At 42.6% G+C, this 72,089-nt stretch overlaps 2 protein-coding genes and 1 long non-coding RNA gene across 4 annotated transcripts in view; 2 read left to right on the top strand and 1 right to left on the bottom strand.

The window, feature by feature from the left end:
• The window catches only part of LOC121840706, a 9,003-nt gene extending 8,413 nt beyond the window's left edge, over positions 1-590 (bottom strand). The window contains exon 1 of the long non-coding RNA XR_006079837.1: positions 579-590. This is a non-coding gene — a long non-coding RNA (uncharacterized LOC121840706). The remainder of the gene's footprint in view (positions 1-578) is intronic.
• Positions 591-30,277: 29,687 nt separating this feature from the next.
• On the top strand, positions 30,278-36,941 carry LOC112221259 (potassium voltage-gated channel subfamily A member 3-like). Its single transcript, XM_024383423.2, has 2 exons — positions 30,278-32,874; positions 36,854-36,941. Exon 1 carries the CDS (start codon positions 30,385-30,387, stop codon positions 31,933-31,935), a length of 1,551 nt encoding a protein of 516 aa, XP_024239191.1. The 5' UTR covers positions 30,278-30,384; the 3' UTR covers positions 31,936-32,874; positions 36,854-36,941.
• Positions 36,942-50,473: 13,532 nt separating this feature from the next.
• Positions 50,474-56,485, top strand: LOC112221265 (potassium voltage-gated channel subfamily A member 2-like). Of its 2 annotated transcripts, none has more exons than XM_024383444.2 (2): positions 50,474-51,044; positions 51,896-56,485. In XM_024383444.2, exon 2 carries the CDS (start codon positions 52,034-52,036, stop codon positions 53,516-53,518), a length of 1,485 nt encoding a protein of 494 aa, XP_024239212.1. In that variant the 5' UTR covers positions 50,474-51,044; positions 51,896-52,033; the 3' UTR covers positions 53,519-56,485. The 2 variants fall into 2 exon arrangements, with proteins under 2 accessions (XP_024239212.1, XP_024239205.1); XM_024383437.2 differs by having other exon boundaries at positions 50,474-51,054.
• Positions 56,486-72,089: the final 15,604 nt, after the last annotated feature.

Raw genomic sequence — 72,089 nt, 5'->3', positions numbered from 1 at the left:
TTAAGGCAGAATGGTGCTTTAAAAAAAAAAAAGAATTTTACAAGCTAGAAAACAATGCCAACAAGCTAGAACCACTTGGCAGGAACTGATGGGGATCCCTAATAAACCCCAGGAAGAGCAGCTGCTGCCTTGACAGGAACTAATGGTGATCCCTAATAAACCCCAGGAAGAGTAGCTGCTGCCTTGACAGGAACTAATGGGGATCCCTAATAAACCCCAGGAAGAGCAGCTGCTGCCTTGACAGGAACTAATGGTGATCCCTAATATACCCCAGGAAGAGTAGCTGCTGCCTTGACAGGAACTAATGGTGATCCCTAATAAACCCCAGGAAGAGCAGCTGCTGCCTTGACAGGAACTAATGGTGATCCCTAATATACCCCAGGAAGAGTAGCTGCTGCCTTGACAGGAACTAATGGGGATCCCTAATAAACCCCAGGAAGAGTAGCTGCTGCCTTGGCATAATAAATACAAATACAAAATAGAACAAGTAGGTCACATGGGGTAGAGGCGTTGTGCCGTGGGGTGTTGCTTTATTTGTTATTTTAAATCAGGTATGTCTTTCTTTTGAGCTATAGAACATCAAATCAAATTATGTTGGTCACATACACATGGTTAGCAGATGTTAATGCGAGTGTAGTGAAATGCTTGTGCTTCTAGTTCCGACCGTGCAGTCATATCTAACAAATCTAACAATTCCACAACAACTACCTTATACACACAAGTGTAAAGGAATGAATAAGAATCTGTAAATATAAATATATGGATAAGCGATAGCCGTGCAGCATAGGCAAGATGCCAAGGCAATCTGGACCCTCTATTTCTGAAACTATCCGCCGCCATTGTCGCAACCCCTGTCACTGTTCCGGCGCCGACAGAGATGGCCGCCTCGCTTCGCGTTCCTAGGAAACTATGCAGTTTTTTGTTTTTTTACGTTTTATTTCTTACATTAGTACCCCAGGTCATCTTAGGTTTCATTACATACAGTCGAGAAGAACTACTGAATATAAGATCAGCGTCAACTCACCATCAGTACGACCAAGAATATGATTTTCTCGAAGTGGATCCTGTGTTCTGCCTTTCAACCAGGACAATGGAATGGATCCTATGCGGCGACCCAAAAAAACGACTCCGTAAAAGAGGAAAACGAGGCGGTCTTCTGGTCAGACTCCGGAGACGGGCATATCGTTCACCACTCCCTAGCATTCTTCTCGCCAATGTCCAGTCTCTTGACAACAAGGTTGATGAAATCCGAGCAAGGGTAGCATTCCAGAGGGACATCAGAGACTGTAACGTTCTTTGCTTCACGGAAACATGGCTCACTGGAGAGACGCTATCAGAGGCGGTGCAGCCAGCGGGTTTCTCCACGCATCGTGCCGACAGAAACAAACATCTTTCTGGTAAGAAGAGGGGCGGGGGCGTATGCCTTATGGCTAACGAGACATGGTGTGATGAAAGAAACATACAGGAACTCAAATCCTTCTGTTCACCTGATTTAGAATTCCTCACAATCAAATGTCGACCACATTATCTACCAAGAGAATTCTCTTCGATTATAATCACAGCCGTATATATCCCCCCAAGCAGACACATCTATGGCTCTGAACAAACTTTATTTGACTCTTTGCAAACTGGAATCCATTTATCCGGTGGCTGCATTCATTGTAGCTGGGGATTTTAACAAGGCTAATCTGAAAACAAGACTCCCTAAATTTTATCAGCATATCGATTGCGCAACCAGGGGTGGAAAAACCTTGGATCATTGTTACTCTAACTTCCGCGACGCATATAAGGCCCTGCCCCGCCCTCCTTTCGGAAAAGCTGACCATGACTCCATTTTGTTGATCCCTGCCTACAGACAGAAACTAAAAAAAAGAAGCTCCCACGCTGAGGTCTGTTCAATGCTGGTCTGACCAAGCTGACTCCTCACTCCAAGACTGCTTCCATCACGTGGACTGGGAGATGTTTCGTATTGCGTCAGATAACAACATTGACGAATACGCTGATTCGGTGTGCGAGTTCATTAGAACGTGCGTTGAAGATGTCGTTCCCATAGCAACGATTAAAACATTCCCTAACCAGAAACCGTGGATTGATGGTAGCATTCGCGTGAAACTGAAAGCGCGAACCACTGCTTTTAATCAGGGCAAGGTGACTGGTAACATGACCGAATACAAACAGTGCAGCTATTCCCTCCGCAAGGCTATCAAACAAGCTAAGCGCCGGTACAGAGACAAAGTAGAATCTCAATTCAACGGCTCAGACACAAGAGGTATGTGGCAGGGTCTACAGTCAATCACGGACTACAAGAAGAAAACCAGCCCAGTCACGGACCAGGATGTCTTGCTCCCAGGCAGACTAAATAACATTTTTGCCCGCTTTGAGGACAATACAGTGCCACTGACACAGCCTGCAAAGAAAACATGCGGACTCTCCTTCACTGCAGCCAAGGTGAGTAAGACATTTAAACGTGTTAACCCTCGCAAGGCTGCAGGCCCAGACGGCATCCCCAGCCGCGCCCTTAGAGCATGCGCAGACCAGCTGGCCGGTGTGTTTACGGACATTCAATCCATCCCTATACCAGTCTGCTGTTCCCACATGCTTCAAGAGGGCCACCATTGTTCCTGTTCCCAAGAAAGCTAAGGTAACTGAGCTAAACGACTACCGCCCCGTAGCACTCACTTCCGTCATCATGAAGTGCTTTGAGAGACTAGTCAAGGACCATATCACCTCCACCCTACCTGACACCCTAGACCCACTCCAATTTGCTTACCGCCCAAATAGGTCCACAGACGATGCAATCTCAACCACACTGCACACTGCCCTAACCCATCTGGACAAGAGGAATACCAATGTGAGAATGCTGTTCATCGACTACAGCTCGGCATTCAACACCATAGTACCCTCCAAGCTCGTCATCAAGCTCGAGACCCTGGGTCTCGACCCCACCCTGTGCAACTGGGTACTGGACTTCCTGACGGGCCGCCCCCAAGTGGTGAGGGTAGGCAACAACATCTCCACCCCGCTGATCCTCAACACTGGGGCCCCAGAAGGGTGCGTTCTGAGCCCTCTCCTGTACTCCCTGTTCACCCACAACTGCGTGGCCACGCACGCCTCCAACTCAATCATCAAGTTTGCGGACGACACAACAGTGGTAGGCTTGATTACCAACAACGACGAGACGGCCTACAGGGAGGAGGTGAGGGCCCTCGGAGTGTGGTGTCAGGAAAATAACCTCACACTCAACGTCAACAAAACTAAGGAGATGATTGTGGACTTCAGGAAACAGCAGAGGGAACACCCCCTATCCACATCGATGGAACAGTAGTGGAGAGGGTAGCAAGTTTTAAGTTCCTCGGCATACACATCACAGACAAACTGAATTGGTCCACTCACACAGACAGCATCGTGAAGAAGGCGCAGCAGCGCCTCTTCAACCTCAGGAGGCTGAAGAAATTCGGCTTGTCACCAAAAGCACTCACAAACTTCTACAGATGCACAATCGAGAGCATCCTGGCGGGCTGTATCACCGCCTGGTACGGCAACTGCTCCGCCCACAACCGTAAGGCTCTCCAGAGGGTAGTGAGGTCTGCACAACGCATCACCATCGATAAAAGTGGGGGGCAAACTACCTGCCCTCCAGGACACCTACACCACCCGATGTTACAGGAAGGCCATAAAGATCATCAAGCCTTAAAACCAAATGCATGCTTTTCAGGCGGTGATACAGCCCGACAGGATGCTCTGTTTGTGCATCTGTCACCAAAGTTCAGCCTCCTGAGGCAACAACCACCCGAGCCACTGCCTGTTCACCCCGCTATCATCCAGAAGGCGAGGTCAGTACAGGTGCATCATCTCCTTTGTTTTGTTGACTTTGAGTGTGAGGTTATTTTCCTGAACACCACACGCCGAGGGCCCTCACCTCCTCCCTGTAGTGTCGTCTCGTCGTTGTTGGTAATCAAGCCTACCACTGTCATCTGCAAACTTGATGATGAGGCGTGCATTGCCACGCAATCATGGGTGAACAGGGAGCACAGGTAGAGGGCTGAGAACGCACCCTTGTAGAGCCCCAGTGTTGAGGATCAGCAGGGTGGAGATGTTGTTTCCTGCACTCACCCCCAGCGGGCCGGCCTGTCAGAAAGTCCAGGAGTCAGTTGCACAGGGCTGGGTCGAGACCCAAACTTGATGTCAAGTGGTGATAAATGCTGAGCTATAGTTGATGAACAACATTCTTACATAGGTATTGCTCTTTCCAGATGGGTTAGGGAAGTGTGCAGTGTGATTGCGATTGCATCGTCTGTGGACCAATTGGGGCGGTAAGCAAATTGGAATGCGTGTCAGGTAGGGTGGAGGTGATATGATCCTTGACAAGTCTCTCAAAGCACTTTATGATGACGGAAGTGAGTGCTACGGGGCGATAGTCGTTTAGTTCAGTTACCTTAGCTTTCTTGGGAACAGGAACAATGGTAGCCCTCTTGAAGGATGTGGAAACAGCAGACTGGGATAGGGATTGATTGAATATGTCCGTAAACACACCAGCCAGCTGGTCTGAGCATGCTTTGAGGACGCGGCTAGGGATGCCGTCTGGGCCGGCAGGCTTGCGAGGGTTAACACGTTTAAATGTTTTACTCAAGTTGGCCACGGAGAAGAAGAGCCTGCAGGTTTTGGTAGCGGGCTGTGTCAGTGGCACTGTATTGTCCTCAAAGCGAGCAAAGAAGTTGTTTAGTTTGTCTGGGAGCAAGACATCGGAGTCCGCGATGAGGCTGGTTTTCTTTTTGTAATCCGTGATTGACTGTAGACCCTGACACATACCTCTCGTGTCTGAGCCATTGAATTGTGAGTCTACTTTGTCTCTATACTGACGTTTAGCTTGTTTGATTGCCTTGCGGAGGTAATAGCTACACTGTTTGTATTCGGTCATGTTTCCTGTCGCCTTGCCATGATTAAAATCAGTGGAACGTACTTTCAGTTTTGCGCAAATGCTGCCATCAATCCACGGTTTCTGATTGGGGAAGGTTTTATTAGTCACCGTGGGTACAACATCACTGATGCACTTGCTAATAAACTCGCTCACCGAATCAGCATATACATCAAAGTTGTTGTCTGAGGCTATCCGGAACATATGGCCATACAGTCATGGTAGGAAGTTTCATGCACTCATGGCTCTGTATAATACTGTATGTTTCCTTGATTTTTATCTGGACCTGGGTTTTTTGCATAGTTTTAATATTAGCCCTCTGATTACAATGAATAGCAAGACATGCAGTTCTATTCTGGCCAGATTCAGCTTAACTAAGTCTTTCTTTGCAGCATTTGAACCATATGACTGGACAATAATCAAGACAAGATAAAACTAGATCCTGCAGGACTTGATTTGTGGAGGGTGGTGTCAAAAAAGAAGAGCATCTATTTATTACGGACAGACCTCTCTACATCTTTACAACCATTGAATCTATATGTTTTGACCATGACAGTTTACAATCTAAGGTAACACCAAGTAATTTCGTCTCCTCCAGTTGTTCAACAGTCACAACATTCATTACCATATTCCGCTGAGGTCTAGAACTTAGGGAATGATTTGTACCAAATAAAATGCTCTTCGTTTTAGAGATGTTCACGTTCAATTTATACTGGCCAACCATTCCAAAGGACACTGCAACTCTTTGTTAACATCTTTGAAACTGGGGGGCAGTATTGAGTAGCTTGGATAAAATGGTGCCCAGAGTAAACTGCCTGCTACTCAGGCACAAAAGCTAGAATATGCATATAATTACTAGATTTTGATAGAAACACTCTGAAGTTTCTAAAACAGTTTGAATGATGTCTGTGAGTATAACAGAACTCATATGACAGGCAAAAGTAAATCCAACCAGGAAGTGGGAAATCTGAGGTTTGTAGTTTTTCAAGTCATTGCCTATCGAATATAGAGTGTCTATGGGGTTATATTGCACTTCCTAAGGCTTCCACTAGATGTCAACAGTGGGATTCAGTAGCCATACAGAGACCCGCAAATCGCTTCTCTCTACCTCATCACCGCTCATCATCAATCGCCGCTCTGGATCATTACACCGGATGATCGCAGCTAGCTAGCTGCAAATTCAAAACAAATCAAAAGTATTTATATAGCCCTTCGTACATCAGATGATATCTCAAAGTGCTGTACAGAAACCCAGCCTAAAACTCCAAACAGCGAGCAATGCAGGTGTAGAAGCACGGTGGCTAGGAAAAACTCCCTAGAAAGGCCAAAACCTAGGAAGAAGAGAGGAACCAGACTATGTGGGGTGGCCAGTCCTCTTCTGGCTGTGCCAGTGGAGATTGTAACAGAACAAGGCCAAGATGTTCAAATGTTCATAAATGACCAGCATGGTCATTAAAATGCAAATCAATTTATAAAATTTTTGTTGTTATTCTTGTCTCTCACTGTTCAAATAAACCTACTATTAAAATTATAGACTGATCATTTATTTGTCAGTGGGCAAATGTACAAAATCAGCAGGGGATGAAATACTTTTTTCCCTCAATGTACCAGCTGTTTTTTCATTAATTACGCCACATCCAGCATTGAATAGTCCCCGTGATGTGCAACTTTTCAGGGAAGTCAGGAACCAATAAACGCAGGCAGTTAGGAAAGCAAAGGCCAGTTTTTTCAAACATAAATTTGCATCCTGCAGCACTAATTCCAAAACGTTCTCTGACACTGTAAAGTCCATAGAGAATAAGAACACCTATTCCCAGCTGCCCACTGCACTGAGGCTAGGAAACACTGTCATTACCGATAGATCTACGAAAATCAAGAATTTCAATTAGCATTTTTCTATGGCTGGCCATGCTTTCCACCTGGCTACCCCTACACCGGTCAACAGCTCTGCACCCTCCACAGCAACTTTCCCAAGCCTCCCCATGTCTCCTTCCCCCAAATCCAGATAGCTGATGTTCTGAAAGAGCTGCAAAATCTGGACCCCTACAGAAACCCCCCTGGACCTCCCTGGAACATCTCTTTCTAAAATTATCCGCCGCCATTGTTGCAACCCCTATTACCAGTCTGTTCATCCTCTCTTTCATATCGTCTGAGATCCCCAAAGATTGGAAAGCTGCCACGGTCATCCCCCTCTTCAAAGGGTGAGGCACTCTAGACTCAATCTGTTACAGACCTATATCTATCCTACCCTGCCTTTCTAAAGTCTTTGAAAGCTAAGTTAACAAACAGATCACCAACAATTTTGAATCCCACCGTACCTTCCCCGCTATGCAATCTGGTTTCCAAGCTGGTCATGGGTGCACCTCAGCTATGCTCAAAGTCCTAAACGATATCATAACCCCCATCGATAAAAAACAACACTGTGCAGCCGTCTTCATCGACTTGACCAAGGCTTTCAACTCTGTCAATCACCGCATTCTTTTCGGCAGACACAACAGCCTTGGTTTCTCAAATGACTGCCTCGCCTGGTTCACCAACTACTTCTCAGATTGAGTTCAGTGTGTCAAATCGGAGGGCTTGTTGTCCGGACCTCTGCCAGTCTCTATGGGGTTGCCACAATGTTCATTCTCGGGCCAACTCTTTAATCTGTATACATCATTGTCGCTCTTGCTGCTGGTGATTCTCTGATCCACCTCTACACAGACGACACCATTCTGTATACTTCTGGCCCTTCTTCGGACATTGTGTTAACAAACCTCCAGACGAGCTTCAATGCCATACAACACTCCTTCCGTAGCCTCCAACTGCTCTTAAATGCAAGTAAAACTAAATGCATGCTCTTCAACCGATCACTGCCCGCACCCAACTGCCTGTCTAGCATCGCTACTCTGAATGGTTCTGACTTAGAATATGTGGACAACTACAAATACCTAGGTGTCTGGTTAGACTGTAAACTCTCCTTCCAGACTCATATTAAGCATCTCCAATCCAAAATTAAATCTAGAATTGGCTTCCTATTTTGCAACAAAGCATCCTTCACTCATTCTGCCAAACATCCCTCGTAAAACTGACTATCCTACCGATCCTTGACTTCGGCGATGTCATTAACAAAATAGCCTCCAACACTCTACTCAGCAAAGTGGATGCAGTCTATCACAGTGCCATCTGTTTTGTCACCAAAGCCCCATACAAAGCCCCATACTACCCAGAACTGCAACCTGTATGCTCTCATTGCCTGGCCCTCGCTTCATATTTGTCGCCAAACCCACTGGCTCCAGGTCATCTATATGTCTTTGCTAGGCCTTATCTCAGCTCACTGGTCACCATAGCAGTACCCACTCATAGCATACACTCCAGCATGTATATTTCACTGGTCATTCTCAAAGCCAACTCCTCATATGGCCACCTTTCCTTCCAGTTCTCTGCTGCCAATGACTGGAACTAACTGCACAAATCACTGAAGCTGGAGTCTTATATCTCCCTCACTAACTTTAAGCATCAGCTGTCAGAGCAGCTTACTGATCATTGCACCTGTACACAGCTCATCTGTAAATAGCCCACCCAACTACCTCATCCGCATATTGTTATTTATTTTTTGCTCCTTTGCACCCCAGTATCTCTACTTGCACATTCATCTTCTACACATCTATCAATGCACTTTGTTATTTATCTCTGGTAATGAACACACTATTCTCCATCTTAAATATTTTCATTTATTTACATATTAGGGTACCTAAGGATTGATTAGAAATGTTGTTTGACTTGTTTGGAGAAGTTTATTGGTATCTTTTGGGATTCATTTTTATGCATTTTGAACGATGGAAACAGGTGGATTACTGAATCAAGCGTGCCAACTGAACTGACTTTTTGGGGATATATAGAAGGACTTTATCGAACAAAACAACCATTTGTAATGTAGCTGGAACCCTTGGCATTGCAAATAGAGGAAGATCTTCAAAGGTAAGTGATTTATTTTATCTCTATTTCTGACTTTCTGACTCTCTTCTTGTTTGTAATGCTTTTGTATGCGGGGTGCTGTTTTTGAAATCTGACAAAGCGGCTGGATTAACAAGAAGTTCATCTTTTAAATGATGTAGGACCCTTGTATGTTCATAAATGTTTAATATTACGAATTTTGTATTTTGAATTTCGCGCTCTGTAATTTCACCGGATGTTGGGCTAGCGTCCCATCCTAGCCCGAAGAGGCTTTAGGTAATCACATCAGACCAGAGGCAGAGGCACACAGTGAGAAGCTTACTCTTGCGTGGATAGCTTGATGAAAACCAGTCAATTTTCAAGGTCCCCAAGAAAGTAGATCTCTCTGTTAACATCACAATAAACTATCAATCATTTGACCCATGCTATTTAGATGCTGACTGTTAGCATTTGGTGGCCAATCGCAACACCCCAAAAGAAAAATGGCTTTAAATGTGCCAGGTGAACTTGCAACCACAACACTTAAGATCTTATCTTAACATTACAGGGATATGGCACTGAATATAAACATCAACACATCTCCCATAATCATTCATGTCTCTTCTATAGACTTTATATCTTTGCATTACTACTGCCATTTTCTGTGTAACTTGTCAGAGATAGACATAATAAGGAAAAGAGCAAACAAAACAAGAGAAGAAAAACAAACATTCAGCAGTCCATTAATCAGTTGGTGTGTGTAGGTGTTTCCAGTCCTGTGGGCATGCTCCACCTCAATCTGAGATCATTTCCCTCACTTTGTCCTAGTCAAGGTCTGAATTAGTCAAGGTCTGGTGGAGATTCTGCAATTCCGACCACTATAAACTCAGCAAAAAACGAAACATCCTCTCACTGTCAACTGCGTTTATTTTCAGCAAACTTAACATGTGTAAATAGTTGTATGAACGTAACAAGAGTCAACAACTGAGACATGTGACTAACAGAAATGGAATAATGTGTCCCTGAACAAAGTGGAGGTCAAAATCAAAAGTAACAGTCAGTATCTTGTGCATTAAGTACTGCAGTACATCTCTTCCTCATGGACTGCACCAGATTTGCCAGTTCATGCTGTGAGATGTTACCTCACGCTTCCACCAAGGCACCTGCAGGTTCCCAGACATTTCTGGGGGGAATGGCCCTAGCCCTCACCGTCCGATCAAACAGGTCCCAAATGTGCTCAATGGGATTGAGATCCGGGCTCTTCGATGGCCATGGCAGAACACTGACATTCCTGTCTTGCAGGAAATCACGCACAGAACGAGCAGTATGGCTGGTGGCATTGTCATGCTGGAGGGTCATGTCAGGATGAGCCTGCAAGAAGGGTACCACATGAGGGAGGAGGATGTCTTCCCTGTGACGCACAGCTTTGAGATTGCCTGTAATGACAACAATCTCAGTGTGATGATGCTGTGACAGACCGCCCCAGACCATGATGGACCCTCCACATCCAAATCGATCCCGCTCCAGAGTACAGGCCTCGATGTAACGCTCATTCCTTCGTCGATAAACGCAAATCCGACCATCACCCCTGGTGAGAAAAAAACGTGACTCGTCAGTGAAGAGCACTTTTTGCCAGTCCTGTCTGGTCCAGCGACTATCAAGGCACAAGGCGAGATCCAAATGCAGACACAGGAGGCAGATGGTTGAAGTCTTACAATGTTTATTCATCTAAAGGGGTAGACAAGAGAATGGTCGTGGACAGGTAAAAAGATCAAAATCAGATCAGAGTCCAGAAGGTACAAAGTGGCAGACAGGCTCGTGGTCAAGGCAGGCACAATAGTCAGGCAGGGTACAACTGGAAAAACGCTGGTTGACTTGGAAACATACAAGATGAACTGGCACAGAGAGACAGGAAACAGGGATAAATACACCGGGGAAAATAAGCAACACATGGATGGGGTGGAGACAATAACAGGAACAAGTGAAACAAATCAGGGCATGACAGCAACGGTGGGTTTGTGCCCATAGGTTATGTTGTTGCTGGTGATGTCTGGTGAGGGCCTGCCTTACAACAGGCCTACAAGCCCTCAGTCCAGCCTCTCTCAGCCTATTGCGGACAGTCTGAGCACTGTTGGAGGGATTGTGGTGTCACTGGGGTAACTCGGGCAGTTGTTGTTGCCATCCTGTATTTGTCCCGTAGGTGTGATGTTCGGATGTACCGATCCTGTGTGGGTGTTGTTACATTCTTCTTTTCTTATTGTTTAACTCTTTTTGTTTGTTTAAAAGATCCTTCACCTGTGATAGAGACACCACTGTCCTTAACGGTACACCCGCCGGCTTTGGTCTTTGTCATGGTAGCAATGTAGGTTTCGCTGTTACTCCTCGCAGTTCCAGACAGGGAAGGTTGCAGGGAAGATAGGAAACAACAACAACAACAAACAGCAGGGATCTAGACAGCCACAAGCCAAGGACAATCCGCGGTCCCATCCACAGTGGCTAACTGTGTTGCGTGTTGCTAGGCTAGCTACTCTGACTACTCAAGCAGCTACTCTGACCCGGCCTTGGTCGGCAGGATAACTGGATAGATAGTAGTGGTCCCTGCAACTGACACCAGCGGAATCCAAACTCTAAAGGCAGCTAGCTAGTAACCAAACTTTTCAAATAGTCTTTTAAATCTTTCCAAAACAACAAAAATTCCAAAACACCGAATCAAGCTCTCCCTTGTTCCACGTTCAACGGGAATTCACGTGATTTTCAGACTGATAATATTCTTCCCAAGCAATGTACTCACAGTTTGGCAGACTCAGAAACAGAATAGAATGGGCCAAGAACAATACTTTTAGATAACATGTTGCTGTAATTAATGGGAATAGCGAAGTAACAAATACATTCTTGGAGAAATTGGTCATCAGTGGTGTTGCTCAGAGGAGCTGCATGGTTCAGTTTCTTCAACGATGAACAGATCAGAAGTCTTCATGAGGAATAGTATTTTGAAGTCTGTTCTAATCAGATGTTCAACTTTGTTTGCTTTTGGGATTCTAAATAGGATTTCCTGCTCTGCCTGACACTCACAGTAAAATTCATAGTGAGACATTTGAGGGGAATGATGCTGGCTAGTCGTAATGTCGGACAAAACTATCCTTTTTTGTGTCAACGTACAAAACAGTTCCACAAAAATAGCAAAGGTGTGAAGATGCACAGTTTAAACAACTTTGATTTATGTTTGTACAAGTGTACATTTGAATAATTACGCAGACAATCTCTTACGTATATAATGATTCTTTACATTGAATTAGTTGCATTCATTTACATTAATTTCCAGAGGACTTTCAAAAACCTTGTCCAGTTCTTCTGGTGGCTGCCTGATTATACAGCTCACATGATTTGCCACTGGCATGTCCTGCACATTGTCACACTGTCATCACACAATAACAAGTCAACAGATGTCGTGTCTGTATTTCTAGCTTGCATCATAAAGAAGTGTTGGCTCCTGAGTGGTGCAGCGGTCTAAGGCACTATATCTCAGTGCTAGAGGCGTCACTACAGAACCTGGTCAGATTCCAGGCTGTATTACAACCGGCCGTGATAGGGAGTCCCATAGGGCGGCGCACAATTGACCCAGCGTCGTCCGGGTTAGGGTTTGCCAGAGAAGACGGTCAATGTAAATAAGCATTTGCCCAGTTAAATAATGGTTAAAAATAATAATAATACAAAAAAATGGTATGCTATCATCTTGCTGTATGTGAGCCTCATCTTCAGCAGAGAGTGGCATAAGGGCATTGCTTGACCATATAGGGAGGATTCTGGGATTAACGTCTTGGGACCCCAAAACCATGGAATTGTTGTGGGTCCCCAATAGAGGAATGAGAACCACTGGTCTAGTTAGTAGGTTAGTGTGACATCCACTTCAGTACCCACTCTGAGCAGAGACAATGTAGCAGAATGACCATGCATCATAATGGGGATAGATATATTCATAGTGTTGCAGTGACTCTCCCCAAATGTAGCTACAACAGGATGAGCCAATGTGCAGTGTCCCCTCCATTTCAATGCGCCATGTGCAGTGTCCCCTCCATTTCAATGGACCGTATGTGGTGTCCCCTCCATTTCAATGGGCCGTGTTTGGTGTCCCCTCCATTTCAATGGGCCGTGTGCAGTGTCCCCTCCATTTCAATGTTCCATGTGCAGTGTCCCCTCCATTTCAATGGACCGTATGCGGTGTCCCCTCCATTTCAATGGGCCGTGTGCTGTGTCCCCTCCATTTCAATGGGCCATGTGCAGTGTCCCCTCCATTTCAATGGACCATATGCGGTGTCCCCTCCATTTCAATGGGCCGTGTGCTGTGTCCCCTCCATTTCAATGGGCCGTGTGCTGTGTCCCCTCCATTTCAATGGGCCGTGTGCTGTGTCCCCTCCATTTCAATGTTCCATGTGCAGTGTCCTCTCCATTTCAATGGGCCGTGTGCTGTGTCCCCTCCATTTCAATGGGCCGTGTGCTGTGTCCCCTCCATTTCAATGGGCCGTGTGCTGTGTCCCCTCCATTTCAATGGGCCGTGTGCAGTGTCCCCTCCATTTCAATGTTCCATGTGCAGTGTCCTCTCCATTTCAATGTTCCATGTGCAGTGTCCTCTCCATTTCAATGTTCCATGTGCAGTGTCCCCTCCATTTCAATGTTCCATGTGCAGTGTCCCCTCCATTTCAATGTTCCATGTGCAGTGTCCTCTCCATTTCAATGGGCCGTGTGCTGTGTCCCCTCCATTTCAATGTTCCATGTGCAGTGTCCCCTCCATTTCAATGTTCCATGTGCAGTGTCCTCTCCATTTCAATGTTCCATGTGCAGTGTCCCCTCCATTTCAATGTTCCATGTGCAGTGTCCCCTCCATTTCAATGTTCCATGTGCAGTGTCCCCTCCATTTCAATGTTCCATGTGCAGTGTCCCCTCCATTTCAATGTTCCATGTGCAGTGTCCCCTCCATTTCAATGTTCCATGTGCAGTGTCCTCTCCATTTCAATGTTCCATGTGCAGTGTCCTCTCCATTTCAATGTTCCATGTGCAGTGTCCCCTCCATTTCAATGTTCCATGTGCAGTGTCCTCTCCATTTCAATGGGCCGTGTGCAGTGTCCTCTCCATTTCAATGGGCCGTGTGCAGTGTCCCCTCCATTTCAATGGGCCGTGTGCTGTGTCCCCTCCATTTCAATGGGCCGTGTGCTGTGTTCCGTCCATTTCAATGGGCATGCATGCCTTTGCTGTTCAGGAAGGTATTTTCCCATAAACCCCTCTAGAGCAGGCTGTTTAATCATAATTTCAGTTGACCTCCATTGCTGTCTGCTCTATCAGTAAATATTCCAATGTCCCAAAACCATTCTGCTTGACAGGTAGAGGCAACAAAGATGGGAAATGAACCTAAACCACTCACACTTGTCAGGTATAGTTTACTTTTATTTTATATCACTCAAATATCCAATTAATGTTGGCCAATATTGAGCGAAAGCGTGAGTCGTCTACCCTTACACATCTGAAATTACATGATCAATTGATATTTATTGATCATGAAAAGCATGCAGTTTCTTGCTATATAACTCTGATTCGAGATAAATGTGCACTATTTTTTTGCATGGAATAATCGGAAATGTGTAGCTCTAACTATGCTCTTCAAGTGGTGACATTACAACAAAATAATTAACGTTTATTTAACAATCCCTTGAAAACAGCACGCAGTTGTCAATGGTTTTAGCGGAGCTGGGGTCCCCTTGCCCCCCAGCAGGCAAATCAAATGCTTTGCACCTTATTGTGATGTTTTATTAACGACCTATAGGAAATTATTTTATTCTGGTATTCCATTTTGACTGAGTTCAAACTGATGACAGTAGTTATGAGCCAGAACTGTCTCACAGTATGGCTGCAATGTTTGTTTTTTTACAAATAACCTTATGTAATGGGGCACTGTGGTGACTAAAAGGTCAATACTCTTTCCTTAGTGCATCTGTAATACTCAACAACTTGCAATGTGCAGTGAGAATAATTGTGTGTGTGTGTGTGTGGATACACATGAACAAGTGTGAGTGTGTGTATATATATATATATATGTATGTATGTATGTGTGTATATGTATGTGTGTGTATGTGCCTGGCCACCCACATGTACAGTATGTTTATTCTCATTTAAATTTCTTCTCCAGGGGAAGCCAACCAAGTGAGGGAGATCCCTATTAGCCAGTCCATTTAATACATTTTGCAAAACATACTAAAGTGTGTGTGCGTGTGTATGTTGCCTGGCCTGTGGCTTCACCAGGCTGTAAATAATGTGCTATAGAGATCATCTCCCATGCAGTAGCTAAGCCATTTAGCTCTTCTCTCTCTTTGCATTTTCTCTCTCCTTGGCCAGTATTCCATATAACAAACAGATGAGGATTTCTCATCACTGTGGTTAAATATACATGCACATTATGTTGGACTGGGTCTTGGTTAGTGCTCTCTTTTTGGAAGAATCATTCCGTCAGAAATGTCCTCTACCTGCTGTTGTTTTGATGTGTTTGTATTTCTAGCTAGCTAACAATCCTGCTACAAAAGAGGAGAACATTAATGGGTCAAATGCTCCTCCAGTTTCCAGTTTCCAGTTTCCAGTTTCACAAGATGAACAAACAGATGAACAAACAGATGAACAAACAGATGAACAAACAAATGAACAGCAGGATGAGCAGTAGGATGACCAGCAGGATGAACAGTAGGATGAACAGCAAGATGAACAGTAGGATGACCAGCAAGATGAACAGTAGGACGAAGAGTAGGATGAACAGCAAGATGAACCTCAAGATGAACAGTAGGATGAAGAGCAAGATGAACAGCAAGATGAACAGCTAGATGAAAAACAAGATGAACAAAAGGATGAACAACAAGATGACCAACAAGATGAACAGTAGGATGAACTTCAAGATGAACAACAAGGTGAACAGTAGGATGAACAAGAAAATTAACAACAAGATGAAAAACAAGATGAACAACAAGATGAACAACAAGATGAACATCTATATGAACAGAAGGATGAACAGCAAGATGAACAGCAAGATGAACAGCAAGATGAACAGCAAGATGACCAGCAAGATGAACATCTATATGAACAAAAGGATGAACAGCAAGATGAACAACAAGATGACCAGCAAGATGAACATCTATATGAACAAAAGGATGAACAGCAAGATGAACAACAAGATGACCAACAAGATGAACAACAAGATGAACAGTAGGATGAACTTCAAGATGAACAACAAGATGACCAACAAGATGAACAACAAGATGAACAGTAGGATGAACTTCAAGATGAACAACAAGGTGAACAACAAGATGAACAGTAGGATGAACAGCAAGATGACAACAGGATGAACAACAAGATGGACAACAGGATGAACAACAAGATGAACAACAAGATGAACCACAAGATGAACAGCAAGATGAACAACAAGATGAACATCTATATGAACAGAAGGATGAACAACAAGATGAACAACAAGATAAACAACAAGATGAACATCTATATGAACAGAAGGATGAACAGCAAGATGAACAGTAGGACAAACAACAAGATAAACAACAAGATGGACAGTAGGATGGACAGCAAGATGAACAAAAAGATGAACAGTAGGATGAACAACAAGATGGACAGTAGGATGAACAACAAGATGGACAGTAAGATGAACAACAAGATGAACAGTAGGATGAACAGCAAGATGAACAGTAGGATGAACAGCAAGATGACCAACAGGATGAACAGTAGGATGAACAGCAAGATGAACAGTAGGATGAACAACAAGATGAACAGTAGGATGAACAGCAAGATGAACAGTAGGATGAACAGCAAGATGAACAACAAGATGGACAGTAGGATGAACAACAAGATGGACAGTAAGATGAACAACAAGATGAACAGTAGGATGAACAGCAAGATGAACAACAAGATGAACAGTAGGATGAACAGCAAGATGACAACAGGATGAACAACAAGATGAACAGCAAGATGAACAACAAGATGAACATCTATATGAACAGAAGGATAAACAACAAGATGAACAACAAGATGAACAACAAGATGAACAGCAAGATAAACAACAAGATGAACATCTATATGAACAGAAGGATGAACAGCAAGATGAACAGTAGGACAAACAACAAGATGAACAAAAAGATGAACAGTAGGATGAACAACAAGATGGACAGTAGGATGAACAACAAGATGGACAGTAAGATGAACAACAAGATGAACAGTAGGATGAACAGCAAGATGAACAACAAGATGAACAGTAGGATGAACAGCAAGATGACCAACAGGATGAACAGTAGGATGAAACAAGATGAACAAGATGAACAGATAGCAAGATGAACAAGATGAACAACAAGATTAACAGTAGGATGAACAACAAGATGAACAGCAAGATGAACAGTAGGATGAACAACAAGATGAACAGTAGGATGAACAACAAGATGAACAGTAGGGTGAACAACAAGATGAACAACAAGATGACCAACAGGACGAACAGCAAGATGAACATATATATGAACATAAGGATGAACAGCAAGATGAATAACAAGATGGACAGTAGGATGAACAGTAGGATGAACAAAAAGATGATCCATAGGATGAACAAAAATATGAACAATAGGATGAACAACAAGATGGACAGTAGGATGAACAGCAAGATGAACAACAAGATGAACAACAAGATGACTAACAGGATGAACAGCAAGATGAGCATCTATATGAACAGAAGGATGAACAGCAAGATGAACAACAAGATGAACAGTAGGATGAACAACAAGATGACTAACAGGATGAACAGCAAGATGAGCATCTATATGAACAGAAGGATGAACAGCAAGATGAACAGCAAGATGAACAGCAAGATGAACAACAAGATGAACAGTAGGATGAACAACAAGATGGACAGTAGGATGAACAACAAGATGAACAACAAAATGGACAACAAGATGAGCAGTAGGGTGAACAACAAGATGAACAACAAGATGGACAGTAGGATGAACAGCAAGATGAACAGTAGGATGAACAGCAAGATGAACAACAAGATGGACAGTAGGATGAACAACAAGATGGACAGTAAGATGAACAACAAGATGAACAGTAGGATGAACAGCAAGATGAACAACAAGATGAACAGTAGGATGAACAGCAAGATGACAACAGGATGAACAACAAGATGAACAACAAGATGAACAGCAAGATGAACAACAAGATGAACATCAAGATGAACAGAAGGATGACAACAGGATGAACAACAAGATGAACAACAAGATGAACAGCAAGATAAACAACAAGATGAACATCTATATGAACAGAAGGATGAACAGCAAGATGAACAGTAGGACAAACAACAAGATGAACAAAAAGATGAACAGTAGGATGAACAACAAGATGGACAGTAGGATGAACAACAAGATGGACAGTAAGATGAACAACAAGATGAACAGTAGGATGAACAGCAAGATGAACAACAAGATGAACAGTAGGATGAACAGCAAGATGACCAACAGGATGAACAGTAGGATGAACAGCAAGATGAACAGTAGGATGAACAGTAGGATGAACAGCAAGATGAACAACAAGATGAACAGTAGGATGAACAACAAGATGAACAGCAAGATGAACAGTAGGATGAACAACAAGATGAACAGTAGGATGAACAACAAGATGAACAGTAGGGTGAACAACAAGATGAACAACAAGATGGGCAGTAGGATGAACAGCAAGATGAACAACAAGATGAACAACAAGATGACCAACAGGACGAACAGCAAGATGAACATATATATGAACATAAGGATGAACAGCAAGATGAATAACAAGATGGACAGTAGGATGAACAGTAGGATGAACAAAAAGATGATCCATAGGATGAACAAAAATATGAACAATAGGATGAACAACAAGATGGACAGTAGGATGAACAGCAAGATGAACAACAAGATGAACAACAAGATGACTAACAGGATGAACAGCAAGATGAGCATCTATATGAACAGAAGGATGAACAGCAAGATGAACAACAAGATGAACAGTAGGATGAACAACAAGATGACTAACAGGATGAACAGCAAGATGAGCATCTATATGAACAGAAGGATGAACAGCAAGATGAACAACAAGATGAACAGTAGGATGAACAGCAAGATGAACAGCAAGATGAACAACAAGATGAGCAGCAAGATGAACAGATACAGCAAGATGAACAGCAAGATGAAACAAGATGAACAACAGGATGAACAGCAAGATGAACAACAAGATGAACAGTAGGATGAACAGCAAGATGAACAGCAAGATGAACAACAAGATGAGCAGCAAGATGAACAGTAGGATGAACAGCAAGTTGAACATCTATATGAACAGAAGGATGAACAGCAAGATGAACAACAATATGAACAGTAGGATGAACAGCAAGATGAACAACAAGATGAACAGTAGGACGAACAGCAAGATGAACAACAAGATGAACAGTAGGATGAACAGCAAGATGAACAACTATATGAACAGTTGATTGAACAAGAATATTAACAAGAAGATGAACAACATCGTCCGCTTTTTTCCTCAGTAATTTCCCATCTACGTTGCCAGACCCAGGTGGCTTGTAATTGTTGATAGACAACAATCATTTTCTTACCTCTTCCACACTAACTTTACAGAATGTAAAATTACAATGCTTGTCTTTCATAATTTGGTCAGTTTTACTTGGATGTGTAGTATCAGCAGTTGTTACTGCCATGTTATGCCTAAATTTGCTAATCTTGCCAATGAAAAAATTATTAAAGTAGGTGGCAATATCAGTTGGTTTTGTGATGAATGAACCATCTGCTTCAAAGAATGTTGGAGCTGAGTTTGCCTTTTTTCACAGAATTTAATTTAAGGTGCCCCAAAGCTTTTTACTATGATTCTTTATTTCATTTATGATGCTTTCATAGTGTAGTTTATTTTTATTTTTATTCAGATAAGTCTCATGATTTCTCAGTTTGCAGTACTTTTGCCAATCGGTTGTGCAAGCCAGACTTATTTGCCATTCCTTTTGCCTCATCTCTCTCAACCACAACATTTTTCAATTCCTCATCAATCCTCAGGGATTTAACAGTTTTAACAGTCGTTTTCTTAGTGGCTGCATGTTTATTAGCAACTGGAATAAGCAATTTCATAAATATGTCAAGTGCAGCATCTGGTTGCTCCTCATTACACACACCAGACAAGCAAATATTCTTTACATCATCAACATAAGAATCACTACAAAACGTATTGTATGACCTATGACCTCTTATACACTATATTAGGCCCTGCCTTTGGAACTTTGGTTTTCATAGATATGGCTACCATATTATGATCACTACTTCCTATGGATCTGGATACTGCTTTCAAGCAAATGTCTGCAGCATTCGTAAAGATCTGATCAATACATGTTGATGTTTTAATTCCTGTGCTGTTTGTAACTTCCCTGGTAGGTTGACTGATAACCTGAACCAGGTTGCAGGCACTGGTTACAGTTTGATGTTTTTTATTAAGTGGGCAGCTTGATGAAAGCCAGGCAATATTTAAATCACCCAGAAAATATACTTCTCTGTTGATATCACATACATTATCAAGAATTTCACAAATGTTATCCAGAGACTGACTGTTAGCACTTGGCGGTCTGAAGCAGATTCCCACCAGAAAGGGCTTTAGGTGAGGCAGATGAACCTGTAGCCATATTACTTCATCAGTATTTAACTTGAGATCCTCTCTGATATTTACAGGAATGTGGTTCTGAATATAAACAGCAACACCTCCACCATTGGCATTTCTATCTTTTCTATAAATGTTATAACCTTGTATTGCTACCATTGTATTGTCAAAGGTATTATCTATGTGAGTTTCAGAATATGTATGTCATCCGTTACTAGCAAATTATTGATTTCATGAACCTTTCTTAAGCTTCATACGTATATTAACGTGGGCTATTTTGAGCACTTTTCTTCTGGGATGCTTACTTGTTTCATTGCTTTACTGGGAAGCTTAGCAGCAGTAGATGTGCTCATGTTCCCTATGTTAGCGTAGGGTGAGCTGCTCACAGTGGACTTTCTCTCCTAGGGCACACCGGCTTAGTGCTAACAGTATACATCTGGTTCATAGGCACATGATTACTGCATACAATAGCTGTAGGACCAGTAGAGGCAGTCAGTGCAGTTAACATACATTAGGTTACTTACATTGTGTCTACTGACTTCCCTGTTGTAATGAACAATTGCTGAAGCATTATGACAACTCTGTGTCACAATGGTAGGGATTAGTTGAGCTGGGATTGGGTCACTGATAAATCATTGTCTCAACGCAGCCTTAAAGTGCTGTGAAAGGATCCAGGGTGACAAATGATTTGGATGGATCCCATCCTCCTTATAAAATGTGTTTTGTTTCCAAAAGGTATCGAAATTGTCAACAAAGTTACACCCATTCAGCTGTAATAATCACATAGCCAGCTGTGAAGAGAAAGAATCCTGCTAAAGCTCAGCCCATCCAATCCATTACCTTGACAGGATGTCATATGGGGGTTGAGGGAACACCTGCTTAGCCCATCCAATCGAAAGCGGTGATTTAGTTAAGGGGGGGCTTTCTGCTCAGCCCATCCAATCCATTACCTTGTCAGGATGTCACGTCTCCTCTACTGCAGGTTAACTTTGCTTGGGTATCATTTGTAATTGCGTCGTAAGATGTGATATGTCCTCTCTGGGGTTGTAAATCTTAGTGTGTATCCTGTCACTCCTCTGGGGGTCAGGTTACAGTATATCTCACTAAAGATAAAACGTTCTGGTCCTTATGGGTCGGAAATGATCTTATTAAAATGGGGTTGCAGCTTCTATTCATGAGTCAAATGATCACAATAGCAGCCATTAGCAATGATGTATTACACAATAACTGTTTGGTTGGAAATGTCTATCCCTGTATGTATGACCTATGTGTGACCTTCACAGAGGAGGGATTTTGTGGAAGCCGAGAAGTTTGCACAGACTCTGAGCTGTGTGTGTGTGTGTGTGTGTGTGTGTGTGTGTGTGTGTGTGTGTGTGGATTTACCCCTGATATTGGAGTGTATAGGTTGATAAGAAGCTTCAGTATATCCCCTGCTGTTTGTTATGTGTCTTGCTTGATTTGCACGTTGCCGTGGCAGCAGTTGCTCTTCACATTTCCATGGTGGCAAGGACTAATTCATAAAGAAGAACATTTCACTGAGAATGACAGACCTCCAACCAATTTAAAATAAACATACATAACAGAGGTTTCCTGTTATTCAACTTAACACTTCACTGTACAACCTCCAAAACACTGTATTCACTTGTTGAAATATCATGTATAGGTTGTTTATGTACATTTACTTACTCTTCTGTATCTATTCTCAACATGTTCCTTTAAGACAATATCATATGAGTATAGTATTAGTTTTCTCAAGTTAGTTAAGGTTAGCCAATAGTGGTTGAGCAACTGCTGCATGGATCTAATTTGACTAAACTACCCCTAGTGGCTCTCTCTCACTGCTCACTGCCAAATGGTAGTCTGGTAAAATTAGCATTGTTATGCTACGTTTATCATGACCTTGACCCAACAATACAGTATACAGTAGATGGACAGTGTGAAAGTGGCTGCATCCACGCAGAGCCAATTGATTACTAATCAATGTTCCCTGGGCTCTCTCTGGCTCTGTTAATTCCACTGTGTGCTCACGAGCTGCAGCAGACGGAGACCAAATATATGTTTCTCATTCATCAAAGAGGCACCTAAGAACATGACCTGTATTGCAGAGACGTCGTCTGGCCTGGTGTTCTGCAGTAGAAGTATGATTATCTGAAGTGGAGAATTCTCTTTATTCCCCGGTGCAGATAAGAGTGTTTTGTTTCAGAGTAGATTATCATAATTCCTAGTGTGCTTTGCCTTGCCTGACCGTGAGGCAATCACACAAAGCAATTTGGAATGTATTTTTATATTTCAGCGTTACCAAAGATACAAATTCATTACCAAAATGAATTTGTAGCACATTTTAAAGTGCTTTTGACTCCTGAGAGTTGAATGCAGAACAGGTCTCCTAGGTTGTGTTAGAATGGGGTAAATGCATCCAAGTGGCTTTATATGGAAGTCCATTAACTATTATTGTACATATGTGACATTTATTGAGCATTGGTATGACTGAAAATGTTGTCCATATCCATTCACAACCCTGGCCTGTTCTAGATGGGAGAATTGATCACTTGTGGTGGTGTTTGTGACTGGGACAATTTAAAGAATCAACTTGATTTGTAGAGTGACTCTCTAGCCAACATGGAAAAACTTCTAAAAACAGGAAAGGCAAATGAAAACATTTGACCCACTAATGCCTTTCAAATTTAGACCAGATAGACAAAACAATGTTTATACAACTGGGAAATTCAAGGGAGACTGATTATGCCCTCCTGGGTTTTGACCCTCCAATTGGAAAATGCTGTGCTATAGTAGCTTTTCTTTGATCCTTAGCTGGCACCAAATGCAGACAACTCTCAAAGCCTGAAACACCCACTCCAGAAAATCTCTTTGTTTCTGCACTCTGGGAATGCAACCTTTCATTAAAATGTAGATTATGCTATGTTTCACCCGTAGGTCTGATGCTGCTGTTTTCTATGCGCAGGTGCAGGAGTAATGTGATTTTTCAGCAATGAGGGTTTCTCTCATGAAGGAACAGTTCAAATAACCAACTTGATTTGCAGCCTGACTGACTCTCATATTGGTTGTACTCGTTGGGGAATTCCAGCCTTTAAAAGAGGTTGGAGTGTGAGCGGTTTCTCTCTCTTTCTCTCTCTCTCTCTCTCTCTCTCTCTCTCTCTCTCTCTCTCTCTCTCTCTCTCTCTCTCTCTCTCTCTCTCTCTCTTGAGCACACTCACACAAAACACATGGAAAGCATGCGTGAAGATACATATTATGCACACACCATCACCAAAATTACATTAGGCAGGTGTAATTTATGCTGTCTAAATATAAAGAAGGCCTATCAAACGCTCTCAGAGCTTCTGAATAAATTAATCTTCTTCCCCTTTAATTTGCCCTTCTAATCTCTCCAGCCAACATGGAACCACTTCCAAAAACAGGAAAGGAAAATGAAAACATGATGTTTGTCAAAGTGTGAGATCAGATCCCGGGTATGTAGTGACGTGTATTCATAGATATCAAGGGAAGCCAGGCTTCCCCCAAAAAATTGACCAAGAAAAAAACATACATTATTTTGTATGTTTTGTCTCTCTGTGTTTCATAAATGTCCTCCAACTCACAGGAGGCTGAATGTATCTCACTGCAGAAAGCATCCAAGTGAACGAAACAGCGGACCTCTTTCTCAGTTTGTGTAGCGTATCTATCTGATGATGTCTGGTCAAAAAGAGTATGTCATTATTGTCGCCTGTAGCATTGAACACAAGGGAAGCCAAAGAGCATTTGTCCTCCCTTGATAAGGAAAGTATAAAATAATAGCCAATCAGCGTTAAGATAAACTCAGTGAGCTCAGCTGTGAATGGTCCTGGCACATAAAAAAAAAGTGAGTCAACATGTTTTTTATACTTGCACTCACGAACACAAACACAGATATCAGAACCATGGACAACCACATATTTAGCTTACGTTGATTGGACTAAATAGTTGTTGGTGTATTTTAGTTGTCACTACTAGACTAAGCATAGGTGATTAAATTATGTTGAAATGGTGAAGTTGAAATGGTGCTGGAATAGTGGAGGCAGCTCCTGTTTGATTTGCTACTTGCAGTAACTCTGCGTGGTTCTAAATCAATAGTTGTTTAGTAGTCCTAATGTCAGAAACATGAACTTGCTTGACCCTGCTGTAGGTCATGTAACTGTTTGTTTCATGCAATGAGTTTTGTGGACTTCACCGGACAGATGTTGCTCTACGGTTTTGTGATGAAACAGGTGTGGTTGAAATTCTTCTTCTTATGTGTTTTCTTACTGTCTCGGACTTAGGCCTATATATCAAAGTGTCAAGGCATATGAACTAACAGGTTATAGAGCAAACAATGTCATTATCACAACACATAGGTTGTAAGACGACTTTTTCTTCTGGAATAGCTTCCCTGGTGATTTTATCCAGGGTTACTACTGCCGGTGGGTCAGACATGGTTCAGGACGGTGACTTACATAATGTTTACAGGGAGATCAGATCCCGGGTGGGTCAGACATGGTTCTATCATGTTTCAGGTAAGACCCAAGTGCAGACTGTGTTGAAGTAACAATGTTTATTGCAACAACAGGGGCAGGCAAACGACAGGTCAAGGCAGGCAGGAGTCGATAATCCAGAGTAGTGGGGCCAAAGTACAGGACGGCAAGCAGGCCCAGGGTCAGGTCAGGCAGAGGTCGGTAAATCCAGAGTGGGGGCAAAGGCACAGAACGGCAGGCAGGCTCAGAGTCAGGACAGGCAAGGGTCAGATAAGCACAAGGACAGGTGAAACAGATCAGGGTGGGACAGGTTCAGGTCAGTGACTCCCGCAATGTTTACAGGGAGATTAGATCACAGGCAGGTCAGACATGGTTCAGGACAGTGACATTGCGGCAATGTTTACAGGGAGATTAGATCACAGGCAGGTCAGACATGGTTCAGGACAGTGACTCCCTCAATGCCTGTAGGGATAAATACACACTGGTTAGTGCTTACACAAATGCCCCTTGGAAATTACAGATTTAAATTCAATTTACTCTTGAGCTGAAGATGTGAATTTCAATTTGAAGAGAGAGTAGGGGGGAGAGCGGGGGGAGAGAGAGACTGTATCACAGTTACCATGGTAATCTATTCAGAAGAGAAAGTCCCTGATAAAATTAAAAGGGTATATTTTCTGTATTTGTCACATTGTTGATCCAACATTCAACACAAAGAGGCTATTATTTCTTTGAACGATTTGAAAAGTGCTATTCACTACTTGTGACCCGATTCAGGAAACTAGGCGTATGTCGCAAGTTACGACTTCACAGGAGAGCTGTTTGAACATAAAAAATATATTTTTTATCAAAATGCGTTTTTTGGAAGAAATGCCTTCTCGAACATTTCAACTTCCATGTGCCTTAATATCAAACGTATATGCCATCTGTAAATATTAATATAATTGTTCAATTATGAGCCTAGTTGGTTTAGGCACAGAAAAAGTGAACAACCTTCCCGCCAGCCATGATTGGCTGAGATAATGAGTGGGCTGGACATGCCGAGAGTTGAGTATGTATTGTTCTGCCATATAGCACGCATCTGTCTATTTGAGCTGGTCAGTATGTCTGGGTCATCGTGTCAAACGCTGCTTTTTTAAAAATGTGTCTTGTAGTAAAACTGCATAAACCTAATGTCAAGTTAAAGTGTACTGTAGCTAGCTAAAGTTAGCTGTGTGGCTTGCTTAGGTGTATGTTCTCTACTTTCTGGAGGACTGAGTTTTGAAATCAAGGGAATTCCAGTATGATAGCTAAGGAGAGAAAACACCAGTCTGGATTACATCATCAAACTAAGGGCAACCATGCATAGCATCAGACAGGAGACGTTAGCTGGCTGGGTTGCTAGCTAACGTTGTGTATGATATAATTCTTTATATCAGATACATTTGATTGATTAGTTATAGCTATAGAACCTGGTTGGTTAGCTACCTGCAGATTCATGCAGGATAGTAATGTCATGAGTTGTGATTATGCTCCATTGCTTAGTTAGCTAACTAGCTACATGTCTTAACAGAAGACTCCACTCAAATTTTGACAAAGTATTTTCATTTCAAGTTAGTGTACTGCTAACTAGCTGGCTAACATTAGCTGGCTGGCTCGCTACTAATGTTATGTCATGTGTTGGGATTCATTGTTTGCCTTGCTAGCTATCTAGCTACATTTCCTAACAAAATACTCTTGTCTTAGTGTGCCAAAGCGCAGAATAACTGAGTCATTTTTGAATGTTTAACACTGGTGTCAGTAAATGTCGGCAAGAAAGCGTATTCAAGTGTTGCCAGCAGCACAGTTAGTCACCAATGCTCTGGATAACATGAAAACTGCCTAACCAACTCTGCTAGAGGGGAGTAAAATGGTCAGGGTGGGTGTTCTTTCATTATGGGTCTGGAAGTAGCAAGCCAAGGTTAGCCAGTTAGCTTGGATGCTTGACTGTCGTTGTGAGGTCAGAGCTTTCAGAACAACCCTACTTATTGGCCAGAGCATCCAGTGAGTGCTCTGAACGCGAAACTCTCTGAATTTACGAACAGACAATCCGACAGCACAGTTGCCGTCACCAATGCTCTGGATAACATAACAGCCTAACCAGCTCTGCTAGGGCGAGTAATGTTCAGTGAGCTGTTCTCTCTCTCTCTCTTAGATGTTTGGAAATAGCTGGCAAGTTAACGCAGATTGCACGGATCAACCCTTAAAGAGATGGGTGGGGCTTAAGAGGCTGTGAACATTGCTGAATGGGTATAGACCAAGAAGGGCTCTCCAATAGTAGCACCAAAACGTTGAAATACGTTTTTCTCAAAAGTGAGTTCATGAGTTGATCAACTTTCAAAGCATAATTTCTTTCCCATTGTTTCCTCAAATGCAGTGCATGATATACCATTTTGTGGCTCAGAGTCTCTACTTTTATCCAATGTATAAAACAGAATCCAGGTGATGAGCCACATTTTTCCTTTAAGAATAATTTGGTATAACTGTCTCAGCCAAAATGTAACATGTCACCAACTCAACATGTTTCATCTTACAGAGGCCTATGATGTGTTGTTGTCATTGAGGCCAAAGGGGCAATAAACAGGATCCTAGGATGAAAGGAAGTGGTGATCAGCAGGATAACTGCTCTAGTTATTTGGATTTAGTCCTTCTACTAAGTCTTTCTCTGTTAAATCCTTAAACTGGTTTAAAATAAATGATGTCATGGTTTAGTATTACAGTTATACAAGCACAAAGTCCTAATGCAGTGTTTCAATTTAGACCAAATAGACAAAACCATTTTTATACAACTGGGAAATTCACTAGAGACTGATTATCCCCTCCAGGGGTTTTGACCCTCCAATTGGAAAATGCTGCGATATAGTAGCTTTTCTTTGATCCTTAGCTGGCACCAAATGGAGACAACTCTCAAAGCCTGAAACACCCGCTCAAGAAAATCACTATCTACTGCACTCTGAGAATGCAACCAATTCATTAAAATGTAGATTATGCTATGTTTCAACCATTATATAATCACATTTATGAATAAATTATTAGTAGGCCTAATGTTGATGTTTTCTATGTGGAGGTGCAAGAGTAATGCAAGTTTTCCACCGTGAGGGTTTCTCTGAATTGCAGGTTTGATGGAATTCCATCCTACCATCTCTCGTGAAGGATTTGTTTTTCTGGACAGATCAATGTGTTGCAGCTGATCATAAAACCATGCCTCTGATGAGCCCTGTCATCATTACTAAGAAATGCAGGTATTGAGATTGAATATTGATTTAGCATTTTCCTCATCAATCCCATGCTGCTGCAGAGGTTGACACTTCAGTTCAGACACTTACATTAAATTTTATTTGAGGCCATTTTAATATCTTGCAGAATACTCGGGCTGCTCTTGGGATATACTGTGGGGTTATTATTGACACATTTGATAAAAATGAGCAAAAATGACCTTGTAAAATAAATAATTCAAATATTGTATGCTCCAAAATAATTGGGACATTATGTAATTTTATACTAATACAATTGCTCAGAGAAAGAGATTTGTCGAGTAATACTTTTTTCCTCAAAAAGGTAGGGGACAAAATTATTGACACCCCTAAAGATTCTCATAAAAAAATTGTCAAAAGTGTAGTATCCTATGTGGTCCGATATTCCAAACAATGACTACATCAAGCTTGTGACACTACAAACTTCTTGAATGCATTTGCAGTTTTTGGCCAACGAAGAGCCAAGCATTTGCTTGTGTTTCAGATTATTTTGTGCCCAATAGAAATTGATGGTAAATAATGTATTGTGTCATTTTGGAATCACTTTTATTGTAAATAAGAATATAATATGTCTCGTGTTTCAACACTTCTATGTTAATGTGGATGCTAACATGATTATGGATCATCCTGATTGAATCGTGAATAATGATGAGTGAGAAAGTTACAGAGGGTCAAAGATCATACCCACCAAAACATGCTAACCTCCCCTATTATTGGTAATGGTGAGGTTAACATTTTAAGTTAGGGCAATTTTTTAAAGTATAAATTACAAACATTATAAGCTCTTTTAAACCTCAAATAGCCAACACTTGGGAATGGCCTGCAACAACAGGGTGATCAAATTAAGATGTAACATTTGTATGCCTGCTGTGTTCTGATAAAATGGGAACATTGACAATACACCTAATATTGGCAGCATCTTTAGGCTACATCTTAGAAATGGCTTCATTTGAAGCAATATTATTATTGCATACGGTAGTCTGGACAATAGGCCTACATATTACTGACACATTTGATACAGAAACAGAAGGCAAAATTCAGCGTAGCCTACTGTTAGTGACATTTGGTGAAGCAGGCCCAATTAAAATACATGTATGTAACATGCAATCATGTCTAATTTATTTTCATTAGGACTAAATGTGGGCCTAAAAAAACAGTGATTGTGGTATAATTCGTATGTGGTATGAGTACGAGATCGATCTGATTATTCTTCATGAATCATTATGAGCTAAAATGCCAATGAGATAAAGTGTGTGTCCATGCGCGTAATATTTGTATAATCCGTCGATTGAACGGAGTACGCATATTTCAGGACCATGGAGAGCAACATTTGTATGGCTGATTGGTAGGCTATTTTCAAAAACAGGTACATCTAATGTAGAAATTACTTCTAACCCCCTGCAATAGAGAGTTCTGTCATTTAAATGAATTTGTCATCATATTAGACAGTAGAAATGCACAGGAAAACGTATTTTTCCCCTCTTTGTACGAGCCTACATATTGATGGTAGGGAGTAGACAGTGGGTTTTGTGATAGTGAATCCGTTTTGTAATAATGTTTTCAATCAAGGAAAATATCAAATGGGATAACTATAGGAACCCGACATATTTTGGGAATTTGCAGTTATCCCTTCATCATATTTGTTGTTTCTGTTTTATTTACAAGGTGTGCAGGTACCCAAGCGGTTAAGAGCGTTGGGCCAGTAACCGAAAGGTTGTTGTTTCGAATCCTAAGTGAATAGGTGAATAATCTGTCGATGTGCCCTTTAGCAAGGCACTTCAATCTAATTCCTCCTGTAACTCTGATAAATGACTAAAATGGAAACAAAATTGAGATGGCGTGCGCCTGCTGGTGTCTATGTGTTTAAGTTCCAACTGGGTGGAAGTGTGTCAGACATGCGCGCCGTGGGCGGGAATAGACCTGTGTTTATTAACCCCAGTGTGTGCTTCGTGGGGCGGAAACACTTCACAGTGGCAACGAGCGGAGATGATGAGAGGGGAGGGAAGTCGCGTCGCCTGAGCGTCGGCTTTGCGTCTATGGGGGGTTTGGCTAGAGGAGGCGCGGCGCACTCTGCCCTCTCCATACCACCTGTATGGATGACCACTTTAAACTAATAGACTCACCCCGCTCGGTGAGACACAGAGGCAACAACGTTGAGAACCACTGTTACTTCGAGACGGAGAAGGGCGTCATGACAGTCGAGAACATGTTGGAGGAGTCAGCGGCGCTTTCGAGCCACCTGTCCGTGGATCGATATGAGCGAGAGCGTGGACGCGATTGCTGCGAGAGGGTGGTTATCAACATTTCAGGTTTACGCTTCGAAACTCAACTCAAAACTTTCAACCAGTTTCCTAAAACGTTGCTCGGGGACCCCAGAAAGAGAATGCGTTACTTTGACCCACTGAGGAACGAGTACTTCTTCGACAGAAACCGACCCAGCTTTGATGCCATTCTCTATTATTACCAGTCAGGAGGGCGCATACGGAGACCTGTTAACGTGCCTATTGACATCTTCTCTGAGGAGATCAATTTCTATCAACTCGGGGAAGAGGCTATGGAAAAATTCAGAGAGGATGAAGGATTCATAAAAGAAGAGGAACGTATTTTACCCAATAATGAATTCCAAAAGCAGGTTTGGCTTTTGTTTGAATACCCTGAAAGCTCTGGCCCAGCTAGGGGAATAGCTATCATCTCAGTGCTTGTCATTTTAATATCAATTGTTATATTCTGTTTAGAGACCTTGCCTGAGTTTCGGGATGACCGGGAACCTATCCCGTTAGCACTTACAGTTAATGGAACGGCCTCCTACCACGCAAATCCATTCACCGACCCTTTCTTTGTGATAGAAACACTTTGCATAATCTGGTTCTCTTTTGAGTTGCTGGTCAGGTTCTTCGCGTGCCCCAGCAAATCCACGTTCTCAAAAAATATCATGAACATAATCGACATTGTTGCCATATTTCCCTACTTCATCACTTTGGGGACAGAACTGGCTGAGAAGCAGGGTAACGGTCAGCAAGCCATGTCCCTAGCCATTCTCAGAGTGATAAGGCTCGTGAGAGTCTTTCGCATCTTCAAGCTCTCCAGGCATTCTAAGGGCCTACAGATCTTAGGGCAGACGCTAAAGGCCAGCATGAGGGAGCTTGGACTGCTGATATTTTTTCTTTTCATTGGAGTTATCCTTTTCTCCAGTGCTGTTTATTTTGCCGAAGCCGATGACCCATCCTCCAGTTTCACAAGCATCCCAGATGCGTTCTGGTGGGCTGTGGTCACCATGACTACTGTCGGATACGGAGACATGCACCCTGTGACAATTGGTGGCAAAATTGTTGGGTCATTGTGTGCTATTGCCGGAGTGTTGACTATTGCTCTCCCTGTGCCAGTTATTGTCTCCAACTTCAATTACTTTTACCATAGGGAGACTGATGGAGAAGAGCACGCACAGTACTTGCACGTCAGCAGCTGCGAGCACCTACCCTCAGCCACAGAGGAGCTGAAAAGGACTCGTAGCACGTCATCTCTGAGCAAGTCAGAATATATGGTTATAGAGGAGGGCATCAACAGTGGGTATAAACAGCCCAACTTCACCAATGAGAATAACCAAAACTGCGTGAACATCAAAAAGATATTTACGGACGTGTAAATGCTTTCATTTTATATGATGGAGATATAGAGTTACGACTACTATTTTTTTCTATGATAGCTAAACTAATCGTGATGTGTCGGAACATATCTGTCAGGTGGAGTGTGCTAGTGTGCCACACAGGTTGCAAAACGTACTGTGATCTTACAATTCGTCCTTGAGTCCAAACAGGTGTTGATGTTCGGTAGTTCGGTAGGTTGTAAGTGTTGCATATTTATTCCCGAATCGAAACAGTGTTGTCGTTGTGTTTTTTGAGGGGACATGTTCGTTGGCTTATCAGTGTTCAGTCTTGTCATGAATAGCAATACAATATAATCTACAATGTCTGTAGGATGTTGCTTACATCGGATGATGACAAACATAGGCTATGCTTGAATGGGCAACTTATGCGTAATGGAAATATGGACATATAAGTATCATAGCCTACGAGAGCAGGCTTTTAGCATTACAGCCAATACCAAATAAAACAAGAAAATGAAAGTACCAAGACTCGGGAATGTCTGATAAAATATCTCCATGTAATTATAATGTTTCATTGCCCATTAAATGGGCTAGAATAATTGAATAGCCCACAATTGATAGTGATAGTAATTATTGGTAATTCATGGATCTGGCCATAATTCCATCCAAAGTCATCGTCAGGACTACATGGAATTTATTTTCCTACAAACATGACTTCAAGACAATTTCCATCATGGAGGATAGTGTGAGCACAATGATGAAGACATGGACACATTGCATATAATGGGCGTGGATGGAAGAAAGAAGAACAGCAAAGTCCCGCCTCCTGGATGCCACTGAACCTTGTGATGCAGTCTCCATGACGACTACAGTTTCCTGGGTAACCCCGTTAATGTTACCATGGTATCACTCTGCGTTTTCACAGAAACCCTCCAGATGGATCAGCAGCCCGCCTTGAAAGAGAGAGCAGAGCCCTCCGTGAGTCTTAATATGATAAGCATGTAGACCTAATGAAACAACCATTTAAAAAATCAGCAAAAAAAGAAATGTCCACTCACTGTCAACTGCGTTTATTTTCAGCAAACTTAACATGTGTAGATATTTGTATGAACATAACAAGATTAAACAACTGAACAAGTTCCACAGACATGTGACTAACATAAATGTAATAATGTGTCCCTGAACAAGGGGGGGGGGGTCAAAATCAAAAGTAACAGTCAGTATCTAGTGTGGCCACCAGCTGCATTAAGTACTGCAGTGTATCTACTCCTCATGGACTGCACCAGATTTGCCAGTTCTTGCTGTGAGATGTTACCCCACTCTTCCACCAAGGCACCTGCAAGTTCCCAGGGGGGAATGGCCCTAGCTGTCACCTTCCGATCTAACAGGTCCCAAACATGCTCAATGGGATTGAGATCCTGGCTCTTCGATGGCCATGGTATAACACTGATATTCCTGTCTTGCAGGAAATCCCGCACAGAACGAGCAGTATGGCTGGTGGCATTATCATGCTGGAGGGTCATGTCAGGATGAGCCTGCAGGAAGGGTACCACATGAGGAAGGAGGATGTCTTCTCTGTAACGCACAGCATTGAGATTGCCTGCAATGACAACAAGCTCAGTCCGATGATGCTGTGACATACCGCCCCAGACCATGATGGACCCTCCACCTCCAAATCGATCCCGCTCCAGAGTACAGGCCTCGGTGTAACGCTCATTCCTTTGACGATAAACGCGAATCTGACCATCACTCCTGGTGATACAAAACCGCGACTCATCAGTGAAGAGCACTTTTTGACAGTCCTGTCTGGTCCAGCAACGGTGGGTTTGTGCCCATAGGCGACGTTGTTGCCGGTGATGTCTGGTGAGGACCTGCCTTACAACAGGCCTACAAGCCGCCGTCCAGCCTCTCTCAGCCTTTTGGGGACAGTCTGAGCACTGATGGAGGGATTGTGCATTCCTGGTGTAACTCGGGCAGTTGTTGTTGCCACCCTGTACCTGTCCCCCAGGTGTGATGGTCGGATGTACCAATCCTGTGCAGGTGCTGTTACACATGGTCTGCCACTGCGAGGACGATCAGCTGTCCATCCTGTCTCCCTGTAGCGCTATCTTAGGCGTCTCACAGTACGGACATTGCAATTTATTGCCCTGGCCACATCTGCAGCCCTCATGCGACCTTGCAGCATGCCTTAGGCACATTCACGCAGATGAGGACCCTGGGCATCTTTCTTTTGGTGTTTTTCAGCGTGAGTAGAAAGGCCTCTTTAGTGTCCTAAGTTTTCATAATTCTGACCGTAATTGCCTACCGTCTGTACACTGTTAGTGTCTTAATGACCGTTCCACAGGTGCATGTTCATTAATTGTTTATGGTTCAATGAACAAACATGGGAAACACTGTTTTAACCCTTTACACTAAAGATCTGTGCAGATATTTGGATTTTTATGAATTTTCTTTGAAAGACAGGGTCCTGAAAAAGGGATGTTTCTTTTTTTGCTGAGTTTTTATATGTGTGTTCAGTGTGTGTATATATGTATGTGTGTGTGTATATATATATACACACACACACACACACACACACACACACACACACACACACACACACACACACACACACACACACACACACACAGTATGTATATATATATCCAGTTTCAACTGTTCTGCCTGCGGCTATGGAACCCTGACCTGTTCACAGCAGGGTCAAATATACTGTGTGTGTGTATGTGTGTGACACACAAATTGTATATATGTATGTATATATATACGTATGTGTATGTATACTAAGTGTGTATATATATATACTGTGTGTGTGACACAAAGTGTATATATATGCATGTTTGTATGTGTATGTATGTGTATGTATGTGCATATATATAAAGTGTGTGTGTATATATATATATATATATATATATATTGTATTTACAGTACCAGTCAAAAGTTTGAACACACCTACTCATTCAAGGGTTTTTCTTTATTTTTACTAAATCAAATGTATTTATAAAGCCCTTCTTACATCAGCTGATATCACAAAGTGCTGTACAGAAACCCAGCCTAAAACCCCAAACAGCAAACAATGCAGGTGTAGAAGCACGTTGGCTAGGAAAAACTCCCTAGAAAGGCCAGAACCTAGGAAGAAACATAGAGAGGAACCAGGCCATGAGGGGTGGCCCGTCCTCTTCTGGCTGTGCCAGGTGAAGATTATAACAGAACATGGCCAAGATGTTCAAATGTTTATAGATGACCAGCAGGGTCAAATAATAATAATCACACTGGTTGTTGAGGGTGCAACAGGTCAGCACTTCAGGAGTAAATATCAGTTGGCTTTTCATAGCAGATCATTCAGAGTATCTCTACCGCTCCTGCTGTGTCTAGAGAGTTGACTCCAAAATATATTTGGATTTGTTGAAAGCTTTCTTGCATAATACATGACTCCATATGTGTTATTTCATAGTTTTGATGTCCTTACAATTATTCCACAATGTAGAAAATAGTAAAATAAAGAAAAACCCTTGAATGAGTAGGTGTGTCCAAACTTTTGACTGGTATTATTAAACGTTACAGAATGGAGGCCGTTTTTTCTGTAGCCTATATCCAAGACATCAAATCAATGATAGCCACAATAAATTCATAAATACATCACTTAACATGTTTTGGGTTGTGTTAATGCAAAAACGCAAAAACGGGATCAACATAACATCAAAACGCAGTAATATATCAATTTTTCAACAGCCCATTCTAAATCTTAGCTATTTATTATATACCTATATTTTATTATCTGAAGAAAATGCAATCGCTCATCACAATTCCTTGTCATTACTAGAGGCTTATGCTCAATATCTCTCTGAGTTGGCATGCCAACTGGGGCTGACGTCAAGCTAAACTATTGTCCCTTGTTCTCCTCATACGGCTGTGAACTGTCCCTCTCAAAACAAACACAAAGGCTATGCCAAAAATAGGAGACGGCATTGGACATAGACCACCCATGCGACAGACAACAACATGCATATAATGTATGGCCAATAAATAATAAACGAAAACATAGCAAATGTAAATAATAAATATATATATACATAAACACGTAAATACAATTAATAACAATAGCATTTATTAATATTCGTATAATTATTAATGTTATTTTATTTTTTAGTAGATTGTTATCCAAATAATAATTTAAAACAACAATGAAGATGAGTATCCTGATTGTTCTGATTAATAATTCATTTAAAATACTATTATTGAGGTCTTTAGGAGTCTATTGGAAGTTAAAATGTGGGAAGGACAGTGCTTGCACGCTGTAATGTCAACGAAATATTGATTTGTTTATTACCCGCGCAGGGCTGGGAGCTGTATGGCTGGTCACTTCCACAGCACTAGCGCTGCCTCCCGCAGGGTGGTGTCCCAGCGCTGCTCTGCTTTTCCGTCTCTGTTAGGATTAATCATTGCCACGCTGCACCGTTCCCTTCCATCAAGACTAATCAGACCCAATTCACCTACATTAAATCAGTTACGCATAATTTAGATTTAGTTCAAATGTAAATGGACATGTTAGGGCCTAACTATCTCTGAAAAATGCATTATCCCAGTTGAGAAACCATTTGTCATTTGAAAGTGATAGTGCTGAATGTGGGAGAAAATCGTAGTAGTCTAATTAATTGGTAGTTAAATGGGCTAAGGCAGAATTAGCTTCACAGATCTCTTTTTATGTACCCACCACTACTCTGAAAAGTCTATGCCCAAAACAAAGTTCAGTGCTGCCCTCTAGTGAGATAACATATGTAGGACAGGGAGGAAACAAGCTTGTTATGTTCAACATTATGATATGTCTAGACTTTTTTATTGTATAAAGTGCACGTTATGATATCAAACATGCATAATGTAATCAAATATGAAGGAACTAATAATGACAGAATATGAAATTATTTATGACAATCCTAAATCACATGTAATTTCCCCCTAGTCGGATGGATATTTTCACTTGGCTAGATCAGATAACCTCATCTCAACCTGGCAACAAGCGTCGCCCAACCAACATTGCTGCAGTAGAACACATGCACCTGAAAGGTAGTGTACATCTCTCTCTTATTCTTCCTTTTGTTACGTGATGGATTATGTCTGCATGTCATTGAAATATGTAAAAGCATGAGAGCTTCTTGTCTTGTACATATTACATAGTCATAAAAACTGCCTGAGCTTCACAAAAATAAAAAATAAAATGTAGTACATTAATCTCTTACTTCCACAGGCCTAGAGGAGAATTACCCTGACACATACCAATAGACTCAAGCTCCAGCAGCTCAACGCAGCACCAACTGAAATACATCAAGATATAGAAGATCTCTATGGCTCCACCATCTCCCACACATACTGTACTGGCCTAGAGAGAGACCCCAGAGGCAAGGTGCCATGGACACAGAGCCTTCAGCTAAGACCTCACCACACCTCCCATGGACTGTATATCAGAGAAAAGATTATGTGTGGTACTCTGTGCTGATCTCTCGCTCTCTCTCGGTCTCTTTCTAGTGTCTTAGATCTGGAATACAATCCCAGAGATGCCAGTACAAGAAGACATACTGTGTAAGTGGCCCATCATAACTCCCCAGTCCCCATCAGGCCTGTGGTTGGTCCATAGCCGTCCCCAGTCCACATCAGGCCCGTGGTTGGTCCATGGCCATCCCCAGTCCCCATAAGGCCTGTGGTTGGTCCATGGCCGTCCCCAGTCCCCATCAGGCCTGTGGTTGGTCCATGGCCGTCCCCAGTCCCCATCAGGCCTGGGGTTGGTCCATGGCCGTCCCCAGTCCCCATCAGGCCTGCAGTTGGTCCATGGCCGTCCCCAGTCCCCATCAGGCCTGAGGTTGGTCCATGGCCGTCCCCAGTCCCCATCAGGCCTGTGGTTGTTCCATGGCCGTCCCCAGTCCCCATCAGGCCTGAGGTTGGTCCATGGCCGCCCCCAGTCCCCATCAGGCCTGTGGTTGGTCCATGGCCGTCCCCAGTCCCCATCAGGCCTGTGGTTGTTCCATGGCCGTCCCCAGTCCCCATCAGGCCTGTGGTTGTTCCATGGCCGTCCCCAGTCCCCATCAGGCCTGTGGTTGTTCCATGGCCGTCCCCAGTGGAGTAGAGGACTGAGATCATGTTTTTCAGCATCACAATGTATTCATGGTGTGTTGTCATTTTCCAAGGACAAATGTAAGCACATAACATCAACACGGTAAGCTTTTGCCTGTTTAGTAAAAATATTGCAGTGTAACAAGTTAGGATTGTTTATCTGAAGAATGAATGTCATTGGGGAAATGTATTTATCACACACACACACAAGCACACACATACGATTGCATCCTCCTCTCTTTCCCTTCCTCCTCCACTCTCTTCTCTCCTCTCTCCTCTGTCATCCTCTTTTCCCAACACAACATAATACCATGACGTCACAGCTGCAGGTGGCTTATCAGAAGTGCTGAGTGTCTTTGTTCTCTCTGGAAATAGGGTCCACTCTTCATTTCTCCCCACTTCAGTATTTCTATGTTTGGGAAAATAAAAACATGTCTGTGAGTTACCCTGAGCTATAAATCACTTGTCAGTGGAGCTCAATTTGAATGCTTATGTGGAACACCTCAAGCTTCAGTTCAGTGCACCCCAGGAAAAAAAATGTCATTATTTTCTATGGTATGTTTAATACATTAGGTGATGTAATTCCATTTCTATTTAGTCAACTGCACATAATTACTGTACATACTGTACATTACGTGTGTGTGTGACTGGAAAAGTGTGTGATAGTATGTATGTCTGAATGTGAACATTAGTACAGACAGTATATATGTACGTTTGAGCGATGCCCAGCTGTAAAATGTAGATCGTCTCAGCTGGTACAGTACGCCTGGCTTGACTGCACTCTGGAACCCTCGGAATCAGCCTCGGCATCAGAGTACTGAGAGACCCTTCTCAGGAGAGGCACTCTCTCTGTTTCCACTGTGTTGGAGGAAGAACACACGCACACACGCACACACACACACACACATATATCATGGATTAGCTGCCCTTAAGGAAGCCAAGTCCCTCTGTGTTGTCAGCCTCTCACAGTGGGCTGGTCTTCTCTGTGGCTCGGTAGGGGCTCTCGTTGTAAGCAGACGTGTGTGTGTGTGTGTACCAATGCACCACGCTGTCCAAAACACACATTATATACATCAACAGTGCATGATGTGGATAGGTACACCATTATGTGTGTGTGTGTGTGTGTGTGTGTGTGTGTGTGTGTGTGTGTGTGTGTGTGTGTGTGTGTGTGTGTGTGTGTGTGTGTGTGTGTGTGTGTGTGTGTGTGTGTGTGTGTGTGTGTGTGTGTGTGTGTGATGCTCATCCAGAGGAGGCAAGGAGACCCCAGGCATCCCCCTCTACTCTCAGGCAGACATCCGCCACATGAAAGGAGTGAATCTGTAGCAGCAAGCTATAATGATACAGGGGATGGAGCTGACATGCAATGCATTCTGGGGAGAGAGAGAGTTCATTTATAGTACTACTAACTTCACCAACTGTACTGATGATTGTGTATATCTGTAACACTTCCTGTCTTAGCCCTAAAACGTTTATAAAAAGCTATAGGGCTGCGGACAGAAATATAGTATGCTTCAGACATATTACTATTATTACTCGATACAAATGGAAAACCATCCATCTACTCCTCAGAGGACGTCTAATGGCAGACTGGGGGATATTTATCAAATTCACTCTTCTGGATCATGACTCTGCATTCGTTCAACACTTTGAGTCAAGACTAAGGAAGGCCCACAAACCATATCATGGTATTGTACACATATCCTTTTCTCCCAAGGGATATAAATACCAAGCCAGTTATTAAAGAAAGGGTTTTACTCTAAAGTGTTTCATTTCTACTGTCCTGCTCTTTGGCCGTATGTGTAAAGATGATCCGCTATCCGATCAGTCTAAGAAGCTTGAATGAGACCAAGGATACCAGAGATATTCACAGAAAATGTATTAATACATTAATTGATTATTTAGAGGGGAAAAATACTTGTATAGCTTTCATTAACAAGTATAAATTACACAGTTGCAGAACTGTGTTGTCATCTTGACCTTTCTGAATGTGTTGTAATTTCTACCTATCAATAAAGTCTGGCAAAGCCTTAAGGTATTACCAGGTCTTTTTCATTGAACTGAATGTTTTAGTACTTTAGAGGACACTGTAGAATGCATCGACCTCTTGAAGGACATGCAAAGTCCTGTGTCACTGTGCTTTGACTTTACCTCTAACATCCCAGAGGAGAGACTCTCCAGGAGTGATCACAGAGCCTCCTACTTCTGCTTGATGAAACCCTAGGGGCAGTCACCATAGCAACAATATAAGACTAAGCACAACACTGTCCAATGGCAGAGGCATTTCAGGTTTGGATGTAACAACAATAGTGTTATTAAACACACTGGCTGTACAGTATATAATCATGTTACTAAAACCGTTATAATTTAACAGTCATAATTTAATCTGGTGTGAAACACCTGTTTCAGTTACTCAAGGTGTGAAAGATCAATTGGTTATTTAGTGAATCAGGTGTGATGGCACTAAATTGGGACAAAAACCTGCAGTACTGCAGAAACAACCACACAGAGAATAACTATTCACATCCAAATAATCCCAAGGGGTCAATGGTTAGGGGCTAAGAGGTAAGGGTTAGCCAGTTGTTTCTGGCCCAGGCCCCAGCAACACACATTTAAATTCCCTCATGGCACACAGGGAATCCCCTGTACAAATGTAGGATCTTAATTTGATCACTCTTTTGTTGCTGAGAATTCTTTCTGCTCAGCAGGAAATGCAGAGGAGCTTCGTGATTGACATAAATTCACTGAAAACTCACACTAACGCACAGGCTTGCCATATATTAACAGTATTCCACTTTTCAAGGAGCCTCACTTCGACCAGCTAATAGACCTAACCATCGATCAAGCAACAGTTTGGACTAAATGTTCAAAACCAGGATTATTTTGCTGAGACAATACGGGTCAAATTAAGATCCTACATTTTATCAGTAGCACTGACTCAACCTTGCTTCTCACTGACTGGAGGAAGCAGACAGTCTGAAGGGCCTGAGTCATGCAGTGCAGCAGAGCCAAAATAAACTCACATGAGCTCATAGAAAATGGTTCCCTGCAACAAAAGGTTAGGATACTGGTTGGTGTCATAATTTGTTCACTGTTTGCGTGGTTGTCAGAAACGCTACTGTTTTGGATTTGGCCTTTCAGTCAAATGTCACATTGGAATGGACTGTAACCTTTGATCTTTCCAACTTCTGCTGGATAAAATACATAATTTTTAATACAACCTGTCCGTACTGGGAGCATATTGGTCTATAGTGGTGTATGTATGCCCCTCTGTCTATCTGAGGTGAACTAGCCAGGCCGCGACGGAGGCTGCTGCTGCAGTGATATGAATGCCCTTGTGCTTCTTTCTCCTGGTGTCCTGGCTCTGCTCCAGCGTCTGCTCCGTGCTCTCTCTCTCTTCATGCTGCTCTCACTGCTGTGGTTGTACGTGGTCCAGGCTGCAGTATGACTGGCCCGCTCTGGATCTCACCCTCCTGTCCTCGCACCCTACACCAAATCAAAGTTTATTGGTCACGTATACATATTTGCAGATATTATCACAGGTACAGCGGAGTGCTTGTGTTTCTAGCTCCAACATTGCAGTAATACCTAGCAACACAAAACAATGCACACATAATGCACCCCCCCCCCCAAAAAAAAAGAGAAAAAAAGAAACGAGTAATGTCAGAGTCCAGAATATAAATATTTCTATATTAGTGTGTATAGAAAGTATGGACAGTCTATGAAGAGAAGAGGTACATACCACACAGGGACACCACACAGGGACACAGAGAAGGACAGACCAGAGGGTATTTCTAAAATGTCTGACTATTACAGTACTTAACCTTGGGTCTTTTTGAGGAGTCAGTTCACCTAGGATGTCTACATTACCAGCACCGCATGTCTAGTAGCACTCTACAGTATGCATAGGCTCAGGCTACCTTGCTTTCCTTCAGTATCCTGTATGGTATGTAAGCACGTCCCCTAGCTATACTCCTCATGGGACCACAAGATACTGCCCAGTAATAGTCTCTCTCTGTCCAACACAATGATGTTGAAATGACTGATATCCCAAGGGGAGGAAGTTGAATTCAGTCTCATTGAAAATGTATTGTAAAAACGTTCTGCTTTGGGGTGCACAATCGCCAGCTGTCCTAAGGAAAAGGATGTTGATCTTATCTGTCGAGGGTATACCGGAAGGTCATTTCAGTCCCTGTCCATTAGAACGAATGAAGATTTACAAGATGGACAGACACTAATGAGGGTATTGCAACTCTAATGAGGGTATTTTAACTCTAATGAAGGTATTGTAACTCTAACGCGGGTATTGTAACACTAATGAGAGTATTGTAACACTAATGAGTTTATTGTAACAGTAATGAGGGTATTGTAACACTAATGAGGGTATTGTAACACTAATGAGAGTATTGTAACACTAATGAGGGTATTGTAACACTAATGAGGGTATTGTAACACTAATGAGGGTATTGTAACACTAATGAGGGTAGTGTACGTCTAATGAGGACATTGTATCTCCAGTGAGGGTATTGTAAAAAAAATATTAGCATCTTGTAACTCTAATGAGGGTATTGTGACGCTAATGAATCTATTTTAACACTAATGAGGGTATTGTAACACTAATGAGGGTATTGTAACACTAATGAATGTATTTTAACACTAATGAGAGTATTGTAACACTAATGAGGGTATTGTAACACTAATGAATGTATTTTAACACTAATGAGAGTATTGTAACACTAATGAGGGTATTGTAACACTAATGAGGGTATTGTAACACTAATGAGGGTATTGTAACACTAATGAGAGTATTGTAACACTAATGAGGGTATTGTAACACTAATGAGGGTATTGTAACACTAATGAGAGTATTGTAACACTAATGAGGGTATTGTAACACTAATGAGGGTATTGTAACACTAATGAGGGTATTGTAACACTAATGAATGTATTTTAACACTAATGAGAGTATTGTAACACTAATGAGGGTATTGTAACACTAATGAGGGTATTGTAACACTAATGAATGTATTTTAACACTAATGAGAGTATTGTAACACTAATGAGAGTATTGTAACACTAATGAGGGTATTGTAACACTAATGAGGGTATTGTAACTCTAATGTAGTTATCGTTCACAGGAGGAAATTACATCATCTTATCCAGCAGCAAGAAAATGCATTTTCATGCAACATTTAACAAATGCAGGGAAATGCATAATATATAATAGATATAATCTGCCCCTCTCCACTCTCCACTGGTGTCACGACTTCCGCCAAGGTCGGTCCCCACCCCTTGTTCGGTCGGAGGTCGACGTCACCGGTCTTCTAGCCATCACTGATCCATCTTTCATTTTCCATTGGTTTTGTCTTTATTTTCTACACACCTGGTTTTCATTATCCAATTACATGTTCATGTATGTAACCCTCTGTTTCCCCCATGTTTGTTGTGCGTGATTATTTCTATGTTCAGTTCGGTTATGATGGCTGGTTTTTCGAAGGGTGTTGTGTTCACCCGTGCGTAATATTTACTGTTGGTTATTGGTCAAGTGTATTTGTTTACCTTGTGCCTTTATTTTGAGTAAAGTACGTTGCTCACTCATTTTGCTCTCCTGTGCCTGACTTCATGCACCAGCTACACTCACCTTTTGACAACTGGGTCCTTAATGAATGCTCTACCTGAAAAGCTATTTATGTCAAAGAAGTTGGTATTTCTTTGAATGAAGGTGTCCTTGAATCCCTGTTTGAATCACCATTGTCCTTGTGTCATTGTAAATGTAAGCATTTTAAAGTATGTATTTAGTACTTCATTAACCAGTTACTGTGATTCTCACTTTGAATTATGGACAGTAATGTTCATTGATTACTTATACAGGCCAAAATGGTGATCTGACGTGTGTGTGTGTGTGTGTGTGTGTGTGTGTGTGTGTGTGTGTGTGTGTGTGTGTGTGTGTGTAAGCATGTATTGTGTGTATAGATGTGTGTGTGTGTGTGTGTGTGTGTGTGTGTGTGTGTGTGTGTGTGTGTGTGTGTGTGTGTGTGTGTGTGTGTGTGTGTGTGTGTGTGTGTGTGTGTGTGTGTGTGTGTGTGTGTGTAAGCATGTATAGCGTGTACAGATTGTGTGTGTGTGCTGTTAAGCTGCTCAGAGTGGGCAGTGATGAGGCGCCGTCTTATAACAAGAGGCTATCAAGCGTGCGGTGGTGCATTGCAGTGTCAATAGTCCTCTGCCTGGAACACACAGCTCCCTGCTCTCTGCTACCCTCCACACAAATAGACTGCCCTCCAGAGAATTGCAACGCTACTCAGGGTGAGAGAGACAAACTTGTACTGCATATTCAATAAGTCTAACTATGCTAACACAAGCTGTATGTCAGGGAACAGATGCATCAAGAACAAATGAGTTGATACTGAACCAAAGCCACTAACTGCACCGTATACTGTACTGCCGTACCACAGCACTATATGTCAATGGAACAAAGGTCTGAAAAATGGGTTGAGCTACCAGACATTATCTAAGAAAAGGAGCCCATAAGATACAAAGCCTTAGTTTCACCACTCATCAAGGTGCTTTTCTCAGCTCTCCTTCATATGGCCTGGTGGTATTGACTGATCAGGAGAAGTGGACGGGTGTGGAGTGACACAGAATCCATACCCCTCAGATGCCATTCATTGTCGTCACCCCTTAGCCTTCTCCCCCACCACCACCTGATTGAAACGCACACCAAACTCATTTTGCCCAGGGGTTGCATTAGGTTTTCAACGTGGCCTGGAGGGCCGCACTGAAAAGGTGTTATATTTCCTTGTTGTCAAAAATTAGCAAAAATTGTCCCCTACCCATTATGCTCCCTGCGAGTTGGACACAGTCAAGAAACCAGGCAGGTCACCCATGATACAATTCAGTGTTCGATGTCCATCCATGGTTGAGGGCGTGAGCACTGTTACCTTCAAGTAGGTTTCAGTTTTGCTAGGGCATTGTGGATGGAGTTGTCAGATGGGAGTGAGCATCTGCATCTGGTTCAAAAGCTTGTATGTTCAATTCCAGTGACAGAAAGTTGTTTTTATATTTTTGTTTTAAGCCTATCCCAAACTTTTACCCTTATCTTAACCATTCGGAGTTAATGGCTAACCTTAAGAATTTGGTGTTAATGCCTAAACTTAAACCTAGCCTTAAAAATGCTGAGTTAATGCCTAAACTTAACAAGAAACTGTCACGCCCTGATCTGTTGCACCTGTCCTTGTGCTTGTCTCCACCCCCCTCCAGGTGCTGTTCATCTTCCCAATTATTCTCCTGTGTATTTATACCTGTGTTCTCTGTATGTTTGTTGCCAGTTTGTCTTGTTCATTCAAACTGACCAGCGTTTTTCCTGTCAGCTCCTATCGTTTCCCAGCCTCTCTTTGCTAGTCCTCCCGGGTTTTGACCTTTTCCTGTCCTGACCCTGTACCTGTCCACCCGCCTGACCTCTCTGCATGACCCTGAGCCTGCCTGCCGTCCTGTACCTTTGCTCCACCTCTGGATTATTGAACCCTGCCTGTCCCTGACCCTGAGTCCGCCGTCTGTCCTGTACCTTTGCCCTACCCTGGATATTCGACCCCTGCCCGCCTTGACCAGTCTTTGCCTGCCCCTGTCTCTACAATAAACATTGTTACTTAGACAGTCTGCATCTGGGTCTTACCTTGATTCCTGATAGAAACGATATGAATGTAGGTGCATTACTATTTCTACACTGTGTCAATTTAGTTTTTGTCATTTTAAAGTATATTGAGATCGTCCCCACCCCAAAACAAAAAATTGTAAAAAATAAAAATAAAAAATGCATTATTATTATTATTGTTTTCTTTTTTACTCAAACCACCCCGGGCCAAATTGGACCCCCTCGGCCCATATGTTTGACACCCCTGACTTAGAGCACTAGGGCCTTCACGTTTAATTTAAGTACCCACTGGGCACAGAAGTCAATTCAACGTCTAGTCCTTGTTGGTTGAAATGATGTGGAAACAATGTTGATTCAACCAGTGTGTGCCTGGTGGGTAGACAGCTAATGCAACGTGAACTGAGCTTCATGAGACTGCATTAACAGGCTTTGTAACGGGCCCCTATCTCATAAATAATGTCTGTGCTGTCAGGGGGAACCTGGGAAATCCATTAAGGGACAGTGGAAAAGGTGTACGCATGTGTGGCAGACAGTACAGGGCTGCAGGGGCAGCCTTGACAGTCCCTCTCCTACTATAGGGGCTGCTGCCAGTAGTAACCTTGATGAAGCCAAGTCTCACACAAACAGCTTGCTCCTTTCCCTATCCCTCCACCTCCTCCTCCTCTTGCAGGGGATTCCCAACCTTTGACACAGCAGGTCATTCAGGTCATTGCTGCTCTCCTAGCACTTTCTCTCATTGCTCCTTTTGGCCAGAATGGCATTCACTATTGATACCCCTCCCCCTGTCTGCATCATGAATTGTTTTGTAAAATATGAACAAACATAATTCAATTATATTTTGGTATCACTCTTGACGTTTATTAACTCTCAAAGTCACACAATAATAATGCTCAATGCCACCTACAAACGACTTATACCACCTACAAAAGTTCATAATGTTTCAAGTCATGTAGGCAGCTTTCATTCACTTTTCACTTGACATCATGTAAAGTGTATTTGTGAGCTGTGAATGGTGTAAGAAAGCAGACTATAACTTTCTATGAGTCATCATCCAAATGGGGCAGTACCAGAGTCAGAGAGCTTACCAGGCTGTGAAACTCCCTGCACTCTCTCTAAAGGAAAACTAAAGACAAACTCTCTGCACTCTCTCTAAAGGAAAACTAAAGACAAACTCTCTGCACTCTCTCTAAAGGAAAACTAAAGACAAACTCTCTGCACTCTCTCTAAAGGAAAACTAAAGACACACTCTCTGCACTCTCTCTAAAGGAAAACTAAAGACAAACTCTCTGCACTCTCTCTAAAGGAAAACTAAAGACAAACTCTCTGCACTCTCTCTAAAGGAAAACTAAAGACACACTCTCTGCACTCTCTCTAAATAAAAACTAAAGACAAACTCCCTGCACTCTCTCTAAAGGAAAACTAAAGACAAACTCCCTGCACTCTCTCTAAAGGAAAACTAAAGACAAACTCCCTGCACTCTCTCTAAAGGAAAACTAAAGACAAACTCCCTGCACTCTCTCTAAAGGAAAACTAAAGACAAACTCCCTGCACTCTCTAAAGGAAAACTAAAGACAAACTCTCTGCACTCTCTCTAAAGGAAAACTAAAGACAAACTCTCTGCACTCTCTCTAAAGGAAAACTAAAGACAAACTCCCTGCACTCTCTCTAAAGGGAAACTAAAGACAAACTCCCTGCACTCTCTAAAGGAAAACTAAAGACAAACTCTCTGCACTCTCTCTAAAGGGAAACTAAAGACAAACTCCCTGCACTCTCTCTAAAGGAAAACTAAAGACAAACTCTCTGCACTCTCTCTAAAGGAAAACTAAAGACAAACTCTCTGCACTCTCTCTAAAGGAAAACTAAAGACAAACTCTCTGCACTCTCTCTAAAGGAAAACTAAAGACAAACTCCCTGCACTCTCTAAAGGAAAACTAAAGACAAACTCCCTGCACTCTCTAAAGGAAAACTAAAGACAAACTCTCTGCACTCTCTCTAAAGGAAAACTAAAGACAAACTCTCTGCACTCTCTCTAAAGGAAAACTAAAGACAAACTCCCTGCACTCTCTCTAAAGGAAAACTAAAGACAAACTCTCTGCACTCTCTCTAAAGGAAAACTAAAGACAAACTCCCTGCACTCTCTCTAAAGGGAAACTAAAGACAAACTCTCTGCACTCTCTCTAAAGGGAAACTAAAGACAAACTCTCTGCACTCTCTCTAAAGGAAAACTAAAGACAAACTCTCTGCACTCTCTCTAAAGGGAAACTAAAGACAAACTTTCTGCACTCTCTCTGAAGGGAAACTAGAGTGACAAAACCAGTGTCACTAGAGTGACAAAACCATTTCCAAACATCTGCCATGTAACTCATCATTTCATAAGAAATCCTATTAAAGGTATCTACAAGTCCCTGATTAAATCCTTGCACAGTGAGTTAAAGTATAGTGTCCTGTTAGTGGGAGTCCTTCACAGTGACTGGGTCTGTGAGTGATGCAATGTTGTGACTGGTGAGAGGAAGGGTGTCTGTGTTGTTTTCTGCCTGTTTAAGCTGTGGCCATACATGTTAACTGCCTTCTGATGACTGGAGAATCACCCCAGATGAGAATCTTTTTTTATTTTTTATTATTTAACTGAATCGTAGCTCATATTACATATACAGTAGCAGTCTCTCCTTAATTTAGTAAAACTGTATGTCTTTTATAATGTAAGAAATATTTTTGGGATGCCCCTATTGATGACAATATGAGGATGCAGAACCGAACAAAACTCTAAGCTGCTGTGTCATTGACATTTAGAAATTGTTCAACAATTATGAAACCACTCCCCTAGTTATCTCCCTCATGTTTGGAAAGTGTCACAGTTTCATATGACATAATTGGGTTGGCGTCCCCTCTTGGGTTGTGCCGTGGCGGAGATCTTTGTGGGCTATACTCGGCCTTGTCTCAGGATGGTAAGTTGGTGGTTGAAGATATCCCTCTAGTGGTGTGGGAGCTGTGCTTTGGCAAAGTGGGTGGGGTTATATCCTTCCTGTTTGGCCCTGTCTGGGGGTATCATCATCATCTCAGCCTCCAGTATTTATGCTGCAGCAGTTTATGTGTTGGGGGGCTAGGGTCAGTTTGTTATATCTAGAGTACTTCTCCTGTCTTATCTGGTGTCCTGTGTGAATTTAAGTATGCTCTCTCTAATTCTCTCTTTTTCTCTTTCTTTCTCTCTCTCGGAGGACCTGAGCCCTAGGACCATGCCTCAGGACTACCTGGCATGATGACTCCTTGCTGTCCCCAGTCCACCTGGCCGTGCTGCTGCTCCAGTTTCAACTGTTCTGCCTGCGGCCATGGAATCCTGACCTGCTCACCGGACGTGCTACCTGTCCCAGACCTATTATTTGACCATGCTGGTCATTTATGAACATTTGAACATCTTGGCCATGTTCTATTATAATCTCCACCCGGCACAGCCAGAAGAGGACTGGCCACCCCTCATAGCCTGGTTCCTCTCTAGGTTTCTTCCTAGGTTTTGGCCTTTCTAGGGAGTTTTTCCTAGCCAACGTGCTTCAACACCTGCATTGCTTGCTGTTTGGGGTTTTAGGCTGGGTTTCTGTACAACACTTTGAGTTATCAGCTGATGTAAGAAGGGCTATATAAATACATTTGATTTGATTTGACATAATAATTTCGGGGGATCACTTTAATAACCGAAGCAATTTGAAGTTATGCATGACATTATGACATTAGGCCTATGTCAGACAACAAAATAGCAGCCTACAGTGTTACTGCATAATTAAAGTTGGAAGTTACACAGTTACATAGTTAACACTGTTAACTGGGTCGTTCATAGTGAATGATAGCTTACATTTCACATGAATATACAATTATTAGCTATTAATAAAGGCCTAGACTGGGCGGCAGGTAGCCTAGTGGTTAGAGCGTTGCGCCAGTAACTGAAAGGTTAGGTTGCTGGATCAAATCCCCGAGCTGATAAGGTAAAATCTGTCACCCTGCCCTTAAACAAGTCAGTTAACCCACTGTTCCCCGGTAGGCCATCATTGTAAATAAGAATTTGTTCTTAACTGACTTGCCTAGTTAAATAAAAAAGATGCGTTCCCTTTAAATATCCTTCGCTGCAAATAAGGTGAGTAGTGGTAGGCTACACAGCGCGGGTGGAGAGAGCGCGTTTTCTCGCCCATTCTCCATCCCCTGTCTCTTTGTATGCATAGCAGTGCCCGACTGCAGGTTTGACTAAGCTTTGTAGATACGGCTACACCAGGCTAATGGCTGTACTGATCATTAGAAGGACTGAGACCTAGGGTAATTAAAGCATGCCTTACCCCCAACAAAGCAGAGAACAGAGAAAGTGATGCAGATGCCAATGATTCGGGATCTGACACTGAGGAATTGCATAATCTGTCTCTCAGTCCAGGGTGATTCTTCATGCATGTCATTTCAAGTCAATGTCGGAAGATTCTGTTCTCTTTACAATGTATAAGGAGGCTGCATGGCTTGAATCCTCTCTATTCATTAAACTGCAGACAACCACAGACATATCCCCTTGCATGAGCATTTCTGTCAGCATTCTGCGTTTTACAAACTGTTGTATTCTATATACTGTAATAAATGATGGAGAAAATAATGTGATTTTTTTATTGAGCATTTGTCAATTAGCCCACGCATGACTTTCAATTTATTTGTCAGGATTACCTTTTAATACGACACATGTAGTTGACTAGGGTTATTGTGACGAATCATGATTGCAGCATATTATTTTGTTCCTGCCTGGTAACTTAAACGTTATCCATCAGCACAATGTTAACCCGTTAGTCTAACCCACTACCCATCTCTGTGTTCGTCTGCATCTTGTGGGCCTACTAATTTACTTTTTTTTGGTAATATCACACGTTGTAATACGCCTCCCCGCCACCTCCCCTGCTTGCTTTTATTTTTGCAGATGTTGCCACTGAGCACCATATGAGGACAGTTACCTTTGCGGCTGTCTGATGCGGGCAACGTCATAGCGGCTAAGGACACTGGATGCATAGAATTCTGCCGATCTTAGCACCTTTGGCTTTTACCAGAAGTACCATTCCTCCAGGTCGGAACCCTATCCCCTCCTTTTTTTGTGTCAATCGCCATCCTACGACAACCTGAGCGAGGAACGAAGACGGGGAGGGGGAGGCGAGGACACACCCGCATTCTGTACCTCTCCAACGCCGGTGCGCGTGAGTGGTGATGCTGCAGACAACATGATGATCGTATTATTAACGGTCCCGAATAGGAAATAGATTCGTTTCTTCTTCTCAGGATCTAAATCACCGGAGGGATTAGCACCGGAGGGATTGTTGGCCACTGGCTATTTACTCCCTAATACCAAGTGACCAATGGGAACAGCAACTAACACCCCGTTTTCAACAAGGTGAATGCTGGTATGTAGCCTATGGTGTTGAAAACGTCTGCTATAACCTACACGACTTTCATTCAGAAAAGTCTACTCGACCTCTGCAGTGAAGGGGAGACAGTAGATGACCATTGAACAAAATAGCCCGTATTATTATTAGCTTCTGAGTATTTATCAACTGAATAGCGCTTAACAAAAATATGCCTCTTTTATGGAAGATGCAAGAGATGGTGTAGAGGGCAGAGACAGAATATTTTTTCTCTTGAAACGTTCTTCCTACTGCCGGTTAATAATTTATGGATGTTTTTGAATATTTCAGAGACAGTCACCATTTGAGACCAGTCTAAAATGCTCCAACAAAACTACCTTAAAGTGAATGATGAAAAAGTAACATCGAGGGCTTCTTGGAACAGAAAAAAGGAGTGCATACTTTTTTCACTATTCAGTTATTGGTTTTATATTATAAACTAAGGGGCAATCTGTATAGATTTGGTTCCTATATTGCAAAGGTACGTTCATGCATGATTTCACTGCAGGTGAATGGATATTATCCATTGCAGCAGATTATAAGGAGCTCATGCCCCGATTCATAAACTATATATATCTATACTAGTTGGAAACGAGTTGGATCATTGAGCTCTGGGCATACACTACGTTTCTCCACATTTACAGTAGTTTATGTATGTTTTAGAAAGCTGAATACTTTGGTTGTAGCCTACAGAAGTACATTTTTGTAACTTTTATGCCATTGTTCCATTACAGTATAATATATGGCTTGAGAGGACAGACAGACAGAATAACACAAATGCTATCAAATGAATTGCTTATGTTATATTATTTAAATTATCTCTGGTCTCTGTCCCTTCCAGACAGATCCATCCATGAGGTGAGCCAACCGGTCTTTACGGCATTGAACCCCCTCCCTCTCCTCCACCCCCCTCCCTACAGTTTCCAGGCTGCAGGGCCCAGCCCCACTGAAAAGTGCAGGCGCCTGCTCCCCCCGCAATATGACTGTAGCCACTGGTGACCCCTCTGATGAGGCGGCAGCACACCCGGGGAACCCGGCTGAGTATGACCCTGACGCTGACCATGAGTGCTGCGAGAGAGTGGTCATCAACATCTCTGGGCTGCGTTTTGAGACACAGCTTAAAACCCTCTCCCAGTTCCCCGATACTCTGCTGGGGGACCCCAAAAAGAGGATGCGCTACTTCGACCCACTGAGAAACGAGTACTTCTTCGACCGCAGCCGAACCAGCTTTGATGCCATTCTCTATTTTTACCAGTCAGGAGGGAGGCTACGGCGGCCGGCCAATGTGACCCTTGATATTTTCTCAGAGGAGATACGTTTCTATGAATTGGGGGATGAAGCCATTGAGCTGTTCAGAGAGGATGAGGGTTTCGTCAAGGAGGAAGAGAGGCCCCTTCCTGACAATGAGTTTCAGAGACAAGTGTGGCTGCTGTTTGAGTACCCAGAGAGCTCAGGACCCGCTAGGATTATCGCTATCATCTCCGTCATGGTCATCCTCATCTCTATCGTAAGCTTCTGTCTGGAAACCCTGCCCATCTTCCGCAACGACGACGACGAACCGCACAGTGTCTTTGACACCAACACCAACACCACAATCTACTTCACGTCCACCTACTTCACCGACCCATTCTTCATCCTGGAGACGCTCTGCATCATCTGGTTCTCCTTTGAGTTCCTGGTGCGCCTCTTTGCCTGCCCCAGCAAATCAGGCTTCTTTGGTAACGTCATGAACATCATTGACGTTGTTGCCATTATCCCCTACTTCATCACACTGGCCACAGAGCTGGCTGAGAAACCAGAGGATGGCCAGGCCGGTCAGCAAGCCATGTCCCTGGCTATTCTCAGGGTCATCCGTCTAGTGCGAGTCTTCCGAATCTTCAAGCTGTCACGACACTCCAAGGGACTTCAGATCCTGGGCCAGACCCTGAAGGCTAGTATGAGGGAGCTGGGTCTGCTGATCTTCTTCCTCTTTATTGGAGTCATACTGTTCTCCAGTGCTGTCTACTTTGCAGAAGCTGATGAGCCCGAGTCACAGTTTGAAAGCATCCCTGACGCCTTCTGGTGGGCTGTTGTCTCCATGACGACAGTAGGTTATGGCGACATGGTCCCGACCACTATTGGTGGCAAGATTGTGGGCTCCCTCTGCGCCATTGCAGGTGTGCTGACAATTGCCTTGCCCGTGCCTGTCATCGTTTCCAACTTCAACTACTTCTACCACCGTGAGACGGAGGGCGAGGAGCAGGCTCAGTGCCTAGGCCCAGTCGCCAAAGAGGACTCAAACGAAGAGCTGAAGAAGAGCCGGAGCGGCTCCACCATCAGTAAATCAGACTACATGGAGATCCAGGAAGGGGTGAACAACAGTATTGAGGACCTCCCAGAAGAGAACCTCAAGACTCAGGCCAACTGCACTACGCTGGCCAACACAAACTATGTCAACATCACCAAAATGCTCACAGATGTGTAGCCAGCTGGCATTGTCCTCTCAGTGAGGTTGAGAGGTCAAAGGATGGGGCAGGTGTGTAGCCTCCCATTTCACATGTGCTGCTGGAATCTCAAGGCAATAGATTCAGGACGTATAACTGTACTCATCATTTCTTTATGATGAAAAACACCATAAACTATGTGCTCACTCCTCCCCTAACTCCCACTGTTAGCGCCTCACACCTTGCCCTCATACTGACCTTCTGTCAGACTTTAAATCTTATAATCACAATTCTGCGTGTTGATGTCTGCATGGAGTTGGCTTTGTCAGTGTGACTATTCCAATAGTAAAATGACCTGCTCACAACGGTAGTACAAAAAAGAGGAGAAATGTAGCTAAAAAAGGTGATTTATCGCTTCCAGAATAACCCCACCACCAATCCTGCTTCAGCCCCCCTGCACCTGCCGCTACCCTGGTCTCCCTCCATCGTCAAAGGTACACTTTGCTTCCTGTTTGCGTGCTACAAAATGCTGCTTCCTGGAGCAAACTAAACAAACCCGTCCTGTGGTGAACTACTTGGAGATTACAGAACGTGTGAACATAAGGCAGACATGCTCCGTTGCTGCCCACTGGGCACAGACATCAGTTCAAAGTCTATTTTTGATTTACATTTGGTTGTCAGCTAACGTGAATTCAATGTGAAATCAACAAAACATGTCACCATGTCATTGGATTTAGGTTCAAATTTGGGTGAAAAAAATACGAAATTCCATTACATTGAAGACGTCATTACATTGAATATTTGGGTTGAAGTGATGTGGAAACAACGTTGATTCAACCCGTTTTTGCCTGGTGGCTGAGGCCTGTCATGGCCTGAGCCTGAGACACACGAGGAGTGTGGTACTGTAGTAATCATTCACAATATATACGGGATGTAGGACATCCATCAGCTCCATAAGCTTTATAATGGTTTCACATCTTTTCTTCAGGAACATCAGTATCTGATGAATGACAAAAGGCCTTGACTTTTCACTGCTCTAGTCTTACATCGTTTATGTGTTTACTGTACATGACAACGCAAGCCCCCCTCCTCCACTCACCTGAACCTGTCTTACTGCAGCTCTGAGGACAAAGTGAATGTCTCTTCCTCTTTCATTTCTACTTATTTACCACTTAACTCATATAGATAGGTAAATAGTTGTGACTGTAACCTGTTACTGTAGCTAGATAGGTACTGTAGGTAGTAACTGTAGCCAGTTGATTGTTGCATGGAGTTCTTATCTGAATGAGTATTCTCACTCACACAACTAGCATTGCTCCAAAGACACTGTTTATTGTCTTGCCCTCTATAACCTTCTATCATACATATGAAGGGATGTCGAGAGGTTATTATCTAACATACGTAGGTTACAATGGTGTCTGAAAGGATACCATGCCCCAAACCAGCCCTATAGCTTGGAGGATATTGTATTCCTGACATTTGACCTAAATGTAACATTCCATGTAGAGTTCATTGTCATAGTCTTGTTGCCACACCGCTGAGCTGAAAACATAGAGAGGTGTTTACATACCACCGACATTGCAGCTGTGCTGTAATTTGAGGTAAAATGCATTAGTTAATTAATTACAGCACCCATACAGTGTAGTTGCAGCATTAATCTCAGTTACAGACAGACTCGACTCACGGCTGCCTTGTTCAACTGGGTCCATTGTGTCTTCATGATGAACCATTGGGACGACTAAAGGGACATGTATAAAACAATGTTTCCTCCCTAAACTGCCTTTAAAACAAGTAGGCTTACTGAATGCTGCTTTCCTAGTGTTGCATGACCTCAATACATTCCTAGAAGCATGAATTGAAGATCAAAGATGCCTATGAAAACTATTTAATACGATACCTATATTTATCTCATTATCTACTTACATACTTTAATCTGTGATAACAAAGCAATCTGGGACGTATAAGAAGGGGAATTTACATTCAGCTGACGATTTAGAGATGAGGATGACCATGATGGAGATGATAGCGTTAATCCGATAATCCTTGATGATATGCAGATCGTTGCTATGTTTGTTTTATGATATGAACAATGACACTTGTTTATTTTCAGCACTGATGGTGTAGCCCCGTTTCAGGGACTGTCTGTTGGACAGAGTGCCAAAGACATGCATGCCTAATACACTAGCGAGTTCACAGGAGAAGTGGAGGTACAGTAATATATCTATGGTAGTTGCATCCCTCAATAAGAAAATATGAGCATTATCTAAATATTATCATACTCAAAGGAGAGATGGTTTATATTGCCAACGGCTGAAGTATGTAGCCGTGTAGCAACTCTGAACTACAGAGTTCTAGGTCTCTCACGACATTGCTGAGTTTCCTGTCTTTCTACATCTTTTCATAGTGAACTTCAGGACACAGGAGAGTACTAACAAAGCTGAGGATGATTAGCCAGCGCTAACAAAATGGTGAAATGGATTACGTCTAATTTACCTTTTGGTCAATATTGGTTAGCATAGCCACAAGGATGTTAGCTTTGACTCTAATGTGTCTGGTCTGTCTTCTCATTTACGTTTTAGGCCTAAATGTCTGCCACCATTGCCGCAATGTTTATTCACGCTAGATGGACAGAGGTGAGGTTCTTAGCTCCCGGTCCCTCCCTCTGTCCTCACCATGTTCCTTTCCTTTCTTGTGTCTTCAATTGGCAGTACCTTGTGCAACTGCAATCGCTACTTATTTTGGAGAGATGAAATGTTTTGGAAAGGAACTTGAATTGAAAAATAATCTGGGTCTGGAACCCTGCTTATTGATGCTTCCATTACTCTAACATGATGTTATTATGTTCACTCTTATTCTAGCAGTAACACTTCTCATCTAATACCAATGCACCACGCTGTCCAAAACACACATCATATACATCAACAGTGCATGATGTGGATAGGTACACCATTATGTGGTGTGTGTGTGTGTGTGTGTGTGTGTGTGTGTGTGTGTGTGTGTGTGTGTGTGTGTGTGTGTGTGTGTGTGTGTGTGTGTGTGTGTGTGTGTGTGTGTGTGTGTATACGTGCGTGCGTGCGTCTGTGTGTGTGTAAGTGTGTGCATGTAGAGCCCACCTCTGAATGTCAGAATCTTAGCTTGGTTGTACAGCTGCATTAAAGTGACAGCCATTCATGCATGTGTGCATAGTAAGACAAAACTGCTCACAGTATGACCAAAACAAGTCATAGTCTATGCATGCAAATGGTTTGTATTTTTTTAAATAATTTTTCTATTTGCTTTTTTCAATGGACAGATCTTCCCAAAACACATCATGAGATAGCATGCTCACCTATTTTGTTTGAATTGGGCACACTCTGATTCAACACACACTCACATTTAGCAACATATCAAAATAGAAACATTGTAGTTGAGTATCAACAGTTTGTTTACTAGATGCTCTGAGCACAACCATATATGGAGTATACCCATTTTTATCAATGTGCAGAATTACTATGTGAAAATCGAAAATGTATCTTTTGCTTTATAGTAATCATTAGGAGACCGTTACAACTCAAAGTGTACAGAGGGTTTCACCAGCTAAAGCACAGTCAGAAGGATTCCCAACAGAAAATGCTCTCAAAAGTCTATGCAGAGATGAACTGTTGATTGGAAATATAAACACAAGGTTCAAACAAACCATGAATATGGGAAAACACAGAAATACAGAGAAGTAGAGCAGTTTCAGAATTGTGTTTTTGTTTCTCTGCAGATTCTGGGTTGGTTTGAATTTGAGTATTGTAAGCGATGATGAGTGCCCCTCCACTTTTACAGCGAAGCACAGGCCCCAATTAATTCAATCAATAAAAATAAAGGAAAACTGCACTGTGTGTTATAAAAAAATGCTGAATTGGAGGTCATAAGTAACTGGGCTGAAAGTGAATCCATCCCGCAAGCTGTTCGTCTCGCCAACATTGTCATTGAATGTGAGTGTAAAACCACACCTGACCTGTCCTGAAAATACAGCATAAACACTCTGAGTGAAAAATCAGTTTGATTTTCCTTTTTATCTGTAATTGATTTAATTTGGGGCACAGTGAAAGCTTTGTACTGCACTGTATGGTTTACATCACCAACAAAGTAAAAGTTCAAGTAGCTATACGAGTAGTAGCTATTCAATCGACTGTTTATGCATGTGTATGTCAGAACAAGAGAGTGTGTTTCTGTGGTCTGAAAGTGAATGACACCGTAGAAACACAGCTACAGTATGTCTGGTACAGTATAGCGCCTTCACCTTCAACACTGGCCTACCCCGACTGCAACTATCAACTTTGGTACAATGGACCAGATTTTTTTTCTATGAAAAGAAATGTGAGGAAAATACTGTACATAACAACAATGGATTATGGAGCCCCCAAAAAATGGACAATGTACTATAATGCTAAGTGAGGTCTGGATTTAAATGAGTGTGATCTGCACACTACAGGAGCAAAAAGACAATCTGTGGACAAGAAAACATGTCAAACTAAAATGCATATAATCCTTCAAAATGACCATAACCATGATAACAAAGTCATATAAATAACGAAGAAAATAATAATTAAACCAAACTGTGTTTTGTGTGTTTTTACTGTGTGAAAGGCCTTTTTCCCCTTATCCATACATGGTGGTAAATTAGATACAGTGCATTCAGAAAGTAATCATACCCCCTGACTTATTCCACATTGTGTTGTTTTACAGCCTTAATTGTAAATGTACAAAAAAATATATGCATTTCATCCCTCATCTACACATAATACCCCATAATGACAAAGTGAAAAGAGGTTTTTAGAAATTGTGCACATTTATTGAAAATATAATACAGAAATATATAATATACACCCCTGAGTCAATACATGTTAGAATCAACTTTGGCACCAAATACAGCTTTGAATATTTCTGGGTAAGTCTCTAAGAGCTTTGCACACCTGGATTGTACAATATTTGCACATTGTCATTTTTAAATTGTTCAGCTCTTTCAAGTTGGTTGTTGATCATTGCCAGATAGCCATTTTTAAGTAAGTCTTGCCATAGATTTTCAAACCGATCTAAGTCAAAACTATATCTAGGCCACTCAGGAACATTCAATGTCATCTTGGTAAGTAACTCCAGTGTATATTTGGCCTTATGTTTTAGGTTGTTGTCCTGCTGAAAGGTGAACTTGTCTCCCAGTGTCTGTTGGAAAGAAGACTGAACCAAGTTTTCCTCTAGGATTTTGCCTGTGCTTAGCTCTATTCCATTTCTTTTTATCCTAAAAAAACCTCCATAGTCCTTGCCGATAACAAGCATACCCATAACATGATGCAGCCACCACAATGCTTGAAAATATGAAGAGTGGTACTCAGTGATGTGTTGTATTTCCCCAAACACAACACTTTGTATTTAGGACATAAAGTTAATTTCTTTGCCACATTTTTAGCAGTTTTACTTTAGTGCCTTGTTATAAACAGGATGCATGTTCTGTACAGGCTAACTTCTTTTCAGTTTGTCATTTAGGTTAGCATTGTGGCATAATTACAATGTTGTTGATCCATCCTTAGTTTTCTCCTATCACAGCCATTAAACAAGTCACCATTGGCCTCATGGTAAAATCCCTGAGCGGTTTCCTTCCTCTCCGGCAACTGAGTTAGGAAGGACTCCTGGATCTTTGTAGGGACTGGATGTTTGAAGTGTAATTAATAACTTCACTGTGCTCAAAGGGATATTCAATGTCTATTTGACTTTATACATCTGCCAATAGCTGCCCTTCTTGGAAAACCTATCTAGTCTTTGTGGTTGAATCTGTGTTTGAAATTCAATGCTTAACTGAGGGACCTTAAATATGTGAGGGGTACAGAGATGAGGTAGTCATTCAAAAAATCATGGTAAATTATAATTGCACACAGAGTGAGTCCATACAACTTATTATGTGACTTATTAAGCTATTTATTTTGACCATTGTGGGATATTGTGTGTATGCCAGTGACACAAAATCTAAATTTAATCCATTTTAAATTCAGGCTGCAACACAACAAAATGTGGAAAAAGTCAAGAGGTGTGAAATATTTTCTGAAGGCACTGTATGTTGTTATTGATATTATTTTGTTTATTTGTCAGTGGCCATATGAAATTTGAACATGAATTCTGGTATTTGATGCATTGCACCAGAATTAGCACAATTTTATCTGTAGTCTTTGATAAAACAATGACAAAATCTAAATTAAATCAAATGAATACACCCCAAAACCTGGACATAAATGATAGAAAGGTATGCATAGACATGAAATGAATTAAAAATAAAGACGATAACTCAATAAGTATTTTATTATATTTATGCCATCAATTGAATTAGATATGCATGCAAAAGTGTAATGGCTCTCACTGAGAATGATGGTTTGTATATTTCATGTTTGAGAGAGGGAATAATTGAATATTGTATTCAACATCTAACAAGGAATTAGTTTGCTCATCGATTTGAAGGATAATTTTAGCAGAACCATTGCTAGCTGTCTGTGTCTATACAAATGCTGTGAAACGATCAAAGAGCGTTTTGTTGTTATTTTTAGTACATTCAGCGCAGAGTCTTTGTAGCCCTCAGCTGTGTGGAGGACATTTACAATGCCTCCTGGCATCTTTGGTTGCTTCATCCTTTAATGTGATGATCCAAAGCTTTGTATAATTTCAGCCAGTGGTTTTCAAAGTACTGCTCACGAACCAAAATGGGTCCCCGAAATTATGCACAATTGTGTGGTACGTCATCCATTTTGTATGATATGTTACGTCGTACAATATGTTACAAATTTGTAAGTGCATAAGATCTCGGACGGCATCTTTAAGGAGAGAGAGGGGGGGGGAGAGAGAGAGAGAGAGAGAGAGAGAGAGAGAGAGAGAGAGAGAGAGAGAGCAGAATGTACTATTAATAGCCTTTTTGTTGGAGAGAGAGAGGGGGAGAGAGAGAGAGAGAGAGAGAGAGAGAGAGAGAGAGAGAGAGAGAGAGAGAGAGAGAGAGAGAGAGAGAGAGAGAGAGAGAGAGAGAGAGAGCAGAATGTACTATTAATAGCCTTTTGTTGGAGAGAGAGAGGGGGAGAGAGATAGGGGTGTGTTGGAGAGAGAGAGGGGGGGAGAGAGATAGGGGTGTGTTGGAGAGAGAGAGGGGGGGGAGAGAGATAGGGGTGTGTTGGAGAGAGAGAGGGGGGAGAGAGATAGGGGTGTGTTGGAGGGAGAGAGGGGGAGAGAGAGATAGGGGTGTGTTGAGAGAGAGGGGGGAGAGAGATAGGGGTGTGTTGAGAGAGAGAGGGGGGAGAGAGATAGGGGTGTGTTGGAGAGAGAGAGGGGGGGGAGAGAGATAGGGGTGTGTTGGAGAGAGAGACACGAGCAGGAGCAGAGTGTGAGAGAGGGAGGAGAAGGAGGAGGTGTATATTCTTTAAGGAATCCTTCACCGTGGACTTTCTCTGACACTCGTGTCCCAGTCCACCATCTCATGGTAATTAGGGAGGAGGCTGAGACAGACTCTAGTTGATATTTGCATTCATCCATTTCCAGGACTCTTTCTCTTTCATGGGAAAAAGAGGAGCAAGATAGAGAGCATTTGTCAGGCTTGTGAATTCTGCCACGTCAATTTTTAGAGAGAAACTGGTGTTTGCTGCAACCAGCTGGCAATTAATCACAGCTCTACATCTGGGGTGCCGTCATAGTCTATTCATATTCTATCTCGCTTTCCAATTTGTATTCCGTATATGGTGAGTTTCTATGTCCTCTATAGAATGATTACTGTCACCAAAGTATTCTAATATGCCATGACATTTATGAAGGCTACCTGTGACAAAAGATCCAAATTCACATTTTATATGAAACAAAATATTTTAGTGCTGCACTACTCGAAACACTGTGCATTGGAACTGCAGACATACATCTCTCTGCTGGAGTCATTAGTTACAGTGCAGTGCAGCTCTGCACCATGGCTAAAAGGAGACACAGGAAGAAGTGGAGGCCAGAGAGAGACAGGGGGAAAGGCAGGGAGAGACAGAGGGAAAGGCAGGGAGAGACAGAGATAGGAGAACAGAACCAAGAGAGATTGAGAGACAATGAGAGTAGGGCAGGGAGAGACCGAGAAAGGAGAGTAGGGCAGGGAGAGACAGGTGGGAGGGGAGCAGGGAGAGACAGAGAAAGGAGAGCAAGGAGAGACAGGTGGGAGGGGAGCAGATTGAGGTGTGGTGAAACAGCCTGTGCTCACTGGCATCTCTCCCCAGGATAGGAGATCACACGACTGGGGCAGGTGGTCACGCTTATGCTTTGCCCTAGTGTCAGGGATAATCGTGTGTGTGTATGCTTATGCAGTGTGTGTCTACCAGTGTGTGCATGTACTGTATGTGTGTGCAGTGTGTGTGTATGCCAGTATCTAGGTTTCCATCCAATTGGTGACAGTTTATCATGTGAATATTCTAGAATCTGCATGAAGAAAATATGCAACTGGTGTGTTTTCCACCAAACGGACATGTTGTGGATAGAACATCAGTGCTTGATGGCGCAGTGCACACATTTTTTTTTTTTTCGCAAAAATGTTCATGTACCAAATAAAAATCTAACACTCAAAGTGTTCCAATCGCATTTTCAACTCTACCGATAGTTTTGTCACAAACTGTTTCCTACTCTGGTCTTGGCACCTGTGCTCTAGCCAACAGCTGGCAGATACAGTCAGGGTAGGCTGTGCAGCTAGGCTAGTCTACTTGACAAGATTAGAATATTTTTATTTGTAAAACGGACATCATGTCACCAGAATAAGACCCTCAATAATTATTGGAAAGGAGCATCAAGAGCACTTTCCCCACCCTGTAACTTATTTAATCAGTAGCCTAACAAACTGCATGGTTTCCTGAGTCGTAGGAGGACCACACACCATATCATCGCATGACTCCAAGTTTACTTTGATACTCCTCTCCAACCTTTCAGGGCTGGGTGTCTCAGGCTCTGCACACTGTCAGATTGCATCCTACTTGGCAGGCTGTTCCTACCAGTGGAGTGGATCTGTGTCTGCACCACGTACTCTCACTACTGGTGTCCCCCAGGGCTTGGTTCTAGGCCCTTCTCTCTATACACAACTCACTAAGCTGCTCTTCCTCCAAGTCCTCTCCATCACGGTTGACAACTCCACAGTGTCCCCCTCCCAGAGTGCAAAGAACCTTGGCGTGACCCTCCCTGAACAACACCCTGCCATTCTCTGCAAACATCAAAGCTGTGACTCGCTCCTGTAGGTTCACGCTCAACAACATCTGTAGAGTAAGACCGTACCTCACACAGGAAGCAGCGCAGGTCCTAATCCAGGCTCGCTACTACTGCAACTCGCTGTTGGCTGGGCTCCCTGATTTTGCCATCAAACCCATGCAACTTATCCAGAACGCTGCAGCCTGCCTGGTGTTCAACCTTCTCAAGCTCTCCCATGTCACCCTGCTCCATTGGCTTCCAGTCGAAGCTTGCATCCAATACAAGACCATGGTACTTGCCCAAGGTTGCAGCAAGAGGATCTGCCTCTCCCTACCTTCCTTTCATGCTCAAACCCTACTCCCCAACCCGAGCACTCCATTCTGCCATCTCTTGTCTCTTGGACCTCCCACCCCATAGAGGACAGCAGAGTCCCTGCCCATCTTCTGAATACATCTGACACCCCACCTCTACATCTGACCCCCCCCAGAATTTTTGGGAATTAATACCTACACTTTTTTCCCCTTACTAGATTTGAATTTGCTGATAGCTTGTTGGGGGGAAATGTACCTACTGTGACTGTGATATGTGGTTGTCACACCTAGCTATCTTAAGATAAATGTACTAAATTACAAACATTTTACCCCTGGACGAACCGTGCGGCCCCATCTCTGTAGCTAGTACACTGTATTCAAACTTTGGTAATGCTTCATTTTAAGGGGTCCTTATTATAGTATAATTGCATGTGTAATTACACTGAAACAAGCATTTTAGTTCATTGTAATAACTCATAGTTACACTGTATTTACAACATGTAATTGGTGGTAATTGCAGTCTGAAATTACAGAGGTGTAACAGCAAATGCTTGTTAACATGCTTGTTACAAATGGGCAAGTGTACACTAAATTCAAGAATTTTGTGTTTAGTTTATTCTCAGCTGCATTCGATTCAGTAATAGCTATCAAGAGGATGTAATCTCTTGTGGACAGATGTGCTGGGTGTTTCCCGAGACACTCTTCAAAATTTCCACTTGTTGCTAGCACTTTCCTCCCAAAAGTGTACCATCTGGGTTAACATGATTGAGTTTACAAAATCATATCAGATGTAGGTCAACCTCACTGACTGGGGTCTACCATACGGGTGTCATCCTTGAGTGGGAGGATAAACACACTAGTACACCACAGAGTACATGTCAGATCTGCAACTACAATGTAAATACTGGGTGTTACACAGGATGTAGCTAGTTAAAATGAAGTGTATCTTGAGGGGTATTTACTTGTAATTATTGTGTAACTACAATGTGTGTTACTTACCTTGACAATCTAATTGTCAGCTCCTGAAAGTGCCATACATGTGAGAAAATACACTAATGCACCACATAGTACATATTTGTAATATCTGCATAAGTACAAGGTTGTCGCTAGTTGAAACACAGAATGTAGCTATTGAACGTTAACTGTAACTTCATAGTTACCTATGAGCAATTTCTGTATAATTTCTTACTACTCATTACCAAGTGAAAATACCTATAAACAAAAGATGAGCTTCTTCAGTGAACTTTATTGCAACATGTAAAAATACCTTACATTTCTTATAAAATTACAAGGATTTTTATTGTTAGATTAATAATTGTTAGATTAATCATTTAGATTTAACAAAGATATAGGCCTAGTCAATAACACAAAAAATTTGCCTAGATGGCTAATTTCAGGAAAAAAAGAGGGATTGTCTTTTTCTTCCCTAACAATGGAAATCGACAACTCTCTATCTTCATCTCTTTCTTTCTTGTAAGAATTTTTGACCATCCTGGAGTCTGAGACCGTGTAGGAATCTGTAGTAGAGACGAAGAATGTAGCTATGCCAATTTAAATTACCCTATACAAGATATCATGATATCATGATTTCTAAAGTTAAGGCCTGCTACTTAGCTAGTTGTGGTGTTATCCAGCTCGCAATAATAGTGCTTACTAACGCTAATAAGTTAGCTAGTGTTTAGCTACATTGAAACATACTCAATGTGTGTTGACAAAAGTAGCTAGCTAGATAATTAGCGTTAACATGCTGAGTGTGTCTCACGTAATACCCTTGGGGTACTGATACCCTGAGGACAAGGTTCAGGGAAGATTAGATCATTGAGCCCAGCTAACGTTAGCTAGCTGGTTAGCTAGAGAGTAGGGACTATAAGCATAGCTATTTTCCATCTTTTGGTAGCCAGCTTGTCAAGGTTAGCTAATCCAAAAAGACTCAACAGATTGCATGGAAAGTCTATTCTGTAGATGGTAGGCCTAACAAAACAAAAATGCAGGAGAAGCAAACATTAGCTAGCTACAGTAAACTAGCTGGCTAACACTAGGCTATATAGCTGGCAAATGCTATCTAGCTAGCTAACTAACTACCTATACTAAATAGTCCAGCAGAATTCAAATCAAATTGCATGGAAAACTTACTTTCTATCTCCTGTTTAGACATTTTCGTCTTGTCTACAACACTTTGTTTCTTTCTCAGTAATCTCACATGTCTGGATTTTGCACACTGGCCTTCTTTGAGCACTGTCACACGATGTCGATGTCAAGAAATGTGGGCCTGTTCAAGGTCTTCGTTATTTTGAGTGTGTTGCACAGATGGGTAGATCTTGACATTATGCCTTAATTTTGGGGATAAATAAATAATCGCACCAATGCATCCCATCCAAAGTCAGAATGTTCTTCAACAGTGAAACCCTTGCAAGGTTACATGATGGAATACGAGTTTGCCTTGTGAACACTTTAAGTGCATTTATAAACCGTTATTCAAACAAGCTGTAACGGATGTCGTCTGGAGATAGAGAGGAGGACCAAGGTGCAGCGTGATAAGTGTTCATGTCTTTTTAATAAACAAACTGAACAACTGGAACAAAACAATAAACGATGTGAACAAAACGAAACAGTACCATGTGGCCCAAATTACTCACACGGAAACGAACACCCACAAACCAAAAGTGAAACCCAGGCTACCTATGTATGATTCTCAATCAGGGACAACAATTGACAGCTGCCTCTGATTGAGAACCATACTCGACCGAACTCAAAAACCAACATAGAAAAACAGACATAGACTGCCCATCCAAACTCACTCCCTGACCATACTAAAACAAAGACAAAAACAAAGGAACTAAGATCAGAACATGACAGTACCTCCCACCCCCCAAAGGTGCGGACTCTGGCCGCAAAACCTGAACTTATAGGGGAGGGTCTGGGTGGGCGTCTGTCGGCGGCGGCAGCTCTGGTGTGGGACGTAGATCCCACTTCACCCACTTGACAATAGTTTTTTTGCGCCTCTTAGCCCGCCTCCGTGGCCTCTTCAGAGCGGCTGCCCTCGCCGATGACCTTGGATCGGACCCATGCCACGGGTCCCGAATGGACAGGAGATTCCGGCAGCGCCGGACAGGCGGGAGACTCCGGCAGCGCCGGACAGGCGGTAGACTCCGGCAGCTCCGGAGTGAAGGGCGATTCTGTCATCGCCTGGCTGACTGACGGTTCTGGCAGCTCCTGGCTGACTGACGACTCTGGCAGCTCCTGGGCTGACTGACGGCTCTGGCGGCTTCTGGCTGACTGACGGCTCTGGCGGTTCCTGGCTGACTGGCGGCTCAGGCGGATCCTGGCTGACTGGCGGCTCTGGCGGCTCAGGACAGACGGGAAACTCTGGCGGCTCAGGACAGACGGGAGACTCTGGCGCCTCAGGACAGACGGGAGACTCTGGCGGCTCAGGACAGATGGGAGACTCTGGCAGCGCTGGGTAGGAGGAAGGCTCTGGCAGCGCTGGACAGGCGGGAGCACCCGTAGGGAGGAGTTGGAGAGACAGCCTGGTGCGGGGGCTGCCACCGGATTGCTGGTGCGTGGAGGTGGCACCGGATAGACCGGACCGTGAAGGCGCACTGGAGCTCTTGAGCACCGAGCCTGCCCAACCTTACCTGGTTGAATGTTCCCCGTAGCCAGGCCAGTGCGGCGAGGTGGAATAGCCCACACAGGGCTGTGCTGGCGAATCGGGGACACCATGCATAAGGATGGTGCCATGTATGTCGGCCCGAGGAGACGCACTGGAGACCAGATGCGCAGAGCCGGCTTCATGGCACCTGGCTCGATGCCCACTCTAGCCCAGCCGACACGGGGAGCTGGGATGTAGCGCACCGGGCTAAGCACGAGTACTGGGGACACCGTGCGCTCCACCACATAACACGGTGTTAGAGGAATTCTAAATTCCTATATGTTTTGTAGCCAAAACCAAATTCGCACTCTCTCTATTTCATTAATAAGTTGTAAAATGTATTATTTATGCATGAAATAGATCGAGACCAGTCTTAAAAGTCAGGTAATAGCATTTAATTCAAGTGAGTACTGACCCAAAATACAAAGAGCATTTGATTTTAAAGAGAGAACATAAAATGACGTCATCAGTTTCACACACTCTCTCCGATCCCCACAATAGCGCAGTGTCTTCAGGTCTGGAGATCTTCTTCTACTCCCCTCATAAAACAAACATTCCAATCTGTCTAAAAGACATTTCCTCCTCCACTAATGGAACATCAAAGACCATTCTTATCTGTCAGAAAAGATATATGCCCTCCTTTCTCCCTTAAACCCGCAAGGTACAGACAATTAATTCGTTTTACTTACATTTTCAGTAACAGCTTAACCAAGAACCCATACATTTCATACCATAACATAATAGTATTAAAATAAATGGTTCTTAAATAAATGTATACATAATTAATCATTTCAACTATAATTTCCTCCAACACACGGTGCCTGACCAGTACTACGCCCTCTCTCTCCACGGTAAGCACGGGGAGTTGGCGCAGGTCTCCTACCTGCCTTAGCCACACTCCCCGGGTGCCCCCCTCCCAATACATTTTTGGGGCTGCCTCTCGCGCTTCCTTGCCAGCAGTGTTCCCTCGTATCGCTGGCTCCTCTCTCCGGCTGCCTCTGCTCTCCTAGCTGCCTCCACCTGTTCCCATGGGAGGCAATCCCTTCCAGCCAGGATCTCCTCCCATATGTAGCAACCCTTGCCGTCCAAAACGTCCTCCCATGTCCAGGTAAACTTTAGAGGATTACCTTACATTGTAACTTCTCCTTATTGGCTCAGACATTTAATCTTGCATGCATGTGGACTGCAGATCACAACACATTGGGTGGCTGAGGCTATGTTGTGTAGCACATTACACACACACACACACACACAATCTGCCCTGTGAGGAGGTGACAAATGGGGAGGATGAAGCTCAGTCAGCCATGTGGTGGTTCCCTCCCCTGGGAAAGTCAACCTGTCAGGTCCAATAGGGGGGGGGGTAGAGAGAGAGAGAGATAGAGAGATAGAGAGGTACTGTGGAGCTAACTCCCACACAACAGCATGCTATGATAGAACAGCATGGTGCCTGGCTGATATTGATACTATGGAAAAATCAAGACAACGAGGGCTAGGTGAACAAGATTGGACAGCTGAGGAGACGATGATGTTTGGATGAAGGCTATATTTATTGTTGTTGTATATGTACACACTACCAGCTGATACAATTATAATTTAAAGGCATAGTTCACCCCAAACACAAAATGAATTAAACCTCAGGATTTCAAACTCCATGTAGCTGTATATCTTCACTTTTGCTTATTTATTTTATTTATCTTTATTTAACTGGGCACTTAAAGAATACCAGGCTGTTTAGTTTTTAATCTGCACTCCTGGGGTGTAAAAAAAAGGTGCTAGCTAGAACCTAAAAGAGTTCTTTGGCTGTCCCCATAAGAGAACCCTTTGAAGAACACTTTTTGGTTTCAGGTAGAACAGTTTTGCTTCCAGGTAGAACCCGTTTATGTTCCATGTTAAACCCTTTCCACAGTGCGTACTACAGGGAACCCAAAAGGGTTCTACCTGGTTCTACCGTTTGTCTAAGATTGTGGATTTAGCAAGCTTAACAGAAGCTGCATTTTCTAATAGTGATACTAATAATAGTGATTTAATAGTGATTTATTATGACCATGTTCATACTGTAAATACTAACCTTTCATCCACAGAAACGTTTTAGTCACAAAGAAAATAGCTAATTATCAGTCTAATCAGTCGCTGACCTGGCCTTGATCACGATCCCTTCAGGCTGTAGCAACAGTACTTTGCCTCCTTGATGGGTGCTGCTTGGTTCCATCTTGTAAGATATTGATGTTGTATGAAACCATTTTCCAACATTCCAACCAAAGGAAGATTGTCAGAGGCTTAAAATATCCTCTGTGAGTTAATATTTCATAGTAATCTAGCCCCCCCCTTTATATCCCAATTCCCCATTTCTGCAGTAGCTCCTGGGGGAGATTGTTGGGCTCTCGAGAGGCAAGAGGTGTCACTACAGTCCCTGGTTCAAATCCAGGCTGTGTCACATCTGGCTGTGATTGGAAGTCCCATAGGGCGGCGCACAATTGGCCCAGTGTCTTCTGGGTTTGGCCGGGGTAGGCTGTCATTGTAAATAGCAATTTGTTCTTAACTGACTTGCCTAGTTAAATAAAGGTGAAATAAAAATGGATTGTTACCAGAGTTGCACAGAGGAAACCAAGCAGTCTCTCCCACTTCACTGAAGATAGACCATAACTTCCTCTTGCTAGTCTCAAATCATGCATGTTGATGATGCGATTCACTCTCAACACAAAAGGTTCATTAGAGGCTTAAATTTAGGTATTGAGTGGAGGTGGCCTGTGTGGTTCATTGGTTATTGCCACAGACCCCGGCTCACATGTAAATTAGTGTCAGCGTGGGTTTGATTCTGACCGATGCCCTTATGACTCACAATCTCTCTTACCTTTCCTGTCTCCTCTTCACTGTCCTATCTCAATAAATCCCTACATCCCTGGAGAAAAAAAAGTGTGATTGAGTGGAGGTGTTGTATGATTTATTTAATAATGTAAGCTTTCTTGATACTATATTTTTTCTCTCCGTATTGATGAATGGAACTTGGGTGAGTGATTTGACAAATGAATGATATTATTTTCAAATATAATTTTAAAATATACGACTGTACAAATGTAAAATGTAAAATGTATGATCAGGGAAAGTTTAAAGTACAAAACTCTAATGGCTATTTAGAATGTCCCAGCCAGGCATTGAATCAATGTAGAGCCCAGAATAGCCCTCAGCCACCACACAGCAGCCAACTTGTGCTGAGTCTGTGAAGGAGGGGTACTTACAGAATGTGTGACTAACTTCTGGAACGATCCAGTCATTATGTATACAGGTCTGTCTTAAATAACATGAGGAAAAATCGTGCTTTAAATGAGAGTCATCTCCAATAACGTTTCATTCTATGCCACCATTAAAGTGGCCTATGGAGGAGGCGAATTAACAGAGGGGGCCCAGCTAGCACATAACGTTCTGAGAACCATATGTTTCTTAGATCTTGGTGAGAGTGTGGTTGTCCTATGGTAATTTTGCATACAACCTTCCCACAACTTTCTGAGAATGGTGCAGGAGAGTTGCTTGGCTTTGGAAAATTCTCAACACATTTAAAAAAAATCTTGGTATAGGAATGTTTCCTACAAGTTCTAACGCGGTTACATTTAATTACATTTTTGGTAATGTTCTAGGAATGTTCTCCAACTGCTTTGACATGAGGAATGTTCTTAAATATTTCAGAGAACTTTTAGAAACAATGTTCTTCTGTGGGAATTTCAGTACTTCAGCATGATGTTTTCTACCGGTTTTCTTATGTTTGGCTCTATGTAAAGTCATGTTCTCAGAACATAAAAAAAAGTTTCATTAAAACCCCAAGAAATCATTAATAACGTTCAAAGACATCATTAGCTGTGGTTGCTGATGGGTTATGGTTGAATCATCAGCATACTTGGACACACATGCTTTGTTGAATGCCAGTGGCAGGTCATTGGTAAAAAGAGAAAAGAGTAGAGGGCCTAGAGAGCTGTCCTGTGGTACACCACACTTAACATGTTTGACATTAAAGAAACTTCCATTAAAGAAAACACTCTGAATTAAATCAGACAGATAGCTCTGAATCCACGATATGGATTGAAAACTCATAACAAATATCAAATCAAATCAAATGTATTTATATAGCCCTTCATACATCAGCTGATATCTCAATGTGCTGTACAGAAACCCAGCCTAAAACCCCAAACAGCAAGAAATGCAGGTGTTGAAGCACGTTGGCTAGGAAAAACTCCCTAGAAAGGCCAAAACCTAGGAAGAAACCTAGAGAGGAACCAGGCTATGAGGATGGCCAGTCCTCCTCTGGCTGTGCCGGGTGGAGATTATAACAGAACATGGTCAAGATGTTCAAATGTTCATAAACGACCAGCATGGTCAAATAATAGGTCTGGGACAGGTAGCACGTCCGGTGAACAGGTCAGGATTCCACAGCTGCAGGCAGAACAGTTGAAACTGGAGCAGCAGCACGGCCAGGTGGACTGGGGACAGCAAGGAGTCATCATGCCAGGTAGTCCTGAGGCATGGTCCTAGGGCTCAGGTCCTCCGAGAGAGAGAAAGAAAGAGAGAATTAGAGAGAGCATACTTAAATTCACACAGGACATCAAATACATTTTCTTAACAACATGTTATGGTCAATAATATCACAGGCTGCACTGAAATCTAACAGTACAGCTCCCACAATCATCTCATTTGCAATTTTTTTTCCACCAATCATCTGTCATTTGAGTCAGTGTTGAGTGCCCTTCTCTATAAGTATGCTGAAAGTCTGTTGAGAATTTGTTTACAGAGAGGTAGCACTGAATTTAGTCAAAGACAATTTTTTCCCAACATTTTTCGAAGAGCTGGCAGAAAGCTGATATGTCTGGTGTTAGAACCATTAAAGGACACTTTACCACTCTTGGGTAGTGGAATGACTTTGGCTTCCATCCAGGCCTGAAGACAAAGAATTTCCTCTCGACTCAGACTAAATATATGACAGATAGGAGTGGCTATAGAGTCAGCTACCATCCTCAGTAGATTTCCATCTAAGTTGTCAATGCCAAGAGGTTTGTCATTATTGATTGATACTGTAACGGGGGCAATGCAAGTAGTCTGGGTAGCCATTTGATTAGATGTTCAGGAGTCTTATGGCTGAGGATAGAAGCTGGCGCCAGTGATGTACTGGGCCGTACGCATTACCCTTTGTAGCACCTTGCGGTCGGAGGCCAAGTATTTGCCATACGAGGCAGTGATGCAATTGGTCAGGATGCTTTCGTTGGTGCAGCTGTAGAACCTTTTGAGGATCTGAGGACCCATGCCAAATCTTTTTGGTCTCCTGGGGGGGAATAGGATTTTTCTTGCCCGCTTCACGACTGTCTTGGTGTGCTTGGACCATGTTACTTTGTTGGTGATGTGGACACCACGGAACTTGAAGCTCTCAACCTACAGCCCCGTCAATAAGAATGGGGTGTGCTCGGACCTCTTTTT

The sequence above is a fragment of the Oncorhynchus tshawytscha genome, linkage group LG02, assembly GCF_018296145.1.
Source record: "Oncorhynchus tshawytscha isolate Ot180627B linkage group LG02, Otsh_v2.0, whole genome shotgun sequence".
In the NCBI taxonomy this organism is placed as follows: domain Eukaryota; kingdom Metazoa; phylum Chordata; class Actinopteri; order Salmoniformes; family Salmonidae; genus Oncorhynchus; species Oncorhynchus tshawytscha.
The sequence above is the reverse complement of the archived record's forward strand: the minus strand, read 5'-3'. Positions and strand labels throughout refer to the sequence as shown.

Excerpts from the sequence above, each read along its gene's own strand:
- LOC112221259 (XM_024383423.2), top strand. The coding sequence starts at position 30,385 with ATGGATGACCACTTTAAACTAATAGACTCACCCCGCTCGGTGAGACAC.
- LOC112221265 (XM_024383444.2), top strand. The coding sequence starts at position 52,034 with ATGACTGTAGCCACTGGTGACCCCTCTGATGAGGCGGCAGCACACCCG.